This window comes from Amblyomma americanum, chromosome 7, assembly GCF_052857255.1.
Source record: "Amblyomma americanum isolate KBUSLIRL-KWMA chromosome 7, ASM5285725v1, whole genome shotgun sequence".
NCBI lineage: Eukaryota > Metazoa > Arthropoda > Arachnida > Ixodida > Ixodidae > Amblyomma > Amblyomma americanum.
In genome coordinates this window covers 122,864,710-122,936,798 of record NC_135503.1, presented here as the reverse complement: position 1 = coordinate 122,936,798, position 72,089 = coordinate 122,864,710, and the positions used below count along the sequence as shown (strand labels likewise).

The window sequence follows — 72,089 nt, the reverse complement described above, 5'->3', positions numbered from 1 at the left end:
GCGCTTTTAATACATTTTATTTCGAAATTTAAAAATTTTTATGGCGTATAAAGCTGCATGCTACGAAATATATCGAAAACCAAATTTTGTGCAAATGTCTGCAAAAAAATTGTGAAGTGTTTTCTATAAATTTGAATTTTTTATTAATTATAGAAGAGTGACTGGTTTCTCACCTTTTCTGAATATTAAAACTGCCCTTACCTCACGAATAAATTTTTTCTGCAAATATATTTCAGGCTTTGATTACGCACATTAAGATAAGTTTCCATGAATTTTGTTGAACAAATTGGAGATGGTCGAGTGCAACGTCTGGGACGTTGGAGCCGTAAGGAGTCGACGCCTGCAGAAACACATCCCCGAGCATGAGGCAGACCGATGTGTTTCTGCAGGCGTCGACACCTTACGGCGATGTAAGTTACAGCCTTCAAGACTTCCCGTAAATCGATCTAAGTCTTACCTAGAACATCATTCATTGTGCCTCCTTCCTGCAGACAAAGAAGGAGGATTTGCTGTATTTTCTTCTGGGCTCTTTCATAAGAGAGCATGTGAAGCTGTGTCCTCCGCCTTTAATTGCTATCCAAATGTAAAAATTTCAAAGATAAAAGCCGAAGCGAAAAAAATGTGTACTAGGCTGAGCCTTGGGGCGGTTCTCAAAGGAATTACTGATTGTAAAAAGATTTCCTTCAGGTTTTCTTCAATGCAAAGACCCATAAAACTGATGTTCCTTTTAGAGTTAATGTATCAGAGAATGGTACATGGCAAAAATCTGTTGCCCTTTTGTTACAAGAAAATCTGAAAATGTTATCCATTCAAGATCCATTCCTTGTCCGAAATTCTGAGCAGGTTTTAGATTTTTTCAAGTCACATGAGGAACATGGCCTTTCTGTTTTTTCGGTTGACATAAAGGATCTTTATTATTCCATTCCGCATGAAGCTTTGTTATCGTGTGTTGAAGATTGTACTGATCAGTACGGACCTATTGTCTTTCAAAATGCTTCTGGCATCTCGGTAAATGGTTTTCTAGAACTTTTAAAAATTTTATCTTACGTCTACATTCATAGTGTGGGACGAAAGACCACATCTTCAAAAAGAAGGCATTTGCATAGGTTCTTGCATAGCACCCATCCTTAGCGACTTGTTTTTAGCTCAGTTGGACAGGTCTTTTGCGGATATAGTAAAAGATACCATTGTCATCAAGATTTTTAGATATGTGGATGATTTTCATATTGTACTTAACAGAAATGACGGTTCCTTCAAGGATGATGTTAGTAATGTCCTCAATTCGGTCCGTAACCATTTCCGTTCTCTAGAACTAACGTTTGAACTACCTGAAAAGGGGGTAATCAAATTCCTTGACATCAACATTATACTACATCATGATCAGACTTGCTGGTTGTTTAAACCTCGAGGTGAAAAAACTTTATTACCTTTTCATTCAGCACACTAGAAACTCGTAAAACGTTCCATTGTTCACCTTTCTTTTGTTAATTCTCTTTTGAATTCCTGTCCACACCTCATGCATGAACGTTTTTCACAGCAGTGCAAGCGGTTGGAAAACGCCGGTTACGCTTCCCATGTTCTGGTTTCAGTAGCGGAAGGTGTTTTAAAGAACTTCTGCCGGAAAAAAACGCAAGACACTCAAGAGGCTACGCTTAGGAAAGAGAAAGTAGCAGTTATTCCTTACTTTCATCGGCTTTCCCATAATCTTAAAAAAATAGCGCAGCGTTCGGGAGCCAGGGTGGTTTTTCCTGCCCCTAAAAAGTTTAGTTATTTGGGCACAAAAAATTTGACAAAATCCCAAAAGACGGTTGCTGTACTAAGAAACATCAAACAAATGTGTTGACTGCATTGAAAATGTTGTGTGTCAGATACCCCTTTCCTGTGGCAAACAGTATGTAGGGCAAACAGGCAGACGCCTGAATGACAGGCTTCGGGAACATGGGCGTGATGTAAGTGATATGCGTGGAAAAGGTTTGTCAGCGCACTGCCGTGTGTGTCATTGCGTACCACTCCTAAAAAAATGTGTTGTCTTGAAAATGCACAGAAATCGCTTAACTATAGAGATAATTGAAGCGGAATGGATTTATTTGTTGGATGATGATTGTGTAAGTAGTCCTTCAGTTGCTCTGTTGCCAAAGGAGATCCTATATTTGTCTGATATGCGGTGCTAGCGGTGGTCTGATAGTAGTGCATGATAAGTCAATATAAAAACCACCCGTCTTATTTTGGAAGTTAGCGCTTTGTGGTGTTGTCTTTCTGTGTCCCTGTGTTTTTTTGCGCTACCAATTCTACCCTTGATAACAGTGACGTCGAACAACGAGAAATCGTAGGCACAGAGGAGGCCACAGGGTAAATCGCACGGGAGCGGTCAACGAGAAAGGGCGTCGACGTCCGAGTGCGTCCGGTAAGAGCGATAAATGACATGAATATCAAATTCCTAGAGACGTAAAGCCCAGCGGGCGAGTCGGTCAGAAGGATCTTTGAGGGAGGATAGCCAGCAGATGGCGTGATGGTCTGCGACGACATAGAAGGGCCGTCCGTAAATTTAAGGTCGGAACTCGGCAATCGCCCAAATGATGGCGAGACATTCTTTTTTCTGTGACAGAATAGTTTCATTCCGCCTTGGTGAGGGTGCGGCTGGCGCAAGCAACCACATATTACGGATACCCGGGCTTTCGCTGTGCAAGAACGGCGCCCAAGCCCACACCGCTCGCGTGAGTGTGAAATTCTGTCGGACAGGCGGGATCAAAAAGGCGACGGATTGGAGGGAAACCAGCAGGCGACGTAAAATGCTGAACGCGATATCACAGGCTGGGGACCAAGACGAGAGGTTCGGGCTGCCGGCAAGAAGTTGCGTTAAGGGGCCATGATACAGGCGAAATTGCGGATGAAGCAGCGAAAATAAGAGCATAAGCTTATAAAACTGCGAAGTTCTGTTAAGGTGGTCGGTTTGGGGAAGTAAGCGGCGGAACGAAGTTTGGCAGGGTCAACAAGAACGCCGTAGTTAGAGATGACATATCCTAATATTGTCAACTGCGTAGCACCGAAGTAACATTTTTTCAAGTTCAGTTGTAGCCCGGCGTCAGTAAGGCACGTGAGTACGCGCTGAAAACGCTGTAGATGGTAAGGAAAATCTCTGGAAAAAATGACAATGCCATCCAGGTTAGATAGACAAGTTCCTCATTTGAACATTCTCTCCAATGTTGCAGGAGCATTGCAGAGGCCGATTGGCGTCACATTGAATTCATTCAAGCCGTCTGGGATGACGAAAGCGGTTTTCGGCCGGTCAGCGGCAGCCATCGGTACTTGCCAGTAGCCGGAGCGTAAGTCGAGAGATGAAAAATACTCCGCTCCCTGCAAGCAATCCAGTGCGTCGTCGATTCGGAGTAGAGGATAAACATTCTTGCAAGTGATCTTGTTGAGACGGTGGTAGTCCACACAGAACCTGATTGAGCCATCTTTTTTCGTCACCATGACAACAGGAGAGTCCCAAGGGCTGTGAGAGGGTTGTGTAATATTGTCACGGATCTCGCGGCGCGCACTCGGCGAGACACGGCATGGTCGCTGGCGCAAGATGTCCCATAACAGTGACATATGTGGTTCACAGGGTGGTGATGCAGATTATAAAGGACAGATTGCAGGCTTTGATGGAGAACGAGGGCAGCTACAAAATGGGTCTCGGAAACAAAGGAGGTTGGAGGACAATCTGTTTCCATTGACGCAGTGTATAGAGATTAATGGAAAGGAACACCGGCCCCAATGGCTAGCGTTTCTGGATATTAGGGGAGCCGATGACAACGTTATTCAAGAGTATTTGTGGGACATACTGGGCACATTGGATGTGGAATATGGACTAATTATTATTTTAAGATATACTACATAACGGTAACAGAGTACTTATACAATGGAAAAAATGTATCAGGGCCTGTAGAGATACAGTGGGGGCTTAGGCAAGGATGGAATCTGCCTCCTTTGTTGTTCATGTTGTACGTGCAAGGGTTGGAGAGAAAGCTAGAGAGGAGCGGAATAAACTTCAACCTTCCTTTTTTCAAGCAAGGGGAATAGATTAAACAGTCATTACCGAGTCTAATATACGCGGGCGATATAGTGCTAATGGCTGACACCAAGGAAGTCTTGCAGAAGTTGATAGACTAATGTGGCACAAGTGGAGATAGATTAGGTTTCAAGTTTAGTAAGAAAAAATCTGCAGTCATGATATTTATTGATGAGGGCGGCGAGCGTAGAATACAGAAGTTCACGCTTGATGTAGTGGATGAGTACAAGTATCTTGGGGTGTGGATAAATAACGGTGCTGAGTATCTGACAAAGCATGAAAACTATGTAATGAATAAAGCTAGTAGGAATGCAGCTGTCATGAAAAATATGGCACTGTGGAGTTACAATAGGTATTAAGTGGTAAGATTAACCTGGAAAGGGGTGATGGTTCGTAGCCTGACTTACGGTAATACGGTCCTGCGCATGAAACCAGATGCTCAAGCAAGGTTAGAAATTAAACAACGTAGCGTAGGGAGGCTAGCTTTGGGAGCACATGGCAATACACCAAATCAGGGGGTACAGGGTGATATGGAATGGGAGTCGTTCGAGAGCAGAGAAGCTAGCAGTAAGATAGCATTTGAGGAGCGATTGAGAAAAATGGGGGAAAAGCAGTGGGCTAGGAAAGCTTTCAGATACCTATACATAACGAATGTCGACACGAAATAGAGAAACCGAACTTGAAAATTGACAAGCAAATATCTCGACAGCAGTAGGGGGTAAATCAGCAATTATCGGTTAAAGAAAAGGTTGAACAGTCAGAGAGAGCTCTGTGGAAAACAGGGATGCTGACGAAATCGGCACTGCGAACATATGGGATCTTTAAGCAGGAAATTGCCAAAGAAAATATCTATGATAATTGCAGGGGAAGCTCTTTGTTGTTTCAGGCCAGAACAGGAGTTTTGCGGACTAAGATATATAGAGTCAGGTACCACGAGATAGACACGTTGTGCGTTATGTGCGGAGAGGAGGAGGAAACAGCAAAGCACTCCATACTTTTCTTTAAAGGGCTTCACTCTACAGTGTAAAACAGCGGGGTTGATTTATCCAAGGCATTTGGTTTAAGGACAGTGAAGGGAAAGTAGATTTTAAGCGGGTGGTAGTAATAAAGCGGTGGTTATCTGATTGGTGGCTAAAATCAAGACAACAGTAAAATTTCATGTCATGGCTATCTGGCTTGAGCCACCGCCCGATTTAAAGGGTTCAGCCTTATCCATCCATCCATCCGTCCATTCATCCATCCATCCATCCATCCACCCATCCACCCACCCACTTGCCCACCTATTTATCAATCCATCCATCCGTCCGTCCGTCCGTCCGTCCGTCCGTCCGTCCGTCCGTCCGTCCGTCCATCCATCCATCCATCCATCCATCCATCCATCCATCCATCCATCCATCCATCCATCCATCCATCCATCCATCCATCCATCCATCCAAGAGCTGTTCACGGTAAGCGGACGGAAGGTCGGGAGCGAGGGTACGATTAAAGATATCGGAGGCAAGCGTATGAGGCGCAGCCGCACATCAGGCTAAGGCAGTAACTGGGGGACAGGCATGGGTATCGGAGAACTCGGAAGCAGGGGCATGGTCTACTTTTTAAATAGAGCCGAGGCATTCGCCGTGAAGGACAGATGACGGGCAAGAAAACGGGTTAGTGACATACATGGCGCAGTGGCCGTCGGAAATTGTGAGAACGGCGAAACGGAGCAGAAGGCGGTGAAGGCGGGTGGCGGCTGTGATGGGTGTGAAAAGAACCGGGTTGCTGAGGGAAGACTCAGTTCAGAGCGGAACGAGGGCAGAAGAGGAGGGAGGTGTGTCGATATCGGCAGCTACAAGAAGCTTAGCGGAGCGCGCAGGCAGGTCACACAATGAAACATTACACACGGGAGAAAGCTAAAGTTCCGCACGGGCACAATCAATCACTGTGCGGTGAGTCGAGAGGAAGTCGCAGCCCAGGATGACATCGTGAGAGCAGGCGCTCAGCACAACAAACCGCGTGCCAGTGTCACGTGATAGTGTCTGCTGTCTGCAAGGTGTGATTGCGAATTTTGTATAAATGTGGTTCTCCTTGTAGTAAACCTCAGTTGAAGTTCCGAGTTTTGTACTGTGTTTTCTTCGCTCCTGGTCGTTTTGCGCGGTTGCAATATGCACTATATTGTTAACCACCAACTAGCCCGCCTTTTCCTGTTACGTTAGCTTGTAATCCTTGGCTGCTTTAGTATCGGTGAAAATAGGCCACCGCTGAGGGAGCTGCTGGGTGATGTGTTGAACGACGACACGAGGAGCTGTGAGTTCTGCACCCGTCAAAGAAGTCTATCCTAACTCTGGTTTCTGTAATCCTTGCGAGGATGACCATGGAGCCCGAACAACTGTTGGAGTTCACTGATCCATCGATGTAGACCTGCACTCGGTTTGCATGGTGTTTATGGAAATATTTAGGAGTGATTTGTTTTAGTTCTATCAGCGATAAATCGATTTTCTTCCTAATACCAGGTATTGAAACAAGCACAAAGAGTCTGTGCAGGCTCCAAAGTAGAGAGGACGGTCTAGAGACGGGCGTCAACTGGGAAGGCAGAATGGCGCGATGTGCATCAATGGTGTTTGTAAACGATGTGCGTGGCCTGGTAATAGGAAGACTGCAAGATTTAGAGAGGCAACCTAGAATATTTGTCGAAAATGTGCCCTCCGTGCACCAACTGTTAGATAGGTAGTGATTGGATGCTCCTAGCCGGTGAGTGCGGTTGCGGCCGTAGATGCACATTTCGGCATTCCTGGTCGGGTCCTAAGAGCTTGATCTTTCCGAATGCTTCCAAGTGCAAGGAGGTTGTACCGAAGGAATCCTATGAACAATGCGTTCTGCAGCTGCATCATCGACCGCGCTGACATTCCTCACTACTTCCCCTCAATAAAGGCGAGAACGTAAGCAATCGCTTTCAGCTGGTTCTTCATGTATGAAATATGGGGGAACATGATAGATTTTCGTCGATGACTACTCCCAGAAACCGAGATTTCATTGCGTAGAGTATCTGCGTTCTTTATACATACGGTATAATGGAAACATGTTCTTGCAAGTAAACGCAACAAGCGAGCACGTTTAGCTTAAAATATGAAGGCCTTACAAGCGGAAGTAGGCCGCAAGAATATCTGACGGCTTTTGAATTCTCGCTCGACCTCGTGGGTGCGTATCTCCGGATGCCCAGATACAGATGTCATCCGCATAGATTGAAAGTTGCGCCGACTGTTGTAGCAAGTCGACAAGCCGGACAAGTGTAAGGTTGCACAGAGCTGGGCTTAGCACGCCACTCTGTAGACCTCCGCAAGATTAGAAATTAGAAGATGTTGAGCTATCCTCAGTCTGCAGAAAGAGAGCTCTGTTGGATGAACTGCGTATCCGGCAGAGTACGGGACCACGAAGTTCGGCTGCTTTCAGAGCATCCAAAATAGCCTGGTGAGTTGCATTGTTATATGCACCCTTTATATCCACGAACAAAGGCTCGGTCAAGCGCTCCAAATATTTTCGGCGGAGGACGGATGACACCGATTCGACCACGTTGTCAGTTGAAGAGCGTCTATGTCAGTTGAAGAGCGTCTATTGGGGGGCCGAGGCCCCGTCAGGCGTTGTTACGCCTTTAGCTTCGGCCCCCCCTTAGACATGTTCTAAGAAACAAATAAAGGAAAAAATAAAGGAAACCCGATCATTATGGCTGGATATACACGGTAGCGCTCCAGATAGTACTTAATACGTGTTAGCCCCATTTTTTTCAGTAATTTGCCGACGCGGCTAAACAGTGAAATTGGACGTTATGATGTCGGGTCAAGGTGCGATTTGCCTGATTTCAGGAGCGGAAATGGACGACTTTTTTCACTCGTCTGGAACTATGCCCTCATTCCATGGATTTTTGTAATACCCAGAAGTACATGCCTATCTTCTCGTCCAAGGTTTGAAAGTGCAGAGTATGGCACACCGTCGGGTCCCGGCGATGATGACCGTCTGCACCAAGCCAGCTCGGCATCAAGTTCCTTCACGGAGAAGGGAAGGTCCATCCGTGAATGGCGAGAAGCGGAAACATCTCTCCAATGCAGCGGTGCGGGTGGGGTTAATGGGTGTTCTACCCCAGCGTAGAAATCTTCAGCTACCTTGACCTCGACACGTCGTTGGTAGAGTGCGAGAGACTTTAATGGGCGCATTTGTTGTGGGGATGTTCGAAGGCACGTACGACAGTCCAGATGCGCGACAGAGGCTTCCATTTGTTAAGCGTCTCACAGAATGACCTCCAATGTTGTGCCTGGAGGGATTGAAATCGGCCCTGAATTTTCTCTTGCATGCGCCTCACATCTTTTATTTTGAAAATTGATTTTGTGCGTCGGTACCTACGCTCTGCCCTCTGTCGCAGTTATCGCAGGCGCTGCATTCCTATATCAAATTCCGTGTACTTTTGTAATACGAATGAAAAACCGCAGACCGTTTTCCATGGCCTCTTTAATTTTACCTTCCAAAACTGCGTTGAAGCCTACTCTGGAATCTCTTCCATCAGTGCTTGAAACGCTGACCAATCGATGCGTCGCCTACTTGTGGCAGAGGTGCACGTGGAAAGGCCAGTAATGATCAGATATATAGGGATATGGTCACTGCTTTGGGTTTCTATATACGAAAGCCGCCAGTCGTTGATGCTCAGGCATGAAGAAACGAAAGCCAAATCAAAGCAGCTGCTGTAAGTTGCCCCTCGACCATAGGTTGGGGAGCCGTCATTTAGGCACTGAACGTCATGGTCAGAAGCGAAGGACACAAGCTTTCTTCCCATAATGTTCATTCTAACGCCTCCCCACATGGCATGGTGAGCATTAAAGTTGCTCATGACGATCCAAAGGCCAGGTGTAAGCGCCATCAAGTCACTCAATCGTGCGGCGTCAAATCGACTTCATGGCGACATATATCCACCCACAAGCGTAAACGTGAGATTACACCTCTTCAGTGTTAAGCAAACGTAGTGGCTGTTTAGAACAACTTCTATTTGAGCTAGATGGTTCATTGTACTCCAGAAAGGAAAAGAGTAGCGCCGAAAAATACACACAGAGCAGAAGAACGACGTAGGACAAGCGTTAACTTCATCTAACTTTATTAGCTAAAAAGCGAGAAAATCTAGGCGTGGCAGAAAGAAATCTCATGCCCGATGAACAAAACTGTTCAAGATAAAAAATCTCGGCTTTAGAAAGCTTCACAGATGTATCGCGACGCAATCTTTTTCTCTCTTTCTTATGTGGGATGGCTCCAAAACCTCCCGTGCCTTACTATCACCGCTCCTACCCAGAATGTTTATCTCATCAAGTCGTGGTTCACAGTTTTGCAGTGCTCGCAAGTTTCTCCCGCCGTATGGTCTGCCACTCGGTGACACACCTTGCACTCTGCGCGGTGTTTGGGTAGATGTGCACCTCTTACTTTGAGCGAGCGTGCGTGCTCCGCTGCACGGTCATTGATACACCAGCCGGTTTGGCCCACATAGGCCTTTGCCGCAGGTCAGTGGTATTTCATAGACCACGCGGATGAAGCATTTGACAGTGTTTTCATGTTTTTTTTTACTGCAGCTGTTCCTCTATCCACAGCTCTCTATGCGTGCTTAGAGCTGAGCAAGCTTCCATGGAGCCGAAAAGACGACAGGCACACCATGCCTATTCGTCACCTTTTTTACGTTGTGGGCCACCCTGTGCACATATAAAACAACTTCAGGTTTCGCAGCTTGTTTCCTTCGATCTGATGGCCCCTTAAACATGGCGCACTTGACTTTATGTGGGAGGGCTTCAGCAACGGCTGTGATTTCCAAGCTTGGGAACCCGGCCCACACCAATCGATCCACTTGCGTACCATAGCTCTCTTGCATACCATGCTGAAATGGCTTCACGAGTGCAGATTCTAGGCAAAGATTAGCAATAGCGCGTTTAACTGTCTTTGAATGAGCCGATGCATACGGTAGCAGCTCCGCATACTGCCAACATACATGTTCTTTTCCAAATCTAAGAGTTAGGTGCAAAAACTGTAAAGGTCCCTGCAAATTCATCTCATGCGTGAAAACTAACCTCTTCCAGTTCTGTTTAAATATCTCTAAAACATTGCTTAGAGCATCGGCGTAGGTCACGTCGTTCAGTTTTCGAAAAACTATCACAAATTGTCTACATACATGAAAACTTTTTGTACTCACTTTCATTTTAAATTTCGTTCTAGCGCGTGGTAAGTATAGGCTAAAAATACGCTAGTAAGCACCGGGGCTACGAAAGATTCGATGCAGATACCTTTTTTTTGCCGATAAAAACTGTTCTTAAAAAGACACAAACATCACGCTCTCGAGTACTGTTTGTCGTTATTTGGTGGAACCAGATGGTGCGCGTACGTAAGTTCACGCCGATTATAGACGATGACTTTAATGTTTCCTCGGTGCGTGGAAGATGCAAATGTCTCGTAGTCTGACAGTCACAATATTTTTGCTACATTCGACTCACAAATAAGAAGGGTAGGGAAATGGTTTACATAAAAATAATCACGAATATCTGAAATTCGGGACTGGAGCCCGCGGGCAGTCCACAGAAAATTAGAATATTCCTTCACTTTCGCTTCAAATGTTTATGCTGGCGGTGCCATTGTTCCTGCTACTGTAGAGCCGCGAGGACTATGTTTAACGCGTCCAGTACTTCCAGCGCGTTCTGTGCTGCTGGCGTGCGTAGGCTTGACAGCACAGCGCGTATGGCACTCAGTATGGACTTGAGCATTGCTATCACCTGCAGTTCTTGGCCATGGTGCAGATCTTGGCCTTTGTGCGGGTTGCCAGTAGGCGCAGAATCACAAAAACTTTCCTGGCCCAGTGGGCGTGCTAGCTTTCGGTAGTGATGGCCAGGTCATGTCTGAATCAGCAAGTTCGGATGCTCCATCCATCGGGCCCCTGGATTTAGTACAGCAAGTGGAGGAGGAGGACAAGATGCAGTAGCGCTCGAGGCCTTCCTCTCAAAAATTAAACTGCTTTGTTAGAAGACCGTCCGCGACGTGAAAGACGTCGTCGCTCCTTGTCAGTGGCCTCTCTGCGCTTAGAATAATCTCTCTCGCACCGTTTTCTTCAGCGGTGCCCGCTCGTTTTTTAGGCGGGGGCAGTATTTGGAGGAGGGCCGTGAGGGCCACGGTACTTGGCGCACATCAGGGCAGTCGCGCGGCAAACGTCACTACTATGTGACTCCATGCACATGGGGCACACGGCGGTGTTTGGCAGACGCTACTCAAGTGCCCGATCCTCATGCTCTTTTTGCTTTAGATGGCTGCCGAAAATGGTGTAGAAAATGGTGTCGAAAATGCCCAGCTTTCACAAACGATAGTATGTATGCATGCACTCACCCTGGAAGGTCAGCTTGATGCACTGAGATCTGCCTAGGCGCTGAACTTGCATTACTGAGATGCTGTTAGATGCCGGCTTGATTAAAATAGGCAGATTGGCGTCAGCGATGGCCATATCGACGTTGTAAATGATGCCGGATGTAGTACTGCTGTCTTGGACTACGTGGGAGCGTGCGCTGATGTTGCCGAGTTTGGTGACGGTGGTCAAACTTTGCAGTGCGCTCCGCTCCATGACATCAATAGGGATTTTTTTTGTAGGGACTGACTCGGACGTCTTCAGTTCCTCCAGGGGCGAGGCCTTCAAAGAACATAGGCGTGGCTTGCCTGTTCAGGTGGTTGATTTTTTCTGTTGGCGTATCCGGCACAAACAAGATGGTATGTGTCGGGGGACCTCGCGCCGTGATGATCGCGAACGTGCTTGATGAGGACGAGTCTTCGCGTCGCCGCAGTCTTCGCTTGACCTCCTTGCTGAGGACCCGTATGAACCCATCGTCCGTCGAGGAGTTATCAGTGCGCGCCGAGTACACCACGGTGGCGTGGCGGCTTTTGTCACTAAGGTGGTAGAAGGGTTTCCTTTGGGCGGCCGCTGCCGACCCACCGGGCTCCAAGGGAGCCTCCACTTCCATTGCCGTGTGAAAAAGAGAGCGGCGCCTTCTGGTTAAGGTACAAATTAAATGAACCTGCAGAGACGTGAAGGGAGCGTTCTGGTAAGAGCAACGTCTTCGTCTTCTTTCCAGAGAGCAAACCCAAGGCTGAGGTCGGACAGAAATATAAAGTGAAAATTATAGACCAAATTTTAATTTATAAACCATTAGATGGGCGTGGTTCAGGTGTCCAACGATATATGAGACAGATACTGCGCCATTTCCTTTCCACCAAAACCAATAATTATTATTATCATCATTAGACGCATCCTCAAGAAACACTTCCTGATTACTATGTCATTTTCCTTGACCCGCACTGAGATCATATTGGAACGCTAATTTGGCTTTGTACCTGGCTGAAGCAGAGTCTCTCTCCTTGGCGTATTTTCCGAGCTCCTCGATAAGGGCTTTGACAAAAATATGTTTACGTGCACGCTTTTGTTTGACCTAGCACTCGACTCTTTAACCAATCTATTCTTCCTGAGAAGCTCCGCCTTTTTGGTTTTTGTGGTGTATTTTATGACCTGCTTGAAAATATTCTGTCGGGCCGCTTCCAAGTGTTAAATTGCAGAACTGACTACAGCAAGGATGTCTCTTCTACCTAGGCTACACGCACTTTCAATTTCCCCTAGACGAAGAAGGCCTGGTCTATATTTTGGTAATGAAATAAGTGTCGCCGGCGAAAATCGAGCGAAACCTTGAGAACGCCGTCACTACGTAGCTTGCCACTATTTTTCTGCAATGGGATATGTCGTTTTGTGCGAGTTCCACGCTCTTAAGTGCTTTATTTAGGCCAGAAAGCTTTGCCGACCGAACGTGTGCTTGTTGTTATTGATGGATAAATGTACAGTGCGTCTTCAGAGACCACCTATTTGAATATATTGCCGCGTGTTCCCTCGCAAAAAGTGATAAAACTACGGAGCGGTCAGGATTTAGGCCTAATTTACGCCGACTAAAGTTAGCGGTGTGTTATGTGTGAGTGAGTGATCATGAAAGCGAAGAAACGAAAAGGGATATGTGCTTTGGTGAATTACCCGCCTCTCTCGTGAGGACGCACGCATCTCATTTTCAACACAAACAGTATCACTGCGGTGCATGAACATGACAGTGAAAAGAAGCAGCCTGTTCGCTCCAGTGTCTGCTCTCCGGCAGCGGCTGCCATGGACCGCGCAACGCACCGGAGTATTCGAAAGCAAGTGTGGCGCCAGATAACCTAGGTTTGAATGGTGTTACGTGTCTTCACCGATGCTGTACAGGATCGATCATACTTTTCTGGAGCGCTCGAGCAGCGTGCTTCGAGCAAATGCGTCAAAATCTTGACACTGCTGCTTTGTGAGCGGTAGTGCGCTCGTGTCGGTGTGGTTGGCAGGAGATTGTTGTTAAGCTAGGACTTGAACATCAATAATAAAAGCATTGGCTGACTTAGAACTATACTTTACTTCCCCCGCCAAGTACCGCTCGGCGTTATGGTCAAGTGTGATCGAATATGTAGGCTGTCTAGTGCTCGCAGCTTCGAAACACTCGTATGGTATTTGTTAATCGAACGACTACGCGCAACCACGTCTGCAGTGCGCGCCCGTTTGCTATATTACCTATCTGTGCCGTGTGTTATGCAGCCCGCTACAGTATTTCAGACTGACGCTTACTTCGTTCTTTTCACTTTTATTCACTCAGTCAAATTTGTTATTGCACAGTCATTAGCTTTCACTTATTTAGACTTTTCGCCGCGCAGCTGTCGTTTTTCATGACACAAAGATGCTTCAGTACTGTGTTCCCAGCTGCTAATTCGGTATACTTAAGAACCACCAGTGCATCATGCCCATTCGCAAACTCATCGCGTACGCTTTGCCAAGCATTTTCGGTGCGATAACCAACAGTTTTTTTTTATTGGTAAAACTCCAGTATGTTTTCTGGTGCCATTAGCTTCTCAGCTATAGCTTCAACGTGCAATACAGCATTTACCACAAAGGGTCGGTGCATTTTGAGCCCTCATCTTGAAAGGTGTGCCATCATGTAGTGCTCACCCGCATAATTAGCGCTACATGACAGGCGCTTCAGGACGGCGTGAGCGCAATAGCCAGCAACATAAGGGATGGCTTTCAAAGCGTCTTCTTATTATTTGTCTTGTTCCATTCCTGCGACACTAAATTTGCTCTCTTCTTCATGTGCATTACCTGCATCCCTTTCTTCTTATTTATGAAACGAAATTTGAAAATTGGTTCTTGGAGAACGAAAATGGCGCAGTATCTGTCTCACATCTCGGCGGACACCTGAACCGCGCCTTAAGGGAATGAATAAAGGAGGGACTGAGAGAAGAAAGAAAGAAAGAAAGAAAGAAAGAAAGAGGCGCCGTAGTGGAGGGCTCCGGAATAATTTCGACCACCTTGGTATCTCTAACGTGCACTGACATTGCACAGCACACGGCCGCCTTTGCGTTTCGCCTCCAGCGAAATGATGCCGCCACGGTCGGGATCGAACCCGGGTACTCCGGATCTCATTTATGGCCATAGGTAGAGTTTTTCGGAGTCGTAGTGTCGTTTCAGACTCGTAGAGTCGGCGTATACAGATGCGGTGCTGAGTGCCGGAAAGGCTAGAGTTCTTCCCAAAGGGCTCTTCTAAGGAGTCTGAAATTTTCTGGTAAGCTCATATGGGAAACCCAGTTCTACGAAACAGTACCTGCAAATCTCAACTATTGCATAGCAAGTCAGACGAAGGGCAGTGTGTTTTCTCTAGTCAATACGCCTGTAGTCAACATTATTGCTTCCCATCTATCTAACCAGTCACCATAGAGGACAAGTACTCAATTTGTGGGTCAAGCACTGATGCAATTGTCTTCTGAAAGCGATCCCTAAGCCGCTCTTGTGTGGTGTTCTTACATTGGCAATGCTCAAGCAAGTTTTTTATAATTTGAATGAACTTTGCAGTTTCTTGTGCATATTGTAGGTTTTTATCATGCAATTTGAAAACTTCTATGAAAAAATTATTGAAAACTTTGAAGGCGAGCTTGACATTTTGTTTTCTATGGTTGTTCGGCACAATGCTTTCTTTCTCAGGCCATAAAAAAAAACTTAATAATGTTCTTCTCTTGGAATGAATTTAGGTGTCTGAGTTTTGAAAATGATGCCGTGTTGACATCATATTGATCGGCTGCGTATAGTGGTTTCCTTTATCGATCCAATTGTTCCTCACGCACTTTAAAACATGCTCTGAAACAATAGCAATAAACAGAGATCTCGACGGATCTGCTGTCAGGATAGACATTGTCAAGTTCCTCTGGATGTCGAAACCTAGCCATGGCTATCCGTTTGATGAAATTTTTGTCACTGATTGCGCAGACGTTACGAAGGCTAATTTTGCAGGACCTAACATTAACATCCTCAAGAACTTATGAACAAACCCTGCAGTAATCTTACGATGGCAGATTGTGCACCACATCTTTGTTGCCTGATATCAAACCGTAGACCATGAACGCGTGAGCTGTCTCTGCTGGCTCAGGGGAAATTACTGAAGCCACTACTATTGTTCCAACTTTCTAGTCGTAACAGGATTTGATGTATAGCTCATCCATCATCACAATCATTGTTTTTTCATGCCTTTCACTTGCTGAGCTTCGTTATAAATGTTGTGAAAAAATTGACTGCCATGTTGTTCTGCAGCAGGGAACTCTTTGTATCCTGAACATATACGGTGGATAGTTGTCAGGATCGCTAGACTTATTCAAGAGCTTTTAACAAAGTTCTAAGCACGTGGTGAGATTGTCTGCAGCAGTGCATAAAACACTACCATGTTTACGGAGTAACGGGAAGTTTCTTTCAAATTTAAGGATGCCTGGTCTATGAGAGGAAGGAGGGCCGCTTGGCAATCAAGCGCAGGTGCTTTTCGCGGCGGCGGCTTGAGTGGGAGCAAAACTTGGAAATAGTGGCTTCCACGCATTTTTATCGCTTCATCAGTGGCGCTTGTTTTATCGCATCATGCAAAACAATAAGACAATCCGATTGCATCTGTTCTAAGTGAATTTTCCGCGGGTTATATATGCTACGTTTCGGCCTCTGAAGGTACTTTGGACAACACCGCTTTATGCGCATGCGGTTTCCATGAGGGCTCACCAGAATGCTTTTTCACTCACCGTTTCAGAAACTGAGTAAAGGAGATGTTGGACCACAAAACGAGTACAAACTAAGCGTTGGTAATGGATCCATCGCTGTGTTACTATCTGACACTGGCCTCCAAGACTTTGTCATTGTCCGAGTCTGAGATGGCTACCGCGAACTTAATTATCGCAGGAACCTACGGCAATGAAAAAAAAAGAACTCGTATTTGGCTTTTATGCAGCGTGCTGGAACTAATGACGCAGTTGTTTTGTAATTTGCAGAGTCCCTCATTTTCTCTGCAGCAAGTGACAACCTGGCACGACAAATGGATTTCGCGTGTAAAGTACCTCAATACACAATCTAGCACACATGGGTTATTTACACACAAAAAAGCAGCTGTCTGCACATGTTACTGGACGAACATTAAATTCGCTTCCACTGGAACTCTTGATGTTGTTTACATGAAAGGCTATTTACACTTTTCTTTAAAACAACTGCAGTCAGTGTCAGCGTCGAGAGAAGGCTGGATAAACACTGTAATATAATAGGGCTGCTTGTAGATGCTGGTAGGCGCGTGAAGATATCGGCCAGATGCCCTGTTCTTACAAGTGCCTCGGTTAGTGGACACGCCACCGTGTTCGCGCGCTTCTATTCTTCCATTTAAAAGCAAAACATCCAGTAAATTTTGCCACTGGTATTCGTTTTCTTCCCGCTTTTATAATTGGTGCACAGAAGGTAACAGGTTAATGCACTGAAGTTTCTCATCGGCATTCACAAAGCAACATTTGCTCTGAATATAGCCTCGCGTAAAACTAAGGCTTATGGAAAAGTCCAGCATTCTTTCCTGCTATTAAAATGCGTGGTGCATCTTATTTGCAGGTATCCTGTTTGTACAGCAACACAGCGGCGCCACAGTTTTCATCGAATGCTGTGGTGCATTCTTCTGGTAGTGCAGCTTCCATTCCTTTTGGAACCCACTGTAAGCAAGCTGAAGAAAAAAGAAACAGGAATTATTTCAGCACTTGGATGTAAGAATTAAGCTCCATAAAATGATATCATCAGACGGCACATACTACAATATTACAGTTCAGACGTAGTCGGTAAAACTGGTATTGTGAATAACCTCAAATTCTTCGTTGAAGGGCTCCGTCAGCATTATTTGAAAATATACGTGGAAGCATCTATTCGGCAATTCATTTTTTAGGCCGAACTCCCCAAAAATGCTTTCCAATTAAAAACTATGAAACACACTCGTTTCAACGCGAAATGCGAGCTCTTACATGCAAAAGCGGTCTTCCGGCTACTTGATGAAATATTCTTTACAATTTACAGAATACTCTTAACGCCTGCAACTGTCCCGCTGCATGGAAACCAGCAGGTTCTGAAATAAACAGCTTTTGACATAATCAGCTTCTGATCCACGCTCGCGATAGTTGAGGAGATTTGGTAAAATTTCGACTTCAGGAAGAACTGCTACTGTCTCATGAAATGCATGCGAAAATTGAACCGAGACGCTAAACGTAATTGAAATAGATGGTTTATTAGTAAGGAACAAAGTTTAACCTAGAGTCAAAGCTCTAAGTGGGAAGCACTCAAAGGTCAAAACACGACAAAGTGCGCTACAAAATGGGCTCAATTTAACGACAGTAGTGCTAAGTATTCCCCGATGCTGCATTGAATGTTCGGTACAATTTGGCTTTCTGTACGGCAGCACACATTGACGTAGGAGTTTAGAGGATGCAAGTTCTTTGAACATACCGAGTAGAACTCTGCACATATTCTGCTGTTGCGTTTCTTATCATGTTATAGTATGAGTCGTATTTCATGGACATGGTCGGCTACTATCGTGCTGACGGCGAAGGGTTCGTAATTCTCCTTGCCGGGTTTTCTGGGCTTCTGCTCTTTTTATTTATTTATTAATTTATTTGTGACGCTAAATGCACCACACAGCATAAAACGTGATGTCATTAACGAATGTTATAATACGTTACAAAAAGGCATGAAGTCCGGTTATGCGTAAAAAATCCCATAATCTTCGGGCAATATTGTTTTTCGTTAGCCACAAGCAGAAATTGGAGTCATTGTTTGCAGACAGGCCTGCCTCTTGAAGAACGCGAGAGCGCACCGGCGAAGTTCCTGGGCATGTCCACAGTAGGTGGTGGACAGTGATGTCAGAAGCAAGTGATTCGCAGTGAGGGCATTTTTCTGGTGCAGGAATCTTCTCACTTTGCCACTGGTGGCGAACTGCAGGCGTAAGGGTCACTCCGACCCGCAGCCGCCTCAGAGGGACCTCCTCCACCCGTGATAGGTTGGGGGAAGAAGGTAGGTATAAGAGGGAATAAGAGCACATGTACGCTGCCTGAGGGAGGCTGCAGATGTTAAAGTGTCAGAAGGGGATCTGGTGGCAAAATGGCATGGGGAGTTTGTGGAACATCCGTTAAACGAGATATGTCAGGTGCGATGCTATCGACATCTTTGCGAGCTCGAGCCCAGTGGATGAGTATAGGCACCGGGTAAGATTGGCAAGCAGCATGTATGGCCTGGGAAACCCGAAGGGCACCACGGACTATCTTTAGATGCTTCAGAGCTTCAATGAGTAAGTAGGTGCACCTGGTTAGGAGGGTCGTCAGGTAGAGCTGCTATGGCATTTAAAGTTACTTGCAGCTCCAAGGGAAGAGATGACGAAGGGTCAGTACAGTAGGTTTGGCGGCCGTAGAGTCGGGGGTGTGTCGGGCTTATAAAAGCAGTTGAACTCCCGTTGGGGTTAATGCGACATCTGTGTAAAGGATACAGCCATCATATTTCGTAGAAAAAAATGAATGTGGATTAGCTCAGCTAATCCAGGATATACAAAGCCAAAGCTGTCGACCTTCATTGTGTTCATTGGTGTTGACAACGTTCTAGACGCCGATGGGTTTGAGGAAAGGAAGGGTGCATGCGCTATGCTCTTAGCGGCTGCCCCGCGGCGGAAGATATAAGCCGCGGCGCGGCCGCTCGCCTCGGCAAAATGCGCAATGGATGACGACGACGCGGCTGGTTGCCGCGTGCGTAGCAAGCGGAAACTTCAAAGCCTACAGGAAGCTGCTGCTACCGACCCCGCAGTAACTGCATGGCTTGAGGCTGCCCGTCTACGTAAGAATAAAGAGCGGAGAGCCAAGCGCGTGTCGGAGACGCCCGAGGTATACGTGAAGAACGTCTCGCCAAGCGTCTTAACTTACCACCAGGCGCGTCTTCTTTAATTGCGTCTTCTGCCAAGGCGAGCGGCTGCTCCGCGCGTTATTCTTTGGCAAGCGCTTATATAGTCGGCCTCCGCGATAAACACGCGCTTGCGGCGAACGTCACACGATGACGCATAGCGCGCGGCAGTGGCCACCTGCGCCGCTCTTGACGTCACGCGCGGCAGCGGCGAATGGTCAGGCGACGGAGTCGGCGGCAGCCACCTGAGCCGTGCGTGACATCACTCGTGCTCCGACATACGCCGGCTCGCGCGAAGAGCGGTGTTTACTGGCGTAGTGAAGCTTTTCGCTTCAAAATCTGGTGGTAACGGCGGAGAGAACTCCGAGTTCTTTTGACGAGCAGGCTTGTTTGATGTAATGTGAGAGTAGTCATATAAATGTGGTTGCGGCTCGAACATCGGACGAAAACAAATTTTCTGTCCGCTAATAGTTAGTCGCTGGGTAATTAAATCGTCCAGTGTGTTGAGCGGGGCATACTCCTGCAGCAGACAAATAGGAGTCGCTCAGGGTAAGCCAGTAATGACTCGCATGGCTTCGTGGTTGAGTGATTCAAGTGTAGACCACTGTCGTTTCGTAAGTTGTGGAAACTGAGCCCGGTTTAGGAGCCGAGGTTGAAAGAGAGGACGAACAAGTCGACGAGCTGCATATGAACGGGCACCTCTAGAGAGATTGGCTATTCTGCGGATGAAGCCAAGTGCTGACAATCAAGCCGTGCCTTTGCCTGAGGCACGAACGTGCAGGCCCAAAATATTTGTATGTTCGACTCCAGAAAGTGGTGCATTGTCAATAGTGAGCACGAAAGAGTTGCTTTGAATATACGGCGACCAGTTTTATATCCGACATGGAGATAGCAGTATTTGGAGAGGTTGAGGGCGAGGCCAGCGTTTGCAAGAAAGTTTGACTGAAAATTGATTTTTTCTGCTATTGTTGAAAATACTGGTGTTGAAGAAAGCAAAGGGCGCAGTGCCTATATCACTATCCGAGCGAACAGCCAACCCTAACCGTGAAGGAAGGAATAAATGAGAGTTTGAAATAAGCAAGGGAGATTATGGTGCAGTAGTAGATGCCTCCAGCATAATTTATGCCATTTGGAGATATCTGCTTTGACGTGTCCTGGATCGCCCAGCACACAGGCGAGGGCTTAATGCTCTTCCTTTGCGAACGCTAGAGAGAGGGTGGCATGGGTGCAGAAATTTTTAGATTGCCCGAACGCGTGATCCTATTAGAATAAAGCTGGCAAAACCTGTCGCAAATAAACAATCCGCTTGGTAATATATAACGTATGCCAAGCAATAGTAGGAAGTCCTGAAAATCTACCAATACACCACCTTTTCTGGATTTTAAACTCCAGACTGTGTCTTCAGCAAGCATAAAACTTCGCAATGCACGATTCTGCTCGAATGCACTTCTGCGCATTCACGCGTGCATGAATGTTTGTCTTTTCATCCTCTGGATCAGCACCAGCGGCCTGTGTACACCCACTGCATGGCAAAGGCCTCTCCCATGCTCTCTAATTAAATACCCTGTCTTTTGCCAGCTGCGTCCATCCTGTGCATGCAAACTTCTTAATCTCATCCGCCCACCTAACCTTCTGCCGCCACCTGCTACGCTTCCCTGCTCTTGGAATCTACTCCATTACCCTTAAGGACTAGCGGTTATCTTGCCTGAGCATTACATGCCCTGCCCAAGCCCATTTCTTCCTCCTGATTTCGACTAGAATGTCACTAACCCACGTTTTTTCCCTCACCCACTCCGCTCGCTTTCGGTCTCTTAACGTTATATCTATAATTTTTCTTTCCTTGGCTCACTGCGTTATGCTTAACTTATGCTGAACCCTTTTCGTTAGCCTCCATGTTTCTGCACCGTGGGTGAGTGGCGGTAAGATACAGCTGTTGTGCACTTCTCTGTTGAGGGATATTATTAAAGTGCCATTCATGATCTGAGAGGACTTGCCATATGCGCTCCAGCTCATTGTAATCCTACTAGTTATTTCCCTCTCATGGTCCCGGTCAGGTGTCATTACCTGGTGTAAGTGATGTATCACTTTACCATTTCCAGCACCTCTGTGCCAGTTGTGAACTGCTGTTCCCTTGCTAGACTGCTGAATATTACTTTGGTTTTCTGCGTGTTAATTTCTTGAAGCACCGTTCTGCTCCGCCTGTCTAACTAATTGATGGTGATTTGCAGTTCACCTCCTGGATTTATTGAAATATATCTGACCTTTCACTCTGTCTAAATTTCAACACCTATAAGCATAAAAATTAATTTTATTATTAGGCCTTTCGCTTTTCTTTTCTTTATATGTGCATTTCAAGGTTCGTGATAATTTCTGTCCCCTTTGCTATTTTTGCCCGCTGCTATTTGCAACATTAGATGGTTCTCAGTAATCTACCTGTCCGTAACTTTCGTTGCGCATATAAATTTTCAAAACCCTTTTTGGTTACAGGATGAAATATATTTTTTTGAACGCTCCATTTTGAGAGTGCTCTTGAACACGTGGTTTCAAAAGCGCTGCTTCGCATACAATGGAGCCTAAATTCTCTCATAGTGCGTATCCATTAGGTTAAATCGCAGAAAAAACGCATTTGTTATGAGCGCCGATTTAAGAGCTCAAGAACTGCCATCACTCTCAAGGCCCCTGAAGGGCGGCGTCAAATAGACGAAACTGTGACTTATAATCAGCTGCCAAGGTTATGTATCAAGAAAATAAATACCCTCAGAAAGAAGACAAGATTGAACAGCCGTCGCAATAGCTCATTTGGTAGTGTGCCGTACGCGACATATGGAGGTTCCGATTCCACTAGCCGCATGTATGGTGCTTTTTCGCCTACTTTGTGATCAATTATCTTTCTTCTGTGAATTGATAACTTTCCAGATTTTATATTCATAAACTGCGCAAATTAAAAATTAGAACATTTCTCTATAATATACTTGTTTTTGGTAATTGTTGGCTTCTTTGATATGCAGGCCATATAAAGAGACCATCATTTTCCTACCCTTGCCTACTCACAAAATGGGCGTTCAACATAAGGCCTGCACTTTTTCTCACAGGCGGTTTAATTCACACGGTAGTGGTAAGGAATAGATTCAATGTTCCTACGTTGCCTGCAGAATTGGTGTTATCCACCCTAATGTGGCAACAGAGCTTCGTGGCAACGTATGTTGCGGTTGAAAGCTGCGGCCCGCAATTCACCAGTGCACATCAAGCCCCATCGGAATTTGCAGAGACAGTGAAGTTCTCTGTCGAATCACTTCTAATGAAAGCAGCACGATAAGTTGCAAGTCATGTCGATAAAACGCACATCATTCGGGTTGCGCTAATGGCCGCAATAGTTAAGTTACTGAAGGATTGCTCTTTTTTCGGTTCTTCAAAGTAGTTCAGCATATTCAAAATAATTTCAGTTTAGAGATGAAGCAGCCTTTCTCACGTTTAATGTAGAGATTTTTCGCTCTCTCATTGATAAATAAGTATTAGAGAATCTGTCGACTACAGCGGCAAGGAGATGCTTCAAGTAATAACATAAGAGCTTGCTCTAATTCATTGTGTTTTTTCCAAACGCTCGCAATGTACAGTTACAGAGAGCAGTACTGGGTACTCAAGGTCGTCAGCTAACATCGAACAGCGTACGAAAGCAGTACGCATCCTTTCCATGTGAACATTCGTGCATGTGCATTTGTACATTTTTGTGCATCCAATTTCTTTGATCCGGGGTAGTGTGAATGAATTATTTTTTTTGTGAGCGCTGTCGGGTTAGAATGGTGCTACCGTCAAATCCAGTGACATCTTAAAATTGTCTTAATAAAATAGAATCCTCTACATCCACTGCAACGATTGCGCTTATATCATAATCTGGATTGTTCCAGGGAACTCTGAAGCTATTTGGATTAGAGCAGATTTTCTAGCATTTTTAAAAACAGTTAAACAAACCATTTCAAGATTTTCATATTAAGCACTCCAGAGAGTTTACTCACGTTCGTGGGAGCCAAAAAACATCTTATTGATTACGCAGTTTTTGTAATCGCTGTATACAACCTGTGTCACAATTGGGAAAGAAGTATCTGTAAAACAAAACAAAATTGCAGTGAAAGCGCAATGTTCTTTTGTGGAAAAGAAAATGAACAATTTAACTTGATGGCACTAAGGGTCCCGTTCCGCCGAAAACCTGGCGTCGTTGCCATCGGCGTGAGCGAAAAATCCCAACTGAAGCAACCTTGATACCACACAGATCACGTGACCTTGCGACGTTATCGCAATCGGCCCCCAGGATTGTGCCCAAAATGCTAACCATGGCAAGTGGCAGCTAATATGACGATTAGTCACGAGAGGTTGCTCCGGAGGAGCAACTTAGGTATCATAAGTCTAATCAGCTGCTTTCTTTGAAACAGGCACCTGCCGGTCAGTGGCGCATCGTTTAACCGTTGCACTACTGCACGAGTATTGGTTTGAGGACTCCCAGCGATCGACGAATGTAAAGTGCAGAATTACAAATTAGGCAGATATGGCCATTAATCCGTTACCGCTATCGTGTCGCACTCTTAAAGGTGCGCTTAACAGTTGCGTCAAGTTTTTTAAGGTGTAAATAGCCGCTCCGAAGCTAGAACTACAACCAAAGAAAATGCGAGTATTAACCATTACATCTACTTAGGTTTCAGTGTAACTATAGCGGTACACTCTAATCCCGGTAACCCATAAAGCTACCTATATAGGAGTTACACACAATAAATGCGTCTAAAATAAGCGTTACAGCGCGAGTGTTTTTGATGTTTTGATTATTCTTGACCGATGCATAGGTTACAACGACTCAAGAGGTGCGTTTTATAAGTTACTGTTGAAGGAGCTGCGTTGTAACCCATAGAAAAAAATGCCCAAAACCGGTTTTTCTGGTTTTGTAACCGATAAAACGCACATCTCAGATTACGGTAACCCATAATCGGCTCGGCGATCCCGTTGAAACGAAAAAAAAATAAACCTTGTTTCTTTTTCAAGGCCACTGCATGCTTTTCCCGCCATGCGACGCATCCCGACAAGACGGAAGGCGGGGAAGCCGGGTCGGCTGTTTTCTCGCTGGCGCCATCTTTTACCACTTGCATTTGCATTGCGGAGCCCGCGAAGCGGGTATTCTTGTGTGCGCACCGCTGCAAAGCAAAAAGCGTGTTAGCATGTGCATCGTATATGCAGAATGAAGTACAAGCTTATCCTACGCGTCGTGTTATGGCACGTTTGAAATGATAATTCCAGCGACATAAGCTCGGTGCATGATTTTTAGCAAGGAAGCATAATGTAGTTGTGTTATTGTAAGGTTAAATATCGTCCAATTAGGCTCTTTAACAAGGATTGGAAATGTTGTGATAGGACTTCTTGCATGTTACGTCCATAGAATGCGGAGAGGATTGGATCTCAGTAAAGAAAGGCCCGAGGTAGCGAAAAGATGCCAGCGACACGGATGACATCAATTTCGAGACCATGTGGGCATCGGAGCTGTCAAGCGCGGGGCTATACCGAGCAGGCACGCGCGCACTCAAGAGTCCACGTGGCGGCGCAAGAGAGTTCTTTCTCACTTCCCGAGACCGATAGTGTGTACGGAAACTGTGCGTAGCCTCTCCGTGGGAGCTTCGCTACTCTGTCCGCCTTTCGCTTGCGGCAGCACGGTTGGCGTGGGCCGCGTGCGCAGCTCTCAGAGAGAGGAGGAGGAGAAGGAGGAGGAGAATAACTGCGAAGGCGCTCGCCAAAGATGCGCCATCTCGTTTCACGAGTGGACGATGGGATAGAAGTCAAGATGGCTGCCAGCAGCAGGGACGTGTTTGGCGTCTTGCGCGGGCGGTGCACTGAAGATAACTGTGACTGCCCGCAGTACATGGTTTTGCCGGAATTGAAACTGAAGTGCGAGTACTGCGGACACTGCCCGGCAGCGCACGGGAAGATAAACGAGATCGGTGAGTACCTTTACGTGGATTTTTACCTCGTGGTTACTTATGTTGTTGTAGCAAGCTTGTTTGCACGTGAACAAAAGGGGAAAATTGAGCGCCTTAGTAGAACTCTGTGTAGCGCATCTCTTGCTTTGCTTGCGTGCATTATTGTGCGCTAAGTGCGACTTCGTGAGTAAACCTTTCGGATGAAACAGGGAGCTCAGCAGCTCGACAGGGAACACATGTGCGGGATTCCTGTTGTTCTGTTTTCACACGTGGCATAGTGACTGCGCCGCCTTTGACTGCGAGTATTGTGTATGTTACGAATGGCGCAATGCTGCCAGCCCAATGTCGACTTAGTTGAGCCTCACGTTTCTGAAGCAGCGTGCCTTCTTCTCCAGGTGTCTTTATGATAGGCTGCACTATGGAGCACTAATTTGTGTTGGAGGAACACTCGGTGAAGGGTGGCTGGGTGGCGTTGCACGTGAGCGAAAAATCCTTTTCCTTTGGGCACAAACTGTCTGCCTCCCTATCAAACCAGAGGTCACCTAAGGACCAAAATCGATGTCCAACCTAATTGGACTATGTGAACACATCTGACCTCGGCCGATTTGGACCAAAGTCGACCTAATTCGACTGCGGCGGACACGCTGTCGACCTCCAAACTTGGCCCAGGCCACTCCCAACTTTGTCTCACCCACCCCTAAAATTTGTTTTCGGCCGATTTGGAACAAAACCGATGTCCAACCTAATTCGAATATGACGAACACGGTGGTGACCTCCAAATTTGGGCCAGGCCACACCCAAATTTGGCCCATCCACCCCCGAAATATGATTTTGGCCCATTTGGACCAAAATATATGCCCAACCTAATTCAACTACGGAGAACGCGATAGTGACCTCCAAATTTGGCCCAACCACCTCCGAAATTTGACCTCAGCCGATATGGACGAGAATTGATATCCAGCCTATTTCGGCTATGGCGAATACGATGGGGGCCTCCAAATTTGGCCTTCCCACCTGCGAAATTTGACCTCGGTTGATTTGAACCAAATTTATGTCCAGCCTAATTCGACTACGGCGAACACAATGGCGACCTCTAAACTTGACCTGGGCCGCTCTTAAATTTAGCCACCACAACCCCGAAATTTCGCCTTGGTCGATTAGGACAAAAATTGCTGTCCAGCCTAATTCGACTACGGCGAACACGATGGAGACCTCCAAATATGGCCCGGGCCATCCCAAAAAGGAAGGGTAGGCGCTGTCGCGTCTACTCTTAAAGCGAAGCTTAAGCGTCCTCGTAATTTTTGTAATGTTCAATCTACTATGTGCCTTAAATATATTTAGTTTAACAAAGTGCACTGTAGGGCGAGTATATTTAGTAGCTATATTTATAACAGCATATCGAAATATAGGTAGGGAGCCGGCTGTATAATGGGCTAAGCTTTTTCCGCAATGAATTTCACCCTTGCAGCCTTACTGTTGGCGACGAAAAGGGCAATTTATCTTTATAGTCCCCAGCGCAGGTTGCAGTGCCATTAGATTGCGGCTAACTCAGTCACAGCAGTTTTGAGAATCCCCGCGATAAGCATTTCTCACGTCATGTCATTTGAGAACTCGTATTCTTGCTTTCATGTGCACTTGCCTGTGAAGCCAGTGTAGTGAATTTGTTAGAACTGTGCGCCGCGTTGTTGGAAACGCATGAAGACATTTTGACTCGGTAAACTGAGCGTCGCCTTTCTCTTTTGTTTGACATCACGAGATTGTGTTGTTTGCCTATTTTTTTTATCTAGTGCACGGTCTAGCTGGCACTCTGCTTTAATGCAGGTTAAATAGAAGCAACCACCAACGTTGATGTGCCAGACGTCTCCACGCAAGAAACGGTGGGCGAAAATGGTCAGTGGGCCATCTATGCGCGAAAAATTTTTGTTTTTTGTGAAGCTAATGTTCAAGGTAGATTAATCACGATGGTTTAGGGGAAAATATTGTGAAAAACGTGAATTCATCAGATGACCTTGTTCTCTAACCCCTCGCACAGGACCGGCATGTGTCCGAGTACGCCACCCCCCCCCCCACCTCCGAAAAAAAAATAGAATCACCCTCTGAACCACCAAAATGTAAAAATTTTGAACTGGCTTGCGCTAGACCAAAACTGCTGTCGAAGATAATTTGAATACGTTCAATTGTGCGGTGACTTCAAAATTTATCTGGGCCTGCTCCAAAATTTGCCTGGTCATAATCCACGAAACACTGCTACAGCCTATTTCAGAATTACATGATCGAAAAAAGAATATCCTGTTTTCCACTGCACCTCACGTGCTTCCATTGAAGAGGTTTTCAACATTAATTTGGTGCAGAATAGCACTGCGAACCCGAAGGTAAATCTACGACAAAATCTTCTCAAGAGTAACGGAGTTGCTGCATCAGTACCAAATTTTTCTCGGCACTAATTGCGAATTATAAAAATAAAGCGATAGCGCGGGGGCTCCGAAAATACTGATTATGACGAAGAGCCCGCTAGCTTCAAGTGCATTATTATAAAGTGATAGTGGCCGTCGTCATCTCAAGGGAATGGGAGGGTATCGATGGCTGAAAGGCATTTGTTTTCGTGAGATTGAAGAAAGATGAAAGAGCGCGCACCTATGACCGCGACTATATATAGGCAGTCGGCCGCTGCCATGTTTAGATATGGGAGACGGATATGAAAGAGGGAGAGAAAAGGGTACGGTGAAGGCGCGAACTTCTGAGCCTACCCTTCTTTATATTCCCAGTAATTGGTCAATAGGCCGATCCCGTAGGCAATGTAATGTCGGGCGAACACAAGGCGCGAGGCGCTGTTACTATGCATTACTTGGTCTAGCGCTTTCCATCCATCATGCCGGCCGGCGTACAATGCCTGTTTCCCGTGTCTATTCGCTTGCCGCCGTGATTTTCATTGCCTCAAGGCGTGAGGGTGCGTCAACAGCCTTGCTAAAGTTTAGATAGCTGAATGAGATTTAAAGATGAATTGTGTAATTGATGGTTTGGTTTGATGGGGTTTAACGTCCCAAAGCGACTAAGGCTATGAGAGACGCCGTAGTGGAGGGCTCCGGAAATTTCGACCACCTGGGGTTCGTTAACGTGCACTGACATCGCACAGTACACGGGCCTCTAGAATTTCTCCTCCAAAGAAATTCAACCGCCGCGGCCGGGATCGAACCCGCGTCTTTCGGGTCAGCAGCCGAGTGCCATAACCACTGAGCCACCGCGGCGGCCGAATTGTGTAATTGAGGTGCACCTCGTGCTTCCAATCTCCTTTAAAAATCTGCATAACAGGAGAGATAAAGCAGTGAAACGAGTGTACGATAAATCTTTCTCGCCTGTATGTCGCAACCATGACTCTTAGAGCACTATTAAACTGCTTCGTATGGGAGCAGGTAACTCACTTCTGTGTTAAGTACCTCTTCCTTTTTTTTTTTGTAGGCGGCACTGCCGGCAGGCGAAGTACAAGTGATGGCGCCTCACATCTACACTTCCACGGACGGAACGTTTGTTTTTGCTGGCAGCCTAAACGAAGTCATCAGAGTGTCCTCAGGTGGCCTGCAGCGTTCATTAATTATTTGTCTTCTCATCTATTATGTCAAGAACTTGGAGTATCCCTCTGCTTTTTCACAAATTCTTTTTCTGGTGCAAAAGTAGTGCTGCCGGGGGAAATTATTCCTAGGGGCCTTGTTTCAGCGCGCCTGAGGAAGTTCCTGACTGTTTTGAATAAGATATTGTAAAGCTGTGGAGCTTGCCGCGAATGTTTGTTAGTAATCTTTACACAGCCAAAGTCTGGCCCGTTCTCACTATGTATATTATTTTCAAGCAGTGAGGTTCAATAAAACAAATTGTGCCTCATACCATTTGTTCCTTTTTACACGTGCACAACAGCGGCTTAACATTGAAGCGCGCATTTTACTACTGCGCAGTACAGTTATCTTCAACTTGGACGGGTCGAAGACTTATTTGTTGACACATTAACCCGCCATAGTGGTTCGAACCTCCATGGGACCTCGGCTACTGAGCCAGATGTCTTATGTTCGAACCGAGCCGCGTTTCGGAGGTGAAACGCAAGGGCGTCAGTATGCATGAATACATAAATTGAAAGAACCTGTGAAGTACTAAGATAGGATTAAGGTTGCGACGTAACTTGCAAAATATTCACAGCTGACGGTAAGATCGAGGGTTACCGCTTAACCTTTAAATTTCTCAAAAATGAGAGCAACGCTGAGGGTTACAGCGTAACCTGCATCCAGTTCATGGCAGACACCAAATTCAAAAGTACAGTGTAACTGCTAAAACGTATGCGGTACGCTGTAACTCTGAAAATTATCGGTGCACAAATTTGTGAAAGTGTGCACCTATATTAAGGGTTACCGGGATTAGAGTGTAGGACAAGAATGTGATGCCGCGTATAGTATCATTACTGAATTTCTTACAGTCATAGGCGGTTGGAATTTTGTGTACGTGGTGCCAACAGGTGCCCTTGTTTACAATCCGAAAAAGACAATATCACCTGCTCTCAGTATTCCTCTGCAGAAGCTGCTCCTTCTGCGCAATAAATGAGAATTGCACGGGCCTTTTGCATTTGGACTGAAATATATTTAGGTTAGCGCTACACCAAAAAAGGCGCAGCCCCAAAGAAGAACAATGGTTGTCAAGAACTGCTAGAATGGACCATGCATTGCATTTAAGGCCGGTAACAGTCTGCTATAATTATGTGGAGGCCATTTCAAACTCACCTCGATGCCTATCAGCAGTCTCAGTCAGGGAACAACATGCGCAAGTTTTGCTCAGGGCGGTAAGATGAGTTCTATGGGCTGAAGTGCGGTGTCATTTTTTCTTTATAGTTTTTATGCCTGCAAGTACTACATAAAAAGATATTTTGATTTAGCCTTCGTATCCGCAGGTTGCAGAGCATGGAAGAGGGCAGTAGATAATTTCAGACAGCACATAATTTCTCAAAGGCTTCTAAACAGTACGGCTACTTGAAATGCATGCTCAACATGTGCGCCAACTGCTGAAGTAGTTGATGAAGGATGCCACAGATGTGCTACTCCAGCGACAGTAGAGCAGAAGACCTCAAGGCGCCTCTCGAGCATGTGCTAGCTTCAGATTCGACTGTTAAGACCGTTTCATCCAGGAACGCCTAGCGGGCCTCAGCAGCCACGCTCTTTAAATGAAGAACTTAGCTTCGAGAAAGCAGAGCACACTCAGTACACTGCCCTACGACATAATTTTCAACACCCATCTGACAGACCAGCAGGTTGGACTAGACCTATTTGACACGTCTTCGCCTTGTTAATGTTTTCAATGTCAACATCTGACAACAAATGGATCATCGTTGCCAATAATTACTTGACTAGAAGGGTTTGAAGCAACCGCTCTACCCTACAATACTATCAGATTCAAACGTTCTCACCATGCGAGTTTTCGGCAAAAAAATTATTGCGGCGCTGCCTCATGACTGAGTCGCCTGGTAATGTTACCAGCTGATGGAGCATACCCGTTCTCACACACTTAAAGTGTGTTAGACATATCAGGCAAACGTGACGCCCCCCAGAGGGAAGATGTTTTCTTCTGCAGACTACGTGGGACAAATTACAAACCTTTTTCCAGCGTCTAATTTCGACGACATTAGACGAAATTTCGACGAAATGGCTTTACCCCGAATTTCCTTCCAACAAAGGCGTCCGGCACTCAAGGAATTCAGCATGCCCTACAGCTGAAGCCTTTTCACACGCTCTAAATGAAGCGAATGTCTGCGCCTTCGGCCGTTTTTGCTTGCCAACAGCCTTCCGGATTTTTATTAATATCGCGCGACACTGAATGTCAGCGTTTTGTACAAGCGCGTTAGGAAGGCGTAGGAGACGACTCTCCCACAATGCTGTATTGAGTGCGCTAGACCAAACGTTCGGTCATTTCCCGCGTTTTTCGCCGATATCATCATCCGTCTGACTACGCCCACTGTGGGGCAAAGACCTCTCCCTTGTCTCTCCAACTAACCCTGTCCTTTGGCAGCTGCAGCAACCGTATCCCCGGAAACTTCTTAATCTTAATTGCATATTTAAGGGGCTTCAATTGTGCGCTGTCAACGGCCACGCGATTTTATTACGTCAGCAGGAGGTCGATGCATTATTAAATGTGGCGGGGTTGATAATGCACCAATGTTTTCCCACCTCCCCCTGTCCCCACTCACCCGGCCGGAGATAAGAGCCGGTGTAATCTTTTCTCGTCTTCCTTCTAAGTTCATGCATACTGCCCATATTACTGTCGGTATGACTTTCGATATGAATACTGAACGACTATCAATCAACGAATGTCAACGTTTATTGTTTTTAAATATGCGCGCTTTAACTTTTTTTCTAAAATACTTACCAGAGTTCAAGTAAGCCACAGCCATGTCCGGGCGATCTTTACTGCGCCTATAGTCGACAGTAATGCTTTTTCTGCAATTAAAACAGCATTTATTTACCACCGCCAGCTTTTTATTTTCTCTCTGTATTCTAACAAAGTTTAATTCTAAACACGCCATGGTGTTGTCGCACAGAATCACAATGCATCCTTGCCGAATTATCCAACATTTTACTGTTTTGCTTTTTCATGGAGAAAATGTCTCCTACTTTAGGTACTTTTGCACATCCCAAGTGTCCTCGCATGGTCTGCGTAATTCGTCAGACTGTCATCGGGAGTCTCCTTTGTATATTTCTAACAACGCGCACGCCGTCAAGAATCAGTGAATGCCTTCGTGTCTGAACCCAAAAATGTAGACAATAATCTCAAGTTGTCGGGCACAAAAAGTGAGAAGCTCAATTTTTAGCAATTAATTACACCATTTTCACGTTGAATATTCTGTCTTTTGAGTCCACATTTGCACTAATGATATGTTGAAAGCCCCAAAAAACATCTGGAGAAAAATACCTTCCGATGTCTGCCTGTTGCATTTGTGCCCTTAGTGTTCCCACAGTGCCTATCGGTTATTGGTCTGATTCATGTGAGGTGCCACTTTTTTCACCATAATAGTAATAAAACATGATAAATGTAGTCAAATGCAAAACATTTTAACCACATAAACTTGTCAGCAGTTTCAAAGCTGATGGCGTGCATAATAATTGAACAATACGTTCTTATTTAACAGCACAAGCGTTATCAGGACATTTGAACAAAACATATATATGTATGATGTCGCATGTATTTATAAATAAAAGAATCTTCCCGTACTGAACACTAATCCATCTATATTTTCTCTAACACCCTTGACGATACTTCAGACATATACCGATTACTGAGGCGCCCACACATAGGCGTTAAATTAGTGCTTATGGGCGCATTTTATTTTTCGATTTCAGCAAAACAGCTGGGGAAATAGAACGACTGGTATGAGATGACGACAAACATACTTTTAGCGGTACCAAGACTCGAGTGCGAAGTAGATCCGCATCCTCAGCAGATCAAAGCCAAACACAATGTACTAAGAAGACTGTGAGCAAGCGCGAAAGCGCAATTCTGTACAATGCACTGTTTAGGTGTTTCTTAGCGCGCTCGGAACGCCGGATACAGAATCACAGTCCTAGAGCCGTATTATGTAAAGTGCTGCTTTGGCGCTGCTTCCAGTGGCGTAAGCCACGCGCATCGACATCACGCTGGTCACGGCAGGAACACTACTATGGATTAACTTACTTTTATAAACTCGCTTCACGCCATTCGGGCCTCGCGTAACGGCAGCGACTCTTACAAATCGAGGTGCGCAATTGCGTGTTTGTTTTAGTTGGCAAGTTTTCTCCGTGATAATCCGGTGTAGGGAAAGAAATCGTGAGCTCGATCTGTCACATGATTCCTGCTACCCTGGCGCACCTCGTCCAGTAGACAACGGCGGCTAGCGGACCAGACCGGCCTTCCATCTAATCGACGTTCGCTTCATTCCTTCCTGTAGGTGTTGGCAGGACTGACGTCACTCCCAAATGTCATGAAAATGAAATGAATTGTTACACGCTACGGCACCTCGTGTCAACAAGTGCGCCGCGATATATTCTAGCAGAAAATCGCGACGGGTTTCTGTGGTGACTGGAGAGGGCAAAGGGCAAGGCAACTCTCCCTATTGATTTTGTGTTCTTTTATTACCTCAGTCTTCCGAGTACGAAGCAAAGTGTTGGTGCCGCTGCCTACTTAACGGCGTCTCGTGGACAGGGGCTTATGAATGGGTTCATCCAGCGACACAGAGACCGCATTGTTAGAGACCAGAAGCACGGCGAAATCCTGCGCATTTTTCTCGCGCTTATCGCCGCCTGTTCCGACTTGCATCATGAAAGCTGTGGCTTGAGCTCCGCAGTGATTCCCTAGGCGTAACGTGAAGCCCATCTAATGAGGGACATATATTTGACGCGATTGCAGCAATATAACACACACGTAGGTAAGTATAACCTAAACAAAAAATGCTGGGAGGCCTTTGCCCCTCTGGTACCTATAACTTGGGGGACGGCTATGCTTCATCTTTGAGAGTAGAACACGACAGCGTTTTCGGGTGTCCTTCGCATCGCCTATCAAATTAACTAAATATTAACTAGCATACTCCTAATTAATCATGTATGCATCAGTAAATCATCCAGTTTTCTTTTAGATCGCAGTATGTATGCTTCATCTCGGCCACTTCTTCTTCAGAAGTTGTGTCGTTAGGTGTCCCGCAAGGGTCTGTTTTAGGGCCGGTTGTTTTCCTGCTGTAAATTAATGACCTGCCTTCTAATATGTCTACTAAAATGCGCTTATCTGCTAGCAGTTGCATGTTGTACCCTACTGTCCCCTCTTACTACCTTATAAAGGATTACAACCTTTTAAGTGATTGTTTTGCCAGTTTCTGTGCGCGGCGTTACTGGCGGCAGATGAAAATTAACTTTTGTAAAACGATCGTCAAGTCTTTCAGCGAATTATCTCCTTCCCTTTCACATATTCGTTTGGTGGTTTGTTCCTAAATAAAGTAACCGAATACAAACACCTCGCACTACTTTTCACTTGCAACATGGCTTGGCCAAAGCACTTCAATGTAACATGCAGGAAAACACTTCAGAGACTTGGGTATCTACGGCGCACATTACGTGCAGGAACGCGCCATACAAATATTATAGCTTACAAAACGCTAATTTGGCCGGTTATCAAATGCGGCTTCGTTTTTTGGAGTCGATATCAGCAATCTTACTGCCAAAAAAACTGAATCTGTTCAGTACAGAGCAATTCGCTTTATCTACAGTCGTGACGACAAAAAATTTTCGCCCTCGTCTAATCTCCGCGCATAATCTCTAACCCCACTTTCAACACGCTGGTCCTCCGAGTGCCTCAAGCATATCTACATGCTAATTAACTCGGCGCGCCACATAGCGCTGCGCATACATGTTAATTATGAATACTAGTATCAATTACGCACCATCACAGTTTAAATATTTTGCCACAACGCACAGCTTTTTACCACGTACCATCGAAAGCTTTAACTCCCTTCCGGGCGAATTTCGTTCTCTTGCATTTCCGAAATTTTTCGCTGGCATTGAATGTCACTAACACCTCCAGTTTGATTTTATAATGTATCTTGTATGTACTTTTCTATATATATGTATGCATGCATAAATCAACATTTATACGCTACTGCTCACCATGTATCATCTATCCCCACTCCTTCAATAGCCCCTGTGAGGCTGCAGTATGCATAAACAAATAAAATAAATGTCTATATTATCATCAACTAAGTCAAAACCACAACGCCTTCACCTGTATTCAGCTTGAACCAACGAGCCTTCGTACCCTATAGGTACTGTGCCCGTCCCGCAGACCAAATCTTCCGGCTTTGATTCCCACTTAATTCGCCTAAACTTACTTTTTATTGCAATTGCTCTACTTTGCTTGTTCAAACGATTCTGCGAGCAATCTCAAATCTATATAGCGCTGATTTATCCGACCTAATTTCTCTTCCGTTGGGGTTTTTCGCGTTACAAGAACAACGACGTTGCCAACGTCGACACAAGGTTTTCTCAAACACGGAACCCTTGGCGCTACTGCGTTTAAACTTTCATTTCAAATGCGGCGTTTTTGCGTGATTCCGTAAAAATGGCTGTCGCAATGCAGTTGATTGACTCTCTCCGTCTCTCCAAATTATTTTTTTTTAAATGCGCCTAGGAAAATTAGAAAACCAGATTATGGCCAGTTTTTTGCAACCCGTTTCGAGAGTCATATGAAATGAAGCTCAACACAGGGCGCGACAGCGGAGATAAACAGGAAAACTGTTATTTGTCGCGCCAAAACACTCACGATCCGTCACCACCTACATTTGTTTGGGTTTGTTTATGGGGGTTTAACGTCCCAAAGCGGCTCAGGCAAGGAGGGACGCCGTAGTAGAGGGCTCCGGAAATCTCGACCACTTGGGATTCTATAACGTGCACCGACATTGCATAGTACAAGAGCCTTTAGCATTCCGCCTCCATCAAAATACGACCGCCGCAGATAGGATCGAATTCGCGTCTTCCGGATCAGCAGCCGAGCGCCATAACCACTGTGTCACGGCGGCGCCCCACCTGCATTGGTAAACGGGCCTTTATTCTCTGGTCAACTATAAGCACTATTAAGCGACAAGCATTGCAGCTAAAGTGTAACGCGAGTAAGTGCCCGGAAGTATACAGAAATTGGTAAACAGGAAGAAAAAAAGGCGGCAGAAGCAGAGCAGGGGCTAACATATTGTTTCGCAAAAGAGCTTGGACAAGCTGCGGGGAATAAAGCAACATTGTAAGAAGTGGTGAGTAAACCAGGGCGATTATACCACGTGTATTGATGCATAGCCAACATCAGCGATTGTTCCAGACGACAACGACGATGACGCCGAAGAGCAAGACTCTGTGACAGAACCAACGCTAGGACGGGCTTTTAAAGCTTCTCTATTACTGCGACTACATAGAATAAACTGGATGTTATGTCTTGTGGAGGTGTGGGTATTTCCTTTTTCTCACACTGAATATTCGAACCATCATCCTGCCCTCAACTTTGGTCACGTCCGAAGACACCATCTCTAACCCCAGCCAGCTCCTTTTGCCTACTATAATCTTCTCTGGTGAGTTGCGACAACGTAACCTGTCTTGCGCGGAGCTTAGGACCACGAAGGCGACGACTAAGTGTCGTCCTGTTAAGGAGTCAGCGCTCAGCGCCTGCAACAAATGGGATGATTCCAAAAATCTCGGCGACGTCCTCTTCTAACTTTTAAATCCTCCCCCCCCCCCCCCCGACGATATTTGAAGCCCTCTGGTCGTTAGTAACTTGCTTGCCTAACGACTCTTCCTCACTCTTACAAAGCGTCTACCATTACATCCATGGGATTGCCGATCTGTGTAAGGGCATCACTGATTGATGAATTAGGGCCAAAAATTAACAACATTGCGAAAATAATATCTGCGGACGCCTTCCAAATGTTACTAGCCAAGAACCGTCAAAGAGTCGTCAACTTCATGAAGCTTTGTCAAAGCGACGACGTCGTCATGAAACAGCGGATTTCTACTTGCCGTTCCTCGGTCCCTGTCAAGCCGCTTTCCGGGTCGACCGTAGACTCACCACTAATGAGGGCTTGATTTTTCTGAAGGCCAAGGCATTCATAAGAGAAGCGATGCCACACCAGATGTTGATATTCTCTCCTTACGATGAGCATACTCAATCTTTTACTCATTCGATCCTTCCAGTCATCTCGGAACAATGAGTGGAGATTTTGCCTTCGAGCTAGCGGTGGGAACCGGTGACAGCGCCCTAACGTAAGCTAGAGCCGTCCCCAAACCACGACGTCCCATGACCCCGCTACCGGCTCTTTTCCGCCCTTTCACTACATTTCAGCGACCGCGTCCGAAAACCGCGGCGGGCGAAGGATATCCATCATATTCGCTACTCTTGGGGTTTTCGGCAGACATTGCCTGTCATTGTCGCCAACGAATGCCGCATTCTCGGTTTAGGTGCACCCCAGTAGAGGATTGCACGGGCAGCATGTGAGACCCGCGCCCAGTGCTCAAGCTCAAGCACAACCAATGCATCTCCACCTCTGCCACCAAAATTTTCTCGGACTCAAAACCCACCCCATCCATTTTCGCCAAATTCCTGATATCCCGCACCGCGGCTCGGCTTCTACGCTCCTGGCACCCCACCCACTCCGTAACCCTTATCTGGATTCCCGCACACGCATGCCTCCCGGGTAACGAGGAGGTGCACTCCCTCGCCCGAGGCCTCACTTTCTGGGCTGGAGTTGGACCTCATCCACAATTCCAGGAGCGTCTTCTTACGTTCAAAGATATTCTTAACTACTACCGAGATACCCGGCGCGTTTACGCAGCGCCAGCTCCCTCCCTAACCTTAAACCTGGCCTCCCACTGGCGCCGACTCCCCGAACTCCTCTCTACCCTATTCTCCTTCATGCCCGCTACCCGATCAATTCCTTTCTTCTTGTAAGCTCGGCGGGAAACCGGGAGACTTTCTTCATGTCCTCCTTACATGTCCTACCTTCCCGCACCCTTCATGCCCAACCACGGCAGAGTCATACTGGGAGACACTCCTGGCCAGCTCCGCTGTTGCTGACCAGCGCCGGATAATTACCTACGCCCTGAAGCGGATAGCCCTCCAAGGGCTGTCCGTTGCCTTGTAAGGACAGCCACCTAAGGGTTGTCTCATGCCATGTTAGGGGGTTTGGCCCCCTCTGTATTTGGCAATAAATGCTTCAGCCACCACTACACCCAATGTCCACGTCATTGAGACCGGGCCCAGTCCGGGCCCGATATATTATTCTAGTTAGCCCGGGCCCCGCCCGCACCAAATGCTTCAGCCACCACTACAGCCAATGTCCACGTCTTTGAGACAAGGCCCAGTCCGGGCGCGATATATTATTCTAGTTAGCCCGGGCCCCGCCCGCACCGGTGTCCGTTCCCGCAGCAGCTCGACAGGAAAATTGCTCGCTGTGCAATCAGTCTCCTGCCACACAAGCAAAGAAGTAGCCCGCGAACATATTCTAATCGAAGTACACTTCAAGAAATTGTTTTGGTATACCAATAAAGAAAACTACATAAAGCGGGTTCGCCCGCTCAGCTACTTTTTTAACGAGCGGCATGGTGTTATTTGAACAGTGATCTTCTCTGTGAGTAGCCCCGAAATTTCGAGAGCCAAATCAAAAGGCTGTATAAATGCAGAGAAATTTTTGCGCTACCCATAACTTTAATGCTATATCACTACTGAACACGGCCCCAACCAAGAATATTGTTTGAAGCTTGGGAGTAACTCTGGTAAGCTCGGATTATTTCGGACAAACGTGGCGCAAGCTGCATCGAATGAGGAGAGGCCCGGGTAAGTTCGCAAGAGCGTCGCGCCACCGGCATAGAATCGGTACCTGACTAATAGGAGCCTTAAAAAAAATAAGTATTGCCGCGACTGAAGCTCGAACCCAAAGAGGCGCGAAAAGATCAGCTTCGGTGGCCACTGCACGACAGCGCTTATATATCGCCGCAGCTGATCGCGCCTCGTTGGTCGCTTCATTGTTGGAGGGGGGATCAGATCACGCCTCGGCCTAAACTGCAACACACTATAGCGCTCTCCATTGCGCATCCTTTTATGCATTGCATCAACTTCAAACTCTGGTGCGAACAGATCAGATCAGCGTAACCTCGATCACTCAAATATCGTACGTCGCCCGATGTTCCGACGACCCAGAAATGAGCTTACCAGGCTAAACACAAGCTTTCGCAAGTCTACTCATTTTAACTAAGTTAAAACCACATTACTTTTTTTAACGAGTTACTGTTTATGGTCTGATATATATGTATCTTAAAACGTCGTCGAAGCCATTGCAATGATATTTCTTTTTAGTGAGCATGCTTTTGCGAGTTGAATTCATTGCTGCACTGTTCACGTTTCGATGGCGGCGAAGCATAAAAACGCGTGTTAATTGCGTAGCATTTGTCTGAAGACGCGAAGTGTCTTACACCACTATGCTCTTCTTAAACGGAGTTTTTCGTAGCGAAGAGATACGTTATTTGGAGGCAAAGGCAGCCAGTGAAAGCCTACCTTGGACCAGACAGCTTCCCTTTGATCAATGGAATAGAACTCTTTCTCTAGTGGTTCTTACAATGCTTCAAAACTCTAGTCATGAGTGGTAACCTAAATAGAGGAGTTTCAGACTGCTTCCTGGTAGACCCGACGGCGTGCGGTCACTGATAGCTGCAGCAGCTGAAGCCAGTGATGCTATGCAAATGTCAGGCATGTATCAAGAACGTCGATGTAGTTTAGCCGCAAGCTGCATTTAGCGCTTTTCTTCTTCAGCTTCTCTTGTATTTTTCAACGCGGCAAAGGCGTGCACGTTCTGTGTTATTTGGACATGGCACTGTGAGTGACGCTGAATGAACAGGGCCGACAAATTCGTTTTCTCTAATTCCAGGCGCCAGTATGCTGTGCGATGTCAGTGCACGTTAAAGATCCCCAGGTGGTCGAAATTATTCCGGAGCCCTCCACTACGGCACCTCTTCTTCCTTTCTTCTTTCACTCCCTCCTTTATCCCTTCCCTTACGGCGCGGTTCGGGTGTCCAACGATATATGAGACAGATACTGCGCCATTTCCTTTCCCCAAAAACCAATTATAATTATATATAAATCCAGTCCAGTAAAAAAGTAGTGGCACTACCTTATAATAAAACACTGGAAATAGTTTCGCCCGCGATTACTTCATTATCGTGATGTATTAGGAAACAGTGGGAATGCAAATCAGTATTGTTTCTAACTTCTCTCGCGTGAAGAAAATTCAGCTCTAGCAAGCACCAAAGATGTTTCGAAAACTGTTGACTAATGCTAAAGCTTAAAAAATGTACGCCAACAGAAAGGAAAAACAAACCCGAAAGCGTCGTTTCGACTCCCGTACGGAAACCTTGTTAACAATGAGTTGACATAAACAATGAATCGAGTTGATGCATCAAAAGAATGTCAAAGAGTGGGCATATAAATGTGTGAAGTTTCAATATAAAAATAATATTAATAATAATATTAATTGGTTTTTGGGGAAAGGAAATGGCAAAGTATCTGTCTCATATATCGGCGGACACCTGAATCGCGCCGTAAGGAAAGGGATAAAGGAGGGAGTGAAAGAAGAAAGAGGTGCCGTAGTGGAGGGCTCCGGAATAATTTCGACCACCTGGGGATCTTTAACGTGCACTGACATCGCACAGCACACGGGCGCCTTAGCGTTTTGCCTCCAAATAATAAATAATAATTGGCCTCCAAAAAATTGGAAATATTGTTTTCAGGAAAGGAAATGGCGCAGTATTTGTCTCACATAACGGCGGACACTTGAACCGCGCCGTAAAGGAAGGGAAAAAAGAGGCAGTGAAAGTAGAAAGGGAGAAAGAGGTGACGTAGTGGAGGCCTCCAGAATAACTTCGAACATCTGGGGATATTTAACGTGCACTGAGATCGCACAGCACATGGGCGCCTTTTGCGCTTCGTCTTCATTGAAACGCAGCCGCCGCGGTCGGGCTCGAGCCCGGGTACTCCGGCTCAGTAGAGGGCGCCTTAACCACTTAGTCACCGGGGGAGTCAGTTAGGTTTGCACTGTTGCGATTTTAGGGTGTCAATATTTGTTCGATTGAATAGATTGGAGGGAAAGTCGACGAAATAACTTTTTTTTCCAATTGCCAGTACCTGTGTCCTACCCCAGTCGATGTTGTGGCCGGTCGATAGGGAGCTTTTGGCGATAGGTTTGGAGTTCACTGATAGGATTTTAACACCGTTGCTATGCTCTTTTAGGCGACTATCAAAATCAGCATTCTCTGCAATGTAGACGCTGTCAGAAACGCAGCATGGAACACAACAAAGAACACCAGGATTTTTTTTCCTTGGCAAGAACGTCATTTACATTTACCAGCGCGTGTTGCAGTTTTCATGCAGGGACATGAGTGGCGTGGGCTTTGCCAGTGCATAGTAACGATGATAGAAACCTAATGGGCACTCGAGCGCTTTCGCCGGACACTCCATACCAACAGGCTGCGACAGCGACTGGAGTGAAGCACAGGTGCTGGCAACCGGAAACAAGTTATACCGTCGCCTTCACCTCTAATTATTATTCATTCAAACTTCTAGTACCATGCACAATCGCAACACTGGAAATCTAACCACTGTATATACTCTCTGTGTACCTTCTTTTCAACATTTCAATGTGAAACGTCGTTTTTGTTTTTGTTCGTTTCTTTTTCGTACGCTTCTATTTTATAAGTATTTGTACGATTGTCCCCGACCAGATGAAATAGCGTCCAACTCTCGGCTTCGCCGTTGAGTAACTTTTTTATCAGCCATTACAACGGCCCTGTTTCATCTGTGTCGCTGCAAGATCGCCCACGTATTCTTCGCACTGTAATTACAAACCGAATGCCGTACGTAGCCACGCTGTGCGTAGACCCGAGGGATGGAAGCAGTGGTCCTGATGTCGACCTGGGTGCGCTGCTTCCATCCCAGGTCCGGCACATGCCCGCAACCTAAAGCCAGAGTCCGGCCCACACCCGGGGAAAAGGTACATTGGCCGGCCCGGGCTGAGGGATGGGCAGAGTCCGCCCAGTAATCTACACCTCAGGGCCTGCACCTTCGTCGTGAAATCCTTCCCCTGGTCCCTTGCCGCATTCCTTCCCTTAAGAACGTAGCTCCTACTCTCTGCGACGCTCACCATCCCTCAGTCGCCATTCACTCTCCCATTAGCCGCCACCCTTCCAATGCTCCTGAAGAATATTAGGAGCAGCAGCTTTAGAGGCAAAAATCGCGCTCCTCTCGAACTCTCAAAGTTCTCCGTTCTTCTCCAGCCATTCTTGTAGACGTTGTCGATGGTGCCTCGTTCTCGAGCTTGTGATAATAGGCGGTGCAGTGTCTGCACTTAGTGCCGCCCTATACCGCAAACCCCCAAAAAAGAGTCGATGACTGTTTTGAACTTTTCTCTCCGTAGCGCCAGCCAGCAGCGCATTTACACTGTCGCGACTTGCACAGCTCGTTATATCATCCAGGACGTTAGGTACATATCTGAGTTCATCCAACTGTCTCATTTCTCCCTGGACAACATCCTGCGCTATGACTTCTTCACGACTTGTAACACACTCATTCACTGCGGCCTTGCCAGTCCTGAATTATCTGTGACGCACCCTGTTCCCACCCACTCTCCAGTTCCCAAAAATGATTGCTGCCGCAGATACTGCGATTCGTCTACTTTATACTGCCCTGGTCTCCTGCTTTCATGACGGATATCAAGGTTTCACCTTTCGTTTTGCGCCGACTGATCCCACTGCCTATCGCCTCTGCTGCCTTCCCAATTTTTATATTCTCATTATCTACAATGGTTCCTCCATAATCTATTTCTCCAAACCCTTTTTCCTGCCTGTCCAGTATTCTTCGCCACGAGTTTCCGGGTCGTGTGGAAGCCTTGACAAAGTCATTTGGCATGACATCTCTCATAGCATGTCCTCGCTTCACGTTGATGCCATCGATTCATCTGCTCCTTGCGCCTAACCCTGACTACGATCATGTGTTCACTCTGTCTGTCGAAAACCTTTCCTCTACTCAAATTGATGTGCTCACGGCGTAGCTACAGCGTTTCCGAACTTCCATCACGCAGACCCACTCTGGCCGCCCTTCTGCAGTAGCTGAATACACTGACACCCATTGCGGCCGCACCCTATAGTGTGTCGGCCACCGAGCACCAAGTGATCGACCAGCAAGTGCACTATATGCATCACTGTGGTGTCCTCCTGCCCTTCCACAGCCGGTATGGCTCCCCGGTGATCCTAGTTACGAAGAAAAACAGATCTATTTGGTTCTGCGTTGATTACCGCCGGCTCGCCAAGCTTACGCGGGAAAACATTTACCGTTTTCCTACGGACGGTGTCTGGACTTCCTTCAAGGCACGAAATTCTTTATGATATCCTGACCTTCGCTCCGACTCTTGCCAGGCGCCAGCGGCTGCTGGTGACTATCACAAGACCGCTACCGCCACCGCGGGGGATCAGTGGTTATGGCGCTCGGCTGCTGATCCGAATCACGCGGGTTCGATCCCGGCCGCGGCAGCCGAATTTCGATGAAAATGAAATTCCTGAGGCCTGTGTACTGTGTGATGTCAGTGCACGACAAGGAACTCAAGGTGGACGAAATTTCCGGAGCCCTTCACTATGGCGTCCCTCATAGTCTGATTCGCTTTGGGATGTTGAACTTTCATAAAAAAACAAGACCACTTCGAATCCAAGAAAAACGAAAGAATTTAACGTCATGCAGTTTGGCTTGTACATCACGGCTGCTATATTTGATAGCATGATGGATACCATTGTTGGCAAGCTAAATTAGCCAACGTACCGGTCTTATCTGTGCGACTTCTTCCGTCTTTTCTAAACACTGCTGAATGCAATATGTAGCTGACACCGGCATGCAAGTGAGCCTGAAAAAGTGCTTCTTCGCTGCCCGAAAGCTCACCATATTCCGTCGCGTCGTCTTCAAAGGCCGCATTTTCCGTGGACATGCCAAGCTTCCGGCCATTGCTTGCTTTCCTCAGCCAATCTACCTCAAAAACGTGAACAGGTTTTTGCCACCTGTTATTATTTCTGTGGTATCTTCCGGAATTTTGCTGCCAGCATTACCATCTTACCAGCGGCAGTATTTGGGATAGCTAGCTGTGGATTATACGATGGCAAACACGCTGGGAAGACAGGCACAGAACGGTGGATATGTAGTGCCTGTATTTCTTCTGCCCGTCTTTTTTTTTCTATCACTGTTTCAATCCTATAGTTCCATCTCCTATAGCTGCCTACCTTTGACGTTCTTCCGAGTGCGATCCTTCATTCGTGACCTTCCGCTACCCTCTTGTGTTTTCTCCTGTGCTCTGCCATTTTAACCCAAACGCAACCAAACAAACTCAATTTTTTGCGAGCGGTATCAGGCTGAGCACAGTTCTTGAACAAAGTAAAATCAGGCTTCCGTGAATCTGTTCCTACTTACACCAACCGTACTTCGACAGAGGTCGAAAAGTATTGCTTTAAGAATAAGAATGCTTGGCGATCTGGTCGATTAGCAAATTGTGGCCATACATATATGGTCGCCCATTCTGTATTGTTATATAATGTCATCTGGTGGTTATGATCACTGAGAGGCCCATTGGGCCGCCTTGTTAGTTTGGCCCTTCAGTTACCGAAGTAAGTCATTGAGTTCTTCTCGTGGTCTGGTCTTCAGCATTCTTATGCCAATGCGCTCTCCCCCTGACTAGTGCTTTGTGCTCCTTACTTTGCAGCTTTCTGAACATCGCATTTTGCGTCCCACGACATTACTGGCATGAAGGATCCTTGGATCGCTAATGTGTCCACGCCAACCGCACATTCTCAATAACGAGTTCTCCGCCTGCAAGCCCGCCATTTCGCGAACCGTGTCGAAATCCTAATACATCAGCTACTTCTGCACAGAATGTAAATGGCTGGCTGCCATCCTTCGGAACGCCCATTTGTTCCTTTGCGCCTTCTTTCTTGCCGAATCTAACTGCTCTTACGCTTGTGTCATAAGAACTTATAGGGGTCTGTGACTACGCAACCACTTCCGCGTCATGTACCTTTTCCCATTATTCCGTCGATCTCGGCCGACTTCCAAAGTCATAAAACCACTCTTCGCCACTCATCCACTCATAAGAAGCTCTTTCCTCTACCTAGACCGTCCATCTGACTGCGTGGACACTGACCTCTAAGCGCCACTTCCCACCACTCCGCATGGTGACCGCTGAGTCACCGTGGCAGTCGCCGATTTGCGCACTCTGCTGAAACCTCAACGTTATGCCATGCGGCTTAGCACATCATTTTGCGAATATTATCTTCACTGGTTCTCCGCCAAAGTATATCCACACATCTGCTGGTCGACCGAGGAGGTGGATTGCTCTCGGAAGAAGTTGAAGGACTCATTCAGCAATGCTGCATCAATTAACGCTTGACTATTTCCGACGGCCTCAGACAAACGGTGTAAGTGAACGTTTGAACCGTACTCTGAGGGATAATAAGTAGAAACAATGCCTATTGAGACTGGGGCTGAGGAAAACTCACAAGCGCGAGTGCTTCGAAGAAGTGGATTCGAGGACGAGCGCAGCGTTTTACTTTCGCGCAGTGCATATCGCCTGTCACCATTACAAACGGGACCGGAATCTTCAAGTTGGACTCTTGTATGGGCTAGTGGTACATGAGGATTACGACAGGCGCGGTCCTGTCGTTTTGTGTGCCTACTTTTCTTCGTCTGTCGCGCCGTCTTCTTTTGTAACGGAATCTTCAGTTTGTTACGTGCGCTTGTAACAATGCTCAGCAGGGAACAGCCGGCCTTTCCCTTACCATTCCAATGAATGGATGGCAGCTTACCTTCATTAAGGACAACTTTCTTGCCTATACCCTTCATGACTGCTAATTAAGGGACATTACTGCAGCCGCGCCGCATACACCAAAAATGCTGCCAGCTTGCCCGATCAATAATGACTCAAAACCAGTGTCGCCTGAAACACGTCCGCATCACCGTCGATATCTTTTCGTCCTATTCGCCCGGTTGCCTCGTGTGGTTTTCTGCTCTTCTCAACTGCCCCAGGCTATTTACAAACAACCTCTTCAGGTACCCCAGCCAATACCGTGTTCTCCACCATACCTCTCGTGCTAATTACCTTATTAGGAGAGTTTATTAGTCTTAGGATATCCGTCATGGAGGCCGGTACACTGTGCACGTCGAGCGCCTCAAGCGGCTTTACCATCCGACAGCTGCGTCTGTTCCCTATGCTTTTGGAAATATTTGTAGCGCACGCAAGAAGGCGCGAAAGGGGACACACATTGGCGTAAACTTCAACTGAATATTATTGTGATTGCTAGAAATATATGGGCTTTCACAACTAGGGTGATCAGACATACGTATGAAATACACCTGCATTGCCAAATGGGCCGAAAGCCGTACGATAGGCTATCATACCATGGTCCCACCCAAGAGCGTGACCTTTTAAACTGCAAAGTTACAAATGGAGCACTCGCATAGCTAAAGCCGCATCTAAGCATTTCTCTCGCCTTGATTTAATCCCAGGTCAGCTTATATCTTTGTGGATAAAAAACGTCGGCCGTTATTAAAGATGGACTGGACGATTTGCAATCCAAAATTTGCAATTTTATTTCGGCACGTGTGGAATTGAATTTGTGGCTTTTGTCATGTCTGACTCACCATCCTAATTGTGAAAGTGTACGTATTTCTTGCAATCACAGTAAAATTCAGTTGAAGTTGGCTCACGTGTGCTTCCCCTTTCATGTCCTGCCGAGTATGTGAGCAAATAAGTCCAAATATATGAAGAACACATTCGCCCCGAACACACCGGGTATATTTCTTAAGCTGGCGGGGAGCCTCTTGTATCGCTGGCAGGAAACTGCACACTAGCATAGCCAACAAATGTGGTTGGACTTGAATGCGACGGTGAAGACTCCGAAGCGCGAGGCTCTCAAGCAGCGCGAGCGCTAGGAGCGGCCACATTCCTGCAACTAGCTCGATTAAACTCCTTCTTACTCAAGCGATGATGGCGCAAAAGTAGTCAAGGTTTCAGTTCTGCCGTATTTATCTTTAGTGCTGGATTTTCTGTGCGAGCGTTGAAAAATGAGAGGAGGACCATGCTACAAAAAGGAGCCAGCTTTCAAATAATATCATGGAGTGATAGGGCGTTGCTAGTGCAGTTGATGCATCTGTTATCGTTCAGTTTATCGGAGTTTAACGTGCCAAAGCGACCCAGGCAATGACAGGCGCTGCATTAAAGGGCCCATGGAATATCGGCCACCTGGGGCTCTTTAACCGGCACTCACATCGCAAAGTACACGGGCCTCTAGAAAATCAACCGCAGCTGCCGGGTTCGAACTCGCATCTTCCGGGTCAGCAGCCGAGCGCCATAACCACTGAGGATTGATGTATCTGTGGAGTAGAATAAAAGGTGTAAGCTCCTACCATTGTTTACTTAAACTAGCCAACAGCGGACTTAACGAAAATTTTATTTGAATGGGGATTGTAATTTGGTCTTCTTTTCGACAGATTAAACCAAATTATATATGTATGATTGGTTACGGACCCAAATAATGATGATTATTACATTTCTTGGTAAGTAATGTTAGGTAAGCGAATTTTTTCTTAGCATCTACCATCGAGATTAAAAGTTGAGGAATCGGGAGAGTGGAAAACAACAATTTCGGCGCAGTTTTGACAAACTCCGCTCTCTGCAACCGTTACTCACTCGTCTTGTCCGTCCACTCCTTTCATATGCCATACGTAAGATGCAGTCATTGCCGTGCTGTCGAATGATGTCACATCAGCTGTCAGGCACTCTAACATTGGCAAGTCTACGGTGGCTGCTAGTAGAACTGCGTGAGGCAGCGATGCAACCGCCTGACAGGAAAAGAAAATCTCAAAACGTTTATCAATCTTCACGACGACGGCTGATAGAAGAAACGAAGGTTCCTTACTCTTAGAGCATCCACAGTATCGTTGGAGGTGGCCTCATTTCCAGAGATGCAACGAAAGGTAAATGAACCAAACAGTAACAGCAGTGCGGGCAAATTCATTGTGTCCAGTCGAGCTGAGTCCGGGGTTCGTTCTGACGTTCTTGTCTACGGCACTGGAGAGAGAGGCGAACAAGTGTAGCAATAGTTCGTGCCTGACGGCCAGAGACGCGTGATTAAAAGCAAAGTCACTTTCTGTTCCCTAATCAACTTTGCCGTGCTGCGACCTATATGTCAACATTTACTGAGTGCAGCTGCATGGGCGGCGGCTTTTATAGGCCAACACCAGGGCTTACGTCCAGGCAGGAACAATAATTACCGGATAGGTTCAAATATTGACAGACAGGCAGTTTTAAAACTAAAAATAAATAATTGGCGGTATAGCGAACCGAACGTACCATTAAAAGCACTGTGCTAATGATCATGTCTGCGTCTAAAGCAGGCCAATTCTGATGGCACCTTCCACGATGTAGTTGCCGCAACACGCAGGGGAGGCAACGTAGGAAGAGATTGTTTGTCGGACACATACAGCATATTAGACGCGTTAAATATGTCAGTTCCTACTTATAACTGCACGTTTCGCGGTGTCTACTGTTGTTCGTGTTAATCTTTTATCTATGAATCCTGTCAGCAATAAGAGGCGTGGAAAAACAAAATCAAAGTTCAACTGTGCAAATAGTAGTGCAAGAAGAGACACCTGTTGACATAGACATACAACCGGTAAGAGAAAGTAGTCTCTAAACACACACGTCAAAAACAAAATATGTATCACATCAGAAACTGGGACAACAGCTGGCTCAAATAACACAAAAATATGGTACCCTCCTGAGATTGTGTCACACACAAATTTTTACCGTGTGTTTCAAATTATTCACTAGTTTTTTTATTGGAAAAGCCATGAGAACTATGAAAATAAAGTTTGTGTAGGTGGTTTAAGCAGCATAGTGGACTTTGTGTGCATGATAGAGCTTTACAACTGAACGGTTGACCTAATTAATCTAATCAAACTTATACTTTTTATTTTGGAAGGAAATTTAATAATGCGAAATTGAATCCTAGCAATATCGCTGGTGAGCTCAGTTTTATATTTTCCAAATTGGCTGTGGTTCGCAATATCGAAAAACAAAAATCGACTTAAAACCTAGCTTAGTTGTCTTCCTCCCATCATATACTCACAAAACTGTGCCACTGCGCATAGTATCGCTACCAAGTCGCTTTAAATGTTTCTACGTCATAAAATACCCAAATGGAGTTTGCATTAGTTGCATGAAGAATCGAAGCGACATTTTTAAATTGTGCCCTTCAGAAACGCTATTCAGCCGCTCTTGCAAAGCGTATTTTTTACGTTCGATTTTTGAATTGAATATTCACAAGATAATTTAAAACTGGGCCTATCACCAACGCAGACGGCTTTCCAATCCGCAACATAATGTTGCCCCTCAAATATAAAACAAAAAGTTCATTAGTTAAATATACTGAAGACAGACAGACAGACAGACAGACAGACAGACAGACAGACAGACAGACAGACAGATAGACAGACAGACAGACAGACAGACAGACAGATAGATAGATAGATAGATAGATAGATAGATAGATAGATAGATAGATAGATAGATAGATAGATAGATAGATAGATAGATAGATAGATAGATAGATAGATAGATAGATAGATAGATAGATAGATAGATAGATAGATAGATAGATAGATAGATAGATAGATAGATAGATAGATAGATAGATAGATAGATAGATAGATAGATAGATAGATAGATAGATAGATAGATAGATAGATAGATAGATAGATAGATAGATAGATAGATAGATAGATAGATAGATAGATAGATAGATAGATAGATAGATAGATAGATAGATAGATAGATAGATAGATAGATAGATAGATAGATAGATAGATAGATAGATAGATAGATAGATAGATAGATAGATAGATAGATAGATAGATAGATAGATAGATAGATAGATAGATAGATAGATAGATAGATAGATAGATAGATAGATAGATAGATAGATAGATAGATAGATAGATAGATAGATAGATAGATAGATAGATAGATAGATAGATAGATAGATAGATAGATAGATAGATAGATAGATAGATAGATAGATAGATAGATAGATAGATAGATAGATAGATAGATAGATAGATAGATAGATAGATAGATAGATAGATAGATAGATAGATAGATAGATAGATAGATAGATAGATAGATAGATAGATAGATAGATAGATAGATAGATAGATAGATAGATAGATAGATAGATAGATAGATAGATAGATAGATAGATAGATAGATAGATAGATAGATAGATAGATAGATAGATAGATAGATAGATAGATAGATAGATAGATAGATAGATAGATAGATAGATAGATAGATAGATAGATAGATAGATAGATAGATAGATAGATAGATAGATAGATAGATAGATAGATAGATAGATAGATAGATAGATAGATAGATAGATAGATAGATAGATAGATAGATAGATAGATAGATAGATAGATAGATAGATAGATAGATAGATAGATAGATAGATAGATAGATAGATAGATAGATAGATAGATAGATAGATAGATAGATAGATAGATAGATAGATAGATAGATAGATAGATAGATAGATAGATAGATAGATAGATAGATAGATAGATAGATAGATAGATAGATAGATAGATAGATAGATAGATAGATAGATAGATAGATAGATAGATAGATAGATAGATAAAGAGGAGGAGGGAAAGACAGGGATGTTAAATAGTTTAATTATAGGGATCAGGTACGTAGTGTCCGAAATCCTGTACAATTGACCTGCAGAAGATGCAATGTCGTATGTGTCATGGGATATAAAAAGAACTATTGAATGATTTCAAACACACGATATCACTCGTGTAGGTATCCAGTTAATGTTGCGGATGGATGATTGGAGAAACTTTGGCTCAGTGTCAAATAATCGGAGGGTCGCTGGACTTTGTCTTCTCTTCTGCTAGGCGTCGGCCGTAATCCCCTGGGACACGGCGGCGGCTGAAGCGTGATTAACGATATTTCTTTCGACTTCTGTGTCTGGGTTGCGCATGAGAGCCTCCCATGAGTCTGGTGTGCGTGTGTTGTCTTGGTAAAGTGGGTGTGTCCAGACAATATGTACTGTGGTCGCACATCCGTCATGGTGTTTACATCTAGCATTGAACTATCCTGGCAAACGGCAGTCTGTAAGATAGTTGCAATTTGCAGCTTCGGGGAAGTAACTAAACTTAAAACAATCATATCGAATAGTCGTTAATGGAGTGAACATACTATGACGATGGCTTGATGTTTCCCGTTCGCTTTCAAAGCAATATGACGTGTTTACTTTGAAAAAATTGTTAATAAAGGCAGATTCACATGACGGACAAAATCGCTGATTCCCGCCGCGTAGACAGCACGTTCTCTGACGTCACTGACTCCGCCTCGTCCGCGGGTAGCAGCGACTCGCATGCACATGACGGACGGCGATAGCACGCGAAGGCGCGTACGGACTGGAAAACCATTATTGGCATGTTGTGGTAAGCCGCTCCCTCCTGCGCCGTCATACTCTCGTTGCATTCCACAATCCTTCTGGTACTTCCCTCCTACGAACTAGACAACTTCCGCACCCATAACTGCACCCGCAAAATGGAAATGGGCAGCCGACGGAACCACGCCAGCCACGCAGATTTAATCATTCAAAATTTCGCCTATGTTAGTAAAAGAGAAAATAAACGGAAATGCCGGTAAATGAGACCATTCCGGGTGCTCGCTCGGGATGAGGGCGGACTCACAAAAGTTGTCCAGTCCGCGTCGCCTTTGTGTAGAGCGCTCGAGCAGTGCGAACTTGGTAACAAAAACTGAAACTACCGAGCAGTCCCTGATTTGGCACCATATGGAACTACTTGGCACTACTTCCGAGCAAGTGTTGCCTCTGGCAACTAGCTGCAGCGAAAAGATCTGGATTTGTTTGCGCGGAAGTGCACCTCCAGAGCGCTCAACACAAGGGTGGCGCGTACTGTGCTTCTGAATACGCAGCAGACACCAGCTCAGGAATCAGTGTGCAACCAATGTCTCCTGAAGAAAATGTCTGAAGCGTGAGGGGCTTTTCTGCCCGCCGTACAGCACGCGTCGGCCGTATGGTGGTGCTGTCAGATGACCCTCTAGATGACACTCTAAAATATGTAATGAATAAAGCTAGTAGGAACACAGCTGTCATGAAAAATAGGGCACTGTGGTATTACAGTACGTATGAAGTGGCAATGCACCAAATCAGGGAGTACAAGGTGATATGGGATGGGCGTCGTTCGAGAGCAGAGGAGCTAGCAGTAAGATAGAATTTGAGGAGCGATTGAGAAAAATGGGGTAAAAGCAGTGGGCTGGGAAAGTTTTCAGACACTTGTACATAAAGAATGTTGACACGAAATGAAGAAAGTGAACTAGAAAATTTACAAGCAAATATCTGGACAGCAGTAGAGGGGAAAATCAGCAATTATCGGTTAACAAAAAGGTTAAAGAAACAGAAAGAGATCTGTGGAAAACAGGGATGCTGACGAAATCGGCACTGAGAACATACAGAATCTTTAAGCAGGAAATTGCCAAACAAAAAATGTCTATGATAATTGTACGGGAAGCTCTTTGTTGTTTGCGGCCAGGATAGAAGTTATGCGGACAAAGACATATAGAGTCAGGTACCACGAGATAGACACGTTGTGCGTTGCGTGCGGAGAGGAGGAAGCGGCTGAACACTTGATACCTTTGTGTAAACTTAGGGCTGCACCCTACAGTGGAAAGCATCGGGGCTGATTTATCCAAGGCATTGTGTTTAAGGACAGTGAAAGGAAAGTAGACTTTAAGCGGGTGGAAGTAACCATGCGAAGGTTACCTTTTTTGTGGCTAAAATCATGACAAGAGTAAAATTTCATAAGTCATGGCTAGGTGGCTTGAGCCACCGCCTGATTTAAAGAGCTCAGCTTTATCCGTCCGTCCATCCATCCTAGCAGACGACACGCAGGCAGCACAGAGTTTTCTTGTGACTGCCCTTGCAGCAAAAAGTATGCCTTCTGGTGCGCTGTTTATTATATTATTTGTGTGGTGTGTTTAGTGTTACTGTTTGACAAGTGACGCGTCCATGACTGCAGTTGCTGGAGGGATTAGCGAGTGAAACTTCATTGCTGTTGCGTTCCATTTTGTTTTGCATGTGCAGTCAGCGAAACAAAAATCCTGGCGATTCATTCCATGAAATTCCTGCCGACATAACAAGTCCGGGAAAGACTGCTCAAGGTAATTCAAAGAAAAAACTGGCAGGCAAACACAACGTGAAATAATTCTGCAGTCTGTACCTTGCATTTCCAGCCTATAAAATGCTACTGTAGACAGTTTGACTGCCCACCAAGACAGGGGTGGACTCTTTTATTCAACGCCAGCGCTCCTAAGAGTGTTACATGGCCTCAACAAGTTCGTCGATATCAAGCTCAAAGACCAAACGCATCTTCAAAGGCCACTGGACACATGCTTGCTCTGCAACTAGTGTGAACAAAATGGCGGGTTTGCCTGTCCTGACCTTCACCGTTAGGCTGATTCCAAGGATAGAATCTCAAAATGGTTGCCATAACACCCGATGTGGTTACATAATGAAATGAAACTCAAACGTGCGGCAGCGTGATGCCCGAGCAGCACAACTCGAAAGTTGAATATGTCGATCTGGTGTACGTATTCCTGTCCGGCAGGCATCAAAGTCGGGCCACTTAACCTCGACATTCGTGCAAAATTTGTGGGCCAACCGTTTGCCGCAGAATGATCCGAATGCGTCATACGGTTCAGCCTTTCGTACCGCCTAAATTTAATAGTTAAGTTAGAGCCTACCTCGCAACAGGGATTCAAACCTGCGACCTATGTACCCCCAATTCCACGCGTTTGCGAAACTTCATATGAACATTGCAGCTGAACCGTTTGTCGCAGTGTGTTTGGGGTGGTGGCAAATGATTTCGCGTTTCATGCAGCATAAACTTACAACTTACCAGTTAAGTTAGAGTCTAGCTCGTGACTGGGATTCGAACCGGGGACCTATATTAGATGTAACGTGCGACATTGAATCGCTTCCTCAACGTCGGCTCATTTTATGGCTTGCGATGCTTGCGCCGTCCGCGGATGATTCAATTCCAAAAACCTTTATTTCCATCAGAAGGGAGGCCCCCTACTCCCTACCCCCGGCACGCAGGCCTAGGGGGTAGGGGCCGGGACTCCCGCGATTAAAGGCAGGCAAAGAGTTGCTGGCTCTTCGCGGCCTCCACCGCCAGATGAATGGCTTGCTTCTGCTTGACGGGGTCCGTGCTACGCAGAAGGCTCTCTCAGGCTTCTCTACTATTAATTCCTTCGTTAGCATCTGGGGGTGTCTACACATTCCCAAATTACGTAATCGAGGGTCCCCCTCTCTCCACATTTTTTGCACTTATCATCTATGTCGTCGTCTTTGAGGACGTGCGATGCCCAGACCGGATTAATGTAATTTCCTGAATGTAATCTGCGCCAGATCGTCGCCTCTTTGTTTCCGAGCTCTCTGTCCAGTGGAGGGACTAGTCTCGTTTGTAATCTGTACTTTTCAGTTATTTCCGCATAATTCTGCAGTCTCTCGTATAGTTCTTTGCAGTCGGGCGGTTCTGCTCCGGCTCGGAAGTAGAGATCTCGAGCCAGAGCGTGTGCCGCCTCATTGCCTGGAACTGACGTGTGAGCTGATGCCCATACGAGGCTAATTTTCCTGTCTATCTTTCCTCCTGTTAGTGTCCGCACCGCTTTTGGTGCAATCCTACCTCTACCATAGTTATATAAGGACGTTTTGCTGTCGCTAACTATGAATTTTGCTTCTGTCTCTACGCAAGCAAGCGTTATTTCAGCTTCTTCTGCTGACTCCGGATTGCGGCTGCGTATGGTTGCTGATGAGACTGCCTCACCCCGGCCATCCACCACCGAGGCTACCGCCGCTCCCAGCTTGCCACTCGCCGCGTCCGTGTATGCTACTGTTTTCTCGTCTGCCTCGCTGCAGCGCCTGACTAGCGCCTCAGCTCTCTTCTCCCTCCTTTCCTTGTGAAAGGTGGGGTGCATATTCCTAGGGAGAGGATCCACCCTAAGTTGTTCTCTAATCATTCTTGGGATGTCCTGCTTCTTTTGCATACCCCTGTCTATTTGTAGTCTTACCATGTTTAGGATAGCCCTACCTGTGCTGGATTGGCTGTCTTTCCAGCTGGGCTGTTTTAACAGCCTCGGCGTTTTCACTCCATGTGTTGTGAACTCACATTCCTAAGAGTCTTTCGATTGAAGTGCTTATGGGTATACCGAGTGCTCGCTTGTAGCATCTCCTGATTATCGAATCTAGTTTGTCTCGTTCCGAGGCCCGTATATTAAGGTATGGTGTGGCCTAGCTCAGACGGCTAATAACGTAGGTCTGCACCAGCTTAATTGGGCTTCTCTCTTTAAGCCCTCTTCCCTTGAGGGCTATTCTCCTAAAGATTCCTATGACCTGTGCCGCATAGCCTTCCAGATTCTTTATAGTCATATCATTATATCCATTGCTTTGGATATGGAGACCAAGAATCCTGATCTTGTCTGCCTTGGGGAGCGGTTTACCCTCGACTGTGATGTTAAAGTCATTGCTTTGTTTAGGTCTCTGAGATTTAGGGTTGTACACCAGGAGCTCTGACTTCTCCGGTGAGCACGAGAGCCCCCTAGCTGCTGCGTAGTCCACCACTATATTCGTGGCTTCCTGCAGCTTGCTGTCGATGTCAGGGTGGCTACCCTGGTTAATCCAAACGTTTACATCGTCCGCATACATGCTGAAGTTTAGGTTTTCTATCTCTTTGAGTCTCGTGGGGAGACCTCTCTCTCATTGCGAGGTTAAAGAGGAGCGGGGATAGTACAGAGTTTTGGGGGGTACCTCTGCTTCCCAACGTGATTTCCTCTGATTCTATGTCCTGATATTTGATACGCGCTGTCCTATCAGACAGGAAGTCTTTTATGTAGTTGTAGGTTGTACAGCCTACACCTACTTCTTGCAGTTCTGCTAGGAGTGCTTCGTGTTTGACATTATCAAAGGCTTTTTTTAAGTCTAATCCTAAGATTACCTTTGCGTCTCTCGACCGCGAATCTATGATGTCGTGCTGAAGTCTCAGCATTACATCTTGGGTACTCAAGCTCGGTCGGAAGCCGATCATCTCGTTTGGCCATAGCTCGTTGTCTTCCATAAATCGAGTCATTCTCGTTTCGATCACGTGCTCCATTAACTTTCCAGCGCAGGACGTAAGAGAGATCGGTCTAAGGCTTTCCAGCTTTGGTGGTTTGCCTGGTTTAGGAATTAGTATAATACTAGCTTCCTTCCACTGCTTGGGGAGCTCACCCTTTTCTTACACTTGCTGGATGTAGTTTGTAATTGCTGTGATCGACTCGTCGTCTAGATTCCGCAGCATTGTGTTTTTGATTCCATTCGGGCCCGGAGCGGATTTCTTTTTGAGCTTAATTATCTCTGCTCTCACCTCTGCCTCCGTGATATGCGCATCGAGTTCCTCTCTAGGAGGCCCCCTATACTCCGTTAGGCGAGAGCGAGTTAAATCTCCTACGTATGTTTGTATGATTCCCTCTATAAAATCCTTGTCTGACCCATCATATACGTGTCGCGCTTTGGCTAGCATGATTTCTGTCCGAGATTCTGATTTGGTTGGATCTAGCAAGTGTCGCAGAATGTTCCATGTTTTTGCTAGGCTCATACCTCTTCACTGTCGTCGCACCTGCTACACCAGTTTTGCTCGCAAAGTTGCATCGCATACTTTTCGATCTCCCGGTTGTGTCTGGCTATTCTTCTTTTGAGGTTTCGATTCCACCTTTGCTTTTTAAGTCTGCGTTCTAGGCCACATTTTGCCTCCCACATGTGGAGGAGCCTGCTGTCGGCTATTATTGGAGCGTCTGAATCCTCTAAAGATATTGTCGCCTCGGCGACGTGTCTCTTTAGTGTATCTGTCCAATCCCCAATGTCCGTGATTGTTCCCATCGAGATTTCCCCCCGTCGTTTTCTAAATCTGTCCCATTCCGTTACTTTCGGCTGTTTTAGCCGGTTTTCCCTCACCCCGTTAGTTAATGTTGTGGCTATTATATAATGGTCACTTCCCAAGTCTTGCTCTGTATTCTCTTAAGTAACCGCTGTTGCGTTCTTGGAGAGCGTCAGATCAGGCGTGGTGTCCGCCATCACGCTATTGCCTCTTCTGGTCGGGCAGCCTGGGTCGGTGTGTAGTGTAAAACCTAGCTCCTGTATGTCCTCCCATAGATGCCTGCCCTTGCCGTCTCTTCTTCTGTAGCCCCACTCCTCGTGTTGCGCATTTAAGTCGCCCACTGTAACCAGGGTATTTCTCCCCGCCGCCTTCAGGGCCTTCCTAAAGATGGCCCTGAATCTGACTTTCCGTTGTTTTGGTCGCGAGTAGATGTTTAAGACAAAGAGGCTCGGCTCTTCCTTTCGCCCCGTGAGCATCTATACTAAAACCCCTTCTATGTCTTTAGAGTTGATTTTTTGTTCAATTGTCGCTATGTTTCTTTTCACTAGAATCGTTACGTGTGATTTCTCTCCCCTATGACTGTGAAATGCCTGATATCCTGTGAGGGTTGCTAGTTAACCGGTTTCTTGCATCGCTATTGCCAGCGGCTTTTCTTCTAGGGTGTCTATGTATTGTTGCAGTAGCGCTCGCTTGCGTTGCAACCCTCGGCAGTTCCATTGCCAAATTACGGAATTATTTCGAGCGTTTCTGGCCATGTTGTAGCTGAGTTAGAATTCCTTCAACGTTTTTTTGCCGCTCCGCTTGGGCAACCAGCTCAGCGCTTTGCATTTGTAGCTCTGCTCTCTGCGCTTGCAGTTCTACTCTCTGCGCCTGTAGTTCTGCGACTAGGCTTTCGTGTTTTTGGTTTGCGTTCTCTTGCGCTTGATTGTGTGCAAGCATCATTTGTGCTATGAATTCTCTGAGTTATGCCTGATTTGCCTTAGTTGCGGCCCGATTGGCTTCTCCCTCTTATTTGAATGCTACCCATATGTCGGCCTCTTCCTCCCCCTACGCTTGAGCGGGGGTCTCCTGATTGTTTCTGCCTCCTCCATCGCCTCGCCTGCTATTGCTGGCAGTTTGGGTGCTGGGGGGGTGACCTGTTGGACTATCTGTTTTGGCTGTGCTAGTTGTGTGCGAGAGGGAGATTCCGTTTTTGCCTTTCTCTTATCCTCCTTCTGTTCTTTGATAAAATTGGCTAGGAGCCCTTGAAGCTCCTCTACCTTCCTTTTTAGCTGTTCGATCTCTCTATCCGTATCATCTTTAGCCTTGGAAGGCCCTTCTACAAAGCTTATTTGTTTCGGGTCCCTTCTCGGGTCTCTCCGCGTCTTGTCCCAGCTGTTCTTGGGGTCCTTGGACCTCGATCTTCTGTGCTCTTTGGGGGCCTCCTGGCTCCCGGGGGTAGCCTGGTCCTTCTTGTCTTCTCCCAACCTTGGGAAGCTGCCGTCCCTGCGGAGCTCCTTAACTCTGTCCGCGGCCTGCTCCCGTTGCTGGGCTTGTCTTTGCAGCTCCTCCTGTTTCTCGATCTTCTTCTCCCATATTCTTTTCTTGACCTCGTACGGGGTTCTGTATATCTCTTTGCATTTCTTGTTGCCAAGTTGGTGCTCCTTGCCGCAGAGCTGGCACTTGGTCTTGCATTGGTGGTCTTCCTGGGGGTCATTCTCTCCGCATTGTCTGCATTTCTTGTTGTTGGGGTCCGGGCATACGTGCGCTCTGTGGCCCATACGGCCACATGCGTAGCAAACTTCGCATCTCTTTTTGTAGCGTACTCACTTAATCGGTGCGGGTGAATGGTAGACCTGCCACGGAACCTTCCTGTCCTCAAAGAGAATGAGTACAGCCTTGGAGTCTTTTCCTATTGTTCTTACCCCTACGATTGAGGGGTTCCTCGTTTTGAAGTATTCGAGTCTCTCAATGATTTCTTCCTCCGTCCAGAAGGATGGGACGTCGTAGATTACGCCTTTGCCGCTGTTCTCCGGTGCCGCCACGTAGGCTTTTATTGCCACCTTCTCGTTTCCTATCGTGAGTTCTTTTAGCGCTGCGTATTTGTCTATTTTCGCTTCGTCCTCCGTAGCGATGAGGATGGATTGCTGTTTCGTATTGAATATTATGATGTCGTTCATGCCTCTATTTGTTGGTGCCGGCCGCTTTGCTGATTGCGTCAGCCAGGAAAGCGCCTCCGTGCTTCAGCAGTTGCTCGAGACCCCCCTGAGGTCTCATAACGATCTTCTCGAAGCCGCTTGGAATTCTTGTGAATTGCCGTTCCACCGACTTCGCCGCTAGTCGTCTCCCTTCACGCCTCTCCGCCGCTCGTCTCCGCTCATCTTGGCCCTTGTCCACGTCGCCACCATTGTCCGTCTCCGCCGGGACTATCTTCCCGTTTACTTTTGCCTTGATCCACTGTCCAGGAATTTTAAATTCGTTGGGATCGATATCCGTCCCTTCTACGACATTCATGTCGTACGAAGTCGCCTAGTGGGGCCGTTAGGCCTCGCTCTCCTCCTTTGTCTTCAGTCTTGCCCCTATGCCTTAGTAGGCTTAGCGTCCCATGTGGCATGTGGCGACTTCACGGGCATGAAATGTAGGAAAATGCCGTCCCACCTTGTGAAATTCGGTGAATCCGCTGATCGAACGTCCCCTGTCGTTGATTCAAGCCAAGAAGGGTAGCACCCAGGGCCCTGAGTGCTTCGCAACCCCCGATGTCGACGGAGCTCATCAAACGCACGTCCGACTACCTCGACAGCCGGCGGAGGAATCCTTCGGATGAGGCGGAGCCAGTGATGTCGGACAATATGGTGTTGTGCCCATGCCCGGACGAAACCGATTTGATCCGTCGGGTGAATGGACGTTATTGAAATACAAGGCTTTCTTTCTGGCATTCTTGGTTCTGGTTTCTGGCAAATGCTGTTGAGCTTATATATAGAGTTTCGTTAAAAAATGGTTGCGACGGCATTTATAAGCGATGAACCTCGCTGTCGCTGTCTCCGGTAAAATTTGAGACATTTGGTTGGCTGGGGTGTGAGGTTTCCATAATGTTTTAGCGTATGCAGTTAACAGTCCAACACGGGGTTTGTATTCGAGGTACTTTATATATGGAGTACCACTGTGCGTAGTACGCTTCAGGTATCACAGTGGTTTATCTTTGGAGACGTCGTTTTCAGAGTGGGTATTGAACCGTCAGGCGGGAGTAATTCTTATGCTATGGTATTTATTGATGGACTCGTTCTGCTTGGTATGCAGCTGGTTATCTGATAATGATATTAAAGAAGACTTTCCTTTCTTGGTCACGACAAGAACGCCGACTGTCTAGATCTGCCAATCTTCGCACCACTTTACTTTTATTGGGATGTTTGAATTGCTTTCAGTGTAATCACCACTGGTAGTTATTTTACTGTAAATGACCTAATCATCAAGAAAAATCATTATAGAAACATTAGTGTTATTCTGTAGATCATCAAAAAAAACACAGTATACTTGGAGCAGACAACTGTAGGCAAATGAGGAGCTCGTAAGGACATACATGAATCAAGAAAACAGTCCTTGAAACTAAGGAAAGTATAAGAGAATGTTTTCATTTTGATTTCTGGCACTGATCAACGACATGTTAAGAGCCTAATCTGTTTTAGTGAAAGATAATGATTAACAGGTAGACGAGAAAACAACCACATGCTCTCAGTGGGATCCGAACACAAAAACTCCAATTGTCGCGTGCTGTGGTCAACAACAAGTTACGGCGGCGCGTGTCCAGTCTAATTTTGAATCTGCTTGTATTTCGTGCAGCTTACTCGGGAGTGGTCACAAAAGCCACCCTCAACCATAGCACGGCCGTGAAACATATTGTAAAACCGTAATTTCAACATAGAACGCGACTGAACGTTGAGGGCGGCAGCTCTGCAATGTTCCTCTTTTGCTATCTTTGGCATCAATGCTGCTAAAACCGAGGACCTAGTCATGCTATTGAGCAGGAAAGGATCGGTAATGATGGGCTCGATATGATATACATTTCAAGAAAGCCAACATTCTCTGAAAGCATCAAAACTACATAGAATTTTTCTGGTTTTTCTGTGTTCATCAAGAGTAAAAATTAGTGTTGTGAAGAAGAAGAAAGGCATTAGCTGCCCTGCCACCGTGAATCATTTTCTACCACTATGAAGAAGGAGAAAAACATCGATACGCCACACAGTCGCATCCGAACCCGCGATCTCTGTACTTCGTGTAGGGTGCTCTACCACCTGATCTAAGGTGGCTGCTGTCCAATCTTCCACTTTGCGTTGTGCTATTTCAGCCATACAGATGAATACTCAGAACATTGCCGGTTTTTAGGAGGATAATCACTATTTACTTATTTTCATGCCCTTATTAGCCACAAGCCAAAAAAGCAGATTTAAATGTCAGGACACCTCTTCCCCAGCAAAGCGATCAGCTCTCTGAACCGATCAGAGTAAACGCTGTGGAAAATAAATGTTCAAAGCCTACTTAAAAGCAGCAAAGAATTACAAAAGAAAAAGCAGCATGGCATGGCTGCAGCTGAAGGCTAGAACGAGGCAGGGAGAACAAACAACAGATGGTGAATGAAGCCCATAAAAAAATTAAAGCCCCAGAGTGAGGGGGTGGGTATAAAACAAAAAAAAATCCATCATTCCGATTAACCAAGTAAACACAACTAAAATTCAATTGGAACTCATATCACCTCACTGCAATACATTAAAAAACCGCAAGAAAATTAAAAAGGAAATCACAAAAGAGGGACCACAGCAAGAGGCAATCCGTAGGAATATAAAAACAGTCAAAAGGGTAAAACAGAGAAAATGTCACGTCCACCTACAAGTGGGAACAAACAGTATAAGGCACAAAAAACAAAAAGAAATAACAGATATGCTGCCAGGAATTCGAGACAGCTGCTAGCTACGCCGCTACGGTTAGCGGCTTCAGTGGCAGAAGTCATGAGTTTTGGAATAACATTCATACAGATAAACCAGTGAGTTCTTCCGCGGGATTTAGGTTCAAGGTATTCTCGTGCGCACATTAAACGTAGAGGGGACTCGATACATTGCTTAAAGTTTATTTCAGAAACATTCAAACATAGATAATGTTGTCTGCCGAAAAGACGTAAATAGCATTTACGGTGACAATAACAGGATTTGTGAGCGATCAACAGCTCCAGTCGCTTTTTCCTGCTCTTTCAAATAGGACATGAACAGGCATTTCATTTTCTTAAATAGTTTCGCCACAAGCACGAAAATTGTCCAAGATGGATGATTTGACAGTATTTTCACATCACGGTTGACAACAGATCGATGTTCCGGCCACGGCCGCGTGACATTTCGTCCAGCAAAAAATAAACACGTTAGGCTCTACTCATGCGAAAGATGGCGGAAAAACAAGCGAACCAGACCGCTGTCTTGAATGCCTGGCAATGTTTTCAGGGACATTAACGAAGTGGGCGTTATTAAAAAAAAAAACTTCAAAACAAGAGGAAAGAAAAATACCAGGCAAAGATGAGCAGATAGGCATTGGCCCATATGCCAGTCGTAGCCCTCCTAAACACCCAGCCAATTCTTTACACGCAACGCGTGAACATCGAACAAACTGCACTTTGGCGTATCACATATAAAGGCGCCGAAACAGGACAGAATAGATGCATGCGCACTAAGGGGGCCCAGTCTGGTTCTTTTTTGGTCACTCTGGTTTGAAACAGCGCGTCATATGACCGTTTATTCGACACTGGCATGATGCAGGTAATGAACTTGCCTTGTATATATATTTCGTGAACATTTTTATTTGGCGGTCTCTCCAAAAGACGCAATAGTCTCGGTGCCGCAGTGCCAAATGATATTACGAAAATACTGAGTGTGCTCCCATGTGGTCACCTTTTAAGAATGATGTAGCATTAGGGGTGCTCACTGCAGCCTTCCAGTCCGGTTTATTTTCTCTACACAAGGTTCCTGCTGCTGACGACCAAGTAGGGGGAGAATAACGGCGAAGCCGCTTGAGATTCTAATTTGGATTATTTGTAATGCTTTTTTAAATACGGACTGTACAGCGTATATATTTCACTAAATATGCGTATTTTGAAATTCATGCAGGTTTATGAAGGAATAGTGAATAAGGAAGAGAAGAGTAATAGAGGAAGAGTTCTTTGACTTACGGGTGCGAAATTTTTTGCGTGCGCTCCTGCAAACATCCAGGCTTGAGAAATTTATTCTGAATAACTCCGAAAGACAGAACTTTTCCTGAAATCTCACGAAGATGTACAGAAAAAGCGGGTGTAACGCTATTTCACGGGTGCTGTTGGCACTCTAGCGTAGTATAAATATCCTCACACAAGAACGGTGAGTCGGGAGGAAATAAATAAATATTCTATGCTAGTCAAGTCAAAATAAGTTCTATATAACAATCTAATTACGATAATGCTGCAGCAGTCGCACAGCGCAATAACAACACTCACCCCCCTTTTCTTAACGAGGGCGTGAGCTCATGAATTGTACGGATTTAGATTTGAGCCAGAATAGGTATACAACACGCAAAGCACGTAACTAGTAATATGCGATGTCAACGAAGGTTTCCCGAATATCCCTACTTAACATCCCGCCAGGCGTCGCAGCGCGATTATTTTCTTTGTGTTGTATGTTTATATGTCCTGAGCGGTGCTGAAAGATTTTCGGTGTCACATTTACTCTTCTTGACGAAAAGAGATACTATATCAAGATTCTGCGCAGCATATGGCTGCACCAACTTTGGCGGCAGAAACGGTGCCGTGTTGTACAAACTCCCAAGCGAGTGCAAGCTATCAGTGTAGTATGTTGCCGCAAGGAATGCGAAGAACTTCAAGCAATAGAAGTAGGTCATCTGAGCTTCCTTCGAGCCAATCCTTCAACGGTAACCAGCATCAATGCTGCCGTTGATACAATCCTTCGGAATACGAATCAAACTTTCACACGCAAGAGATGGTTGCTCACCGGCACCAAAAGCTGTTTTGAGAAAAAGAAGAAAACGTGGACTGGAACCCGCAATACACATTCTTGCTTTTTTGCTGTTTACGTTTCTATGCAGTTGGTAAGATGAGCGGTGTAAAGAAGAGATCACCCCGATCTAGCGTGCTGGAGCGCTGAGCTGCGGGAAAGATTAATTGAAGTCCTAGCACATGTGCTATGTTGGGGAACCCAACGTTGAAATTTTGTTGTTCTTCCAGCAGCATGCCAGCTGCTGAGCAGAGCAGTTTTCCGTTCAAACCGGTTTATGCTTCAGAATGTCGTTTCGGTTCCTGCGCACTGCACTGCGAAGCACCCTCGTGCTTCTGCCTGCCAGTTTGATCCCTGAAAATTCCCTGCATGCTAGTGCCCTTTTCATTTTTTATTCAGTTTTGCTGCGAAAGCATTAAATTCCTCACCGAAACAAAACCCCGGCGTCACTCAAAGTGTAGCGGTGTTAAAAAACTTGCTTTTAATTGAAACGGAGTGAAGTCATCAGAGATGTCACAATTACACAATGTTAACTAAAGTAATAGTACTCGAACTTTCAAGTGCACCAACACCACGAAGCACAATTGAATCCTAAAAAAATGGAATAGAGTTAAAATAAAATTTAAATACAGTTTGCAATATAATTAGGATGGAAAGAATAGGACTGAATAGAAATGAAATGGTTTTGCATTACTCGCTCGTAAGGTCTTTAATTGGCGCCGTTAGCTATATTTATTTTGCACTAGTGTGAGCCTTGACACTTCTGCGCCGCAAATGGGTTAGAGAGTTATTTGCAGTGATAACACTTTAGCTCTTTGCCTCTCCGCTTGATTTCGTGAGAAATGATGCGCAGGAAGTGTGCAAGGGGTACTTTCTTTTCTTTGTCTAGAGGGGCTGCCTCTTCACCTTCCACTTTTGTCTTCTTGACGATAAAACCTGTTACTGAGAAGAGCATGTGTCTTCCACTGCAAACATACTGCGAAAAAGAAATCGGAACGATATGGGCTCGATGTCTCTTTAGTAGGTGTTCTATGGTCACTTTTTGTATTAACGTTTTGAAGACCACAATGATAGAAGCTTAACAATAAGTTGAAAACCGCGGAGATTTTCCTTTTAAGAAGTATATACGCATGCTCACGCGAAGCAATCCTCAGCGGCTTCTAAAAAACACGTTCAAGCGTAATTTTAGAACATGAACAGAAGGGCGAGTTTGTCAGAAATATTTCTTGGCTAACCAGAGCAGTTCCACGACGCCAAAAAGGGGAGGAACCCTGTTTCTTGCTCTGCGTCTCGTTCCGCTGCTCTCTTGTCCGGCCTCATTCAGTTGCGCTGGTACGCTGCCCACTTGGCTTACAAAGTGTTGTCTCTGCTGTTTCTTTCAAAATAAGCCTTTTGATCGGCGGTGACAGCGATGCAGCGATGGCGTAGAGGTAGAACATCCGCCTCACGTGCAAGAGGACCGGGGTTCAAATCCTGGTGCCGCGCAATTCTCCACCGGGTTAAAAAAAAAAATCCGCGTGTCGATGGAATTGCAGAGCCAGGCCTTGAGTGCAGCCTTATCTCGGTGACCAGAACCGACAAAGCACTCTCTCACCAGAGCAGGATTTGGCCACCCTGGTGTAGTACTTGGCCACAACCTTCTATGATCAAACCAATTAACCCTCGGCCCTCAGTCCCCAGCGGCTGCATAGCAACTGACCACGGCTGCGGTCAGACCTGTGACGCAGCGGAGGGTGCTAAGAATCTCTGGCTCCGGACAGGCAGCCATTGGAATCTGAACCTGGCAACGCTTAACGCTATAACATTAGCTAGTGAGGCTAGCCTAGCAGTGCTGTTTGAGGAACTAGCGGGAATTAAATGGGATGTGATAGGGCTTAGCGAAGTTAGGAGGACAGGTGAGGCGTATACAGTACTAAAGGACGGACACATACTGTGCTATCGCGGGTTAGAGGATAGACGAGAACTAGGTGTGGGTTTCCTCATTAATAAGGATATAGCTGGCAACGTAGAGGAGCTCTACAGTATTAACGAGAGGGTAGCAGCTATAGTAATTAGGCTGAATAGGAGGTACAAGCTGAAAGTGGTGCAGGCCTACGCACCCACATCCAGCCATGATGACCAGACCGCTGAAAGCTTCTATGAGGACGTAGAATCAGCAATGAATAGAGTAAAATCGCAGTACACTGTACTAATGGGCGACTTCAATGCGAAGGTGGGCAAGAAGCAGGCTGACGACCACGCGGTAGGTGACTATGGGATAGGCTCTAGAAATAGCAGGGGAGAGTTATTAGTCGAATTCGCGGATAGAAATAATTTACGGATCATGAATACCTTCTTCCGCAAACGAGAAAACAGGAAGTGGACCTAGAAGAGCCCCAATGGTGAGATTAAAAATGAAATCGACTTCATACTATGCGCTAAACCTGGCATCATTCATGATGTGGCCGTCCTCGGAAGGGTGCGTTGCAGCGACCATAGAATGGTAAGGTCTAGAATTAGCTTAGACTTGAAGAGGGAACGGAAGAAGCTAGCGAAGAAGAAGACCTTTAACGAGTTAGCCGTAAGAGGGAAAGCACAGGAGTTTAGGATAGCGCTGCAAAACAGATATTCGGCTTTAACTGAGGAAGATGATCTTGATGTTCATTCAATGCACGATAACCTGACATCAATAATTACGGAGTGCGCAGTAGAAGTAGGCGGTAGGACAGTTCGAAAAGATACCGGGAAGCTATCTCAGGTGACGAAAGATCTGATTAAGAAGCGCCAAAACATGAAGGCATCTAACACTACCGATAGAATAGAACTAACGGAGCTATCAAAGTTAATAAATAAGCGCAAGGTAGCCGACATAAGGAAATTTAATATGGAGAGAATTGAGCATGCTATAAAGAACGGAGGTAGCCTAAAAACAGTGAAGTGGAAACTAGGCATAGGTAAAAACCAGATGTATGCATTAAGAGACAAGCAGGGCAATGTCATTAGCAATATGGATAAGATAGTTAACGTACCCGAAGAGTTCTACACAGACCTGTACAGTAGCCAATGTAATCAGAGCGCTAATGAGAAAGACAGCAGTGCACAGCAATGCGTCATCCCGCCAGTAACGAAAGATGAAGTAAAGAAAGCCTTAGAAGCAATGAAAAGGGGAAAAGCAGCTGGGGAGGATCATGTAACAGCAGATCTGTTGAAGGATGGAGGGGACATCGTGCTAGAAAAACTAGCCACCCTGTATACGCAATGCCTTATGACCTCGACTGTACCAGAAGCTTGGAAGAATGCAAACATTATCTTAATTCATAAGAAGGGAGACGCCAAGGACTTGAAAAATTACATGCCCATCAGCTTACTATCCGTTGCCTACAAAGTATTTACTAAGGTAATCGCTAATAGAGTCAGGGCAACGTTAGACTTTAATCAACCAAATGATCAGGCAGGCTTTCGTAAAGGATATTCCACAATAGATCATATTCACACTATCAATCAGGTGATAGAGAAATGCGCAGAATATAACCAACCTCTATATATAGCTTTCATTGATTACGAGAAAGCATTCCACTCAGTGGAAACCTCAGCAGTCATACAGGCATTGCGTAATCAGGGGGTAGAAGAGCCTTATGTCAAAATACTGGAAGATATATATAGCAACTGCACAGCTACTATAGTCCTCCATAAAGTCAGCAATAAAATTCCAATAAGGAAGGGCGTCAGGCAAGGAGACACGATCTCGCCAATGCTGTTCACCGCATGTTTGCAGGAGGTATTTCGAGGCCTGAATTGGGAACAGTTGGGAATAAGAATAAATGGAGAATACCTAAATAATCTGAGATTTGCTGATGACATTGCCTTGCTGAGTAACTCAGGAGGTTAACTGCAAATCATGATCAACGAGTTAGACAGGCAAAGTAGATCGATGGGTCTAAAAATTACATGCAGAAAACCAAGGTAATGTTCAACAGTCTAGCAAGAAAACAACAGTTCACAATTGGCAGCGAGAGCCTAGAAATTGTGCCGGAATACGTCTACTTAGGGCAGATAGTGACAGCTGATCCGGATCATGAGAGGGAGATGACTAGAAGGATAAGAATGGGGTGGAGCGCATATCTCAAATTCTCGCAGATCATGAGTGGCAGTTTACCAATTTCCCTCAAGAGGAAAGTGTACAACAGCATAATCTTACCAGTACTCACCTACGGGGCAGAAACGTGGAGGCTAACGAAAAGAGTTCAGCTTATGTTAAGGACAACGCAGCGAGCCACGGAAAGAAAACTGATAGGTGTAACGTTAAGAGATCGGAAGCGGGCAGAGTGGGTGAGGGAACAAACACGGGTAATGACATCCTAGTCGAAATCAAGAAAAAGAAATGGGCTTGGGCAGGGCATGTAATGCGAAGGCAAGATAACCGCTGGTCTTTAAGGGTAACGGAGTGGGTTCCAAGAGAAAGTAAGCGTAGCAGGGGGCGGCAGAAGGTTAGATGGGCGTATGAGATTAAAAAGTTTGCAGGCAAAGGGTGGATGCAGCTGGCAAAGCATAGGGTTAATTGGAGAGACATGGGAGAGGCCTTTGCCCTGCAGTGGGTGTAGTAAGGCTGATGATGACGATGATGATGACTCACAAAAAGTGCAACGAAAATGTGTGCGCGGTTTTTATATATCCGGGATCTCTGGATGTTCAAAATATTTCTTAGGGCGACTTGGGAAGCGCTTACAGGACGCGTGCCTCTTAACAAATCATCACGGTCTACTAAATATCGAATAAAGTCACGTTGCGCATAGCGCTGCCGTGGACAAGAAGGTGACAGGAGACGGGAATGTCTGCCAAGATTTGGAGGTTCCTGGATGTTCAAAAGATTTCTTAGGGCGACTTGGGAAGCGCTTATAGGACATGTGCCTCTAAACAAATCATCACGGTCCACTAAATATCGAATAAAGTCACGTTGCGCATAGCGCTGCCGTGGACAAGAAGGTGACAGGAGACGGGAATATCTGCCAAGATTTGGAGGTTCCTGGTGGAGACACTTTCTGGAAATTGTGACGTTTCTCTAGACACGTTATTTCAGCGGTTCTTTTGTTACGCTAGTTCCCTAGTTATGTTTTGCCAAATTTGATATTAAGATCTAATGTTAGCCGAACAAACTGCCGTTTACGAATAACCTACTTGATGCACGTTTAGAAACATTGAGCTTGAGAGTTTATCTGTGGGTCTGATATGGCGTACTCTATTTTGGTATTTAAATTGTCAGGTAAACTCCAATAAAGTCTAGGCGCTACACCAAATCGGCCGTACAGTACCGACATTCAACATAGGTGCATTGTTTGCTCGCAAATTTGACAGCAATAAATAGTTCATCTGCCATGGAGGGTGAAGCTTTGTTTCCCACCATGACTTATTTCAGATTCACAACATGGAGATTTGTTACCACATAAGTTTATGCCTCTTAGACATTTATTTTGGTCTCATTTTGTGGCATTCGTTCCAAAATATAGGAAACGAAAGCCGTTATAGTAGGGAAAAAAACCTAGGCAAGTTCTTGACATCTTTGTGCCAGCTCTTAATCTACTTCATCATGGTGGTTTGCAAGGTATGCTTCTATACGCTCTCCGTAAAGTGTCTTTGAGAGGATGTAAGGATTATGTCGAGTGCAACACAGCAGTACTCCTTTCTAATATTTCCTGATGGCTGTGGAAAACATCAGGCACGTTGCGAGAGAACGGCTGCGAACCGAGGACTGCAAAAAAAAAGAGCACCACATCCGCGCACTAACTGCCATTTATTGTACAGAGATCAGACATATAAATTCACCAAACTGAAGAGCGTAGCTTGTTATACATCGCATAATTTCTCTGAAACCAGCCAGCAACAAAAAGAAAAATTCGAACCAACAAATAGAAAACGCCTGTCATCGCAGAACTCTTATCCCCTACTAGTAAAGCAATACTGTCGTTGTCTAATCAAAGAGAGAAGAAACGTCATAGAAAGATGAGTTTGCAGCATTCGTAGTAAAAGCTGTGTAAAGCAGCGCAGTCAAAGTAAGTATCAATACTTAAAAAGTTCAATGACAGAAAAGGCAACAACAACAACAAAGAACGGTATCTAGAGAGAATCATACCACCATAAAAAAGGCTACTGGAAAGAAATTTTCATTTCTTCGAACAGCTCCGAAGTGCTGTTAGCACTTTTGCTTCCTTTCTTTTCAGTCAAAAAAGCCTCAGCTATTTGGCATGCCACCTGATTGCAACTCCTGCCAGTAATCTTAATATTACTTTTACTCTGTGCAGATTGCTGCAAAATTTGGCCTACCTCCAGGAGCTTGACAAATCAGTAGAAATGAAACGCGCGTCGAATTTTTAAACACACTATAAATAATGCAAGCGCAAGCTAGTTATAAGTGGTATTAGGATTCAAGGCAGGAGTCACTATGAAGTGGCTCGCACAATACCTGAGGCTGTCATTTGGCAGCAGTGCGCAAGGCGTTCGCACATCGCTCGTTGTTACTGCTTTCTTCGCAGCCTCATCTGTGGTGACCGCTTTCTGCCTGCCAGCGCGTGGGACTTATGCCACAATGTTAACACGCAAAACTCCGGACAGCAGAACAGCGTAGTTCGTTTCTTCCGTTGGGATAAGTGGCATGCGTTCCTGGCAAAAGCTAGGAAGCACAAGATGACAAACAAAACGCTCCGCTTTTCAGATGGTGATGCAGTCTATGCGAACGAGCATTTGGCTCCAGCAAACAGGAAGTTGCTCGGCGCTGCCGTTGCGCGAAAAAGTAAATGAAGTAAAACTTTGTGTGGACAAATGGTGGAAAATGTTTTGCAAGGCAGTCTGAAGGAACCGATGTCCTTAGGATCCTTCAACTTGATGATTTAAACAAAACGACCTAAGTAAACTTTGCTCTGTACTCACTTCTATTTCTGCTCCAAATTTATCATGCAGTCTCATTCAGGTTGCTATTAGTACAGCTGTGACGATTTGAAATCTAGAATGAGGTTAACTGAAACTTTTTTTTCTGCCTTACATGTAAGTGTTCGGAGCATGCGTAACAAGAGTGACTCCATTACCCTCCTACTTTCGTCACTGCGCACAAAGTTTGATGCTTTTTTGTTTTCTGAAACCTGGCTCTCCACACAGGATGAGTCTCTTTACCTTTATGGTTATAAGTACAACGGTTAATTATGGTTTCACGCGGTCTCATAGAAGAGGTGGCGGTCTTGCAATATATGTGAAAGGCTGCTACACGCCTACTGTAATTGAAGATTTTTCGATCATAACTCCCAAATATGAGTGACTTTCCATATTCTTGTCACACGTTATTATTGTTGCAATGTACCAACCACCCACGGGTAATAAGCGGAATTTTTTTCAATCTCTAGAGCGCCTGCTTGACTATCTAGCTTCTCTTAAACTTTCTTGAATACCTATGAGCGATCTGAATATATAATGACACGTGTCATTTATCTTTATCGGGCGACCACGTTTCGCCGCCTAACAAGTGTTATCCCACAGCGCGGGACGCGCCTGCATCTATCCGAAGTTTCTGGCAAGTCATCGATGCTTCTATTCGCTGTCTGTTGTAGACGAACCTTCTGTTATCTGATTTCATCGCCCGACGCGAATGGTGTAGAACTTTGTGGAAGGCACGCGGGTCCCAACGATTAGTCTGGAACATTCGACGACTGCTTTATAACAGCCGACGCACTTGACCCGCGGACCAGATTTTCGACGATCGCCACCGTGTTCGCCAACGATCGCCGACAATCCTGTGTGGCCGCCCGTTACGCTGCCCATCGCCTTCTGAGGCCCTGCTGCCCGCGCCCCGGCGCCCGGCCTGCTGCCGCGGTGTCCAGGGCTTGGTGAAGATGGACCTTCCGCCGCCTGCGACGCGCCCCACAAAGGCGCAATGCTTCAACTTTAGCGTACCGGTACCCGTGCCGGCGGACGACCTGATCGATGCCATCGAGGAGGTCGTCGGTGTCGGGGGGCTGCAGTATTAGCAGCACCTCGGCGGAACTAAGTTCCTGGCAGCTGTCAGTTCGATGGCGCAAGCCACGAAAATGTTGGCCGCGGGCTCTCTGCTCGTGGCCGGTCATCAAGTGCCGCTGGTTCAGCTTGGTGCGCCAGTGGTGTTCGTAACGGTCCTGCGACTTCCACCAAGCGTGAGCGACGACGCTCTCGCAGCC

At 45.8% G+C, this 72,089-nt stretch overlaps 1 protein-coding gene and 1 long non-coding RNA gene across 4 annotated transcripts; one reads left to right on the top strand and one right to left on the bottom strand.

Moving 5' to 3' along the window:
- Positions 1–16,745: 16,745 nt before the first annotated feature.
- Positions 16,746–47,956, bottom strand: LOC144097437 (uncharacterized). 3 transcript variants are annotated; one of them, XR_013307021.1, is made up of 6 exons: positions 47,827–47,956; positions 47,598–47,749; positions 31,703–31,773; positions 23,369–23,455; positions 18,286–18,459; positions 16,747–17,148 (listed from the first exon to the last, which is right to left on the bottom strand). XR_013307021.1 is itself a non-coding variant. In XM_077630153.1 (5 exons), the coding sequence occupies exons 1-5, from the start codon at positions 47,923–47,925 to the stop codon at positions 17,030–17,032; spliced, it is 528 nt and encodes a 175-aa protein (XP_077486279.1). In that variant the 5' UTR covers positions 47,926–47,956; the 3' UTR covers positions 16,746–17,029. The 3 variants fall into 3 exon arrangements, 2 of the variants coding, with proteins under 2 accessions (XP_077486279.1, XP_077486280.1); XM_077630153.1 differs by lacking the exon at positions 18,286–18,459 and having other exon boundaries at positions 16,746–17,148; XM_077630154.1 differs by lacking the exon at positions 16,747–17,148 and having other exon boundaries at positions 17,183–18,459.
- On the top strand, positions 25,124–29,184 carry LOC144097436 (uncharacterized). Its single transcript, XR_013307020.1, has 3 exons — positions 25,124–25,330; positions 27,131–27,199; positions 28,766–29,184. It is a non-coding gene; the product is annotated as an uncharacterized LOC144097436 (long non-coding RNA).
- Positions 47,957–72,089: the final 24,133 nt, after the last annotated feature.

What these genes read in the sequence shown, in the direction of transcription:
- LOC144097437 (XM_077630153.1), bottom strand. Translation starts at nt 47,925, where the DNA reads ATGAATTTGCCCGCACTGCTGTTACTGTTTGGTTCATTTACCTTTCGT. An exon ending in TGTGGCTTACTTGAACTCTG is followed by an intron (nt 23,456 to 31,702) that starts GTAAGTATTTTA and finishes TTTGTTTTACAG; the next exon opens with ATACTTCTTTCCCAATTGTG. An exon ending in GTTTTTTGGCTCCCACGAAC is followed by an intron (nt 17,149 to 23,368) that starts GTGAGTAAACTC and finishes TTTTTTCTTCAG; the next exon opens with CTTGCTTACAGTGGGTTCCA.